The sequence below is a fragment of the Dermacentor albipictus genome, chromosome 7 (assembly GCF_038994185.2).
Source record: "Dermacentor albipictus isolate Rhodes 1998 colony chromosome 7, USDA_Dalb.pri_finalv2, whole genome shotgun sequence".
Taxonomy (NCBI): Eukaryota; Metazoa; Arthropoda; class Arachnida; order Ixodida; family Ixodidae; genus Dermacentor; species Dermacentor albipictus.
This window is the reverse complement of record NC_091827.1, coordinates 106067710-106139798: the sequence shown is the minus strand read 5'-3', so window position 1 is coordinate 106139798 and position 72089 is coordinate 106067710.

Here is a 72089-nt window from a genome sequence, read left to right as displayed (position 1 = left end):
TTCTCATACATGACTCGTTTCAATAGTGGCAATTGGTTGTGTCGCTATATTGATTCAATGGTAATGCATCACCCTCGACAATCCTTTTCGGTTGGCTGCTGCCACAATTTTAAAGTGAAGCTTTCTTTGCCTCTTCTTCCACCGTTCTGGGCGCTACTGCGCCTGCTACTGTGGTCTTGCTCGCGCGCACCACTTGGTTTCTTGCTACACCACCAGGTGGCGCTCGCCTCCACACATCCCGGCTGGCGCCAGAGCACCAATGTTTCATAGTGTGTGCTTATGGCACGCCTGTGTTTGCTTTCCCATGTGACAAAACTGCACATGGTGGGCTGTACAAATAGCGTGCGGGGCTATGATAGTGCCAACATTACAATCGTTCATATCCTAAAGATAGTGCAGGAATCAGTTGTCTCGACGCCGTGCTCCTCACATATGCAGAATGATCACGTAAACAAGCCCCAACAAAATGGCTGAAAGCGTACATTCAGGGTCGAGGACACCCAGGCCCGAAATAACCGTCGCGCAGAACAGGAACGGCTTCGCTACGCAGCGAAACGTGGTGCAGAACGTTGCTGTCACGCAGCGATGTGCCATGTGAGGCAATGATGATGCTCTACCCTCTCACAGGTGATGAACAATGACGCACAGGAATGCCTCAATCAAACGCGTCTTCTCGTGTGTTTTGTGGAACTCGCAGACAAACAGCAGCGGTGCACCGAGGGTTACGTTTAACTTCACACCGGTTCAGAGATTAGTCCCGTTGCACCATTAAATTTGAGATGCCTCTGTAGTACTCGTATAATTCATCTGGCTGACTGTGGAAGTGCCGCCAGACTGGTCTCTTAGCTTCACTGTTACACATGAATCCCTGTCCTGCCAGGGACTCCTTCAGCGAGGCACCTTTTTTCACACGTTGTCTCCACTTCCTTGCGGATTTCAATGGCGCTTCCATCCGTTGCTCCATAGAAAACGAATCACACTTCGATGGTCGTACGCCGTGGATGGGTGATGCACAACCATCATCATCAACTGACTGGCATGACTGGCAGCAGCGCTGTGCGGCTTAGCTACTGACAGATAAGGCCGGCCAGGTCCTAGAAAGGTCCACAACTGGGAGATCGCATTTACAGCCATAAATTGGTTAAAGTAGGAGCAAGGCCTTTTTCATATGCTATGGTATATAGCCACGATATTGATTACCTTATTGCTTCATCACTAGTTCAGCTCACTTATCTGAGAGCGCTGGTGGTTCTATTTGAAGATCGCTTGCTCGTAACAGCCATTCCTCAGTCGGTCTCTATGTGTTCAGGGTCGAGACCTCTGGTGTACGCTAGCCACCAGAAGAGGCATACTTTCGTACGTTCTCGAAAATGGCACAGAAATCCTACCAACCTCCTGAAATGGTTGACATGAAGGTTCAATAGTTTGCAGCAATCCTTCTAGGCCTTGTCGGAGATGTCTTTTGTTATTGACTTTCTCGGATGGCTTGGCTAAAGGGGCAACGTCAGCGGTGCGATGACAGCATTAATAACCTTCTTGCCTTCACGAATACTACAGGAGAAGCCCACGGGCTTTTCGCATGCTTGATGTATTTGTTGCGCAGCTTTTGCCTACTTGCATTCTGAATGTTTCCATTTCGTGTCGAAACTCGGTACAAATTTTCACGGGCTGGTGCAGTGCATTGCTTTATCGCCAAGCGTTTAGCAAGTCACTCTCCGAAAAAATTGTTCAGGGAAAGCCGCCATAGGCTCGCGAATAGAGACTAGACAACTTTTGCTCCTCTCACCTGGGAAGACCTACATTAACGTCGAATCTAAAAAAAAATCAGAGCAGACAAGCGGCACTGCTGGATGCCGCCATTTCTTCTGCGTGGATGATGGAAACAACTTCGTTGATTTGTGTATATTTGTGGGTGGTGTTTGGTACCTTGTACTTTGCTTCAATCCCATATCATTGAGCCATTCACTTTACTACACAGAGTTCACGTGCGCTCAACAAACGCTGACCACCGCATTCCATGACAACATCCACAACTGCTTGGCACCGCAGGAATGTTGGTGCCGGTACGTGGCGAGACCGTGACTTTATTTTTTGGTATATTCTAGACGTGGTTACTGGGAGTCTTAAGCGGAATTACAGCTTTGTTCATGGACAGCGTCACTGACAAATAGTTCAGCTCTATAGGAGCACCGTGTTAGCCTAGCTAGTCTGTGGTGGGTAATACGTCGCGTAAGAAATTCTACAAAGTTCTACAGCCCGAACAGTATTTAGAGGTATCAACTCCACATTTCTTTGCAGGTTCGCCCCGCCGTTTCAACGCTGGTGAAAGTTTTGGTGCTATCGCCGTTCAATGCTTTTTACTTAACTCAATTTGATAGCGAACCGTTCGGTGATGATAGACAGTCAGCCTTTTCTTCGCATTGAGCCTTCTGAAATGCCACGTGTGGTTGCCATATATTCGCGATTTTTCTGGAAGCGTCTCCTCAGGAGACGGATCTTGGCCAGTTTGACTAACGTCAGCCTCCCCATCCTCGGTTACTGCTGCCAATGTGCCTTACAGTGTACAGTGGTCTGCCACTCAGTTCGGCCAAAGTACTGGTGGCGATAGGGAAAAATGCACTGACCAAGTGAAAGCGAATGCGAGGTTTGTAGGTGTGCGCATTTATTTGCTGCAAGTTAATCGCCGATTCTTCCTGGCTTTCGTCTTTGTTGTTACGATATGCTAACTCTTGTAGTCCTTTGCACGACAAGGAAATCGGCAGCAGACCGGGTTCGCTTCAACGCAGTAATTGCAAAGCGCTCGATTGTCAGAGGCACGTATACGTTGCGAGGTTGTGCAGAGAGGCGGGAGGGTTGGCGGCTCTGTTTTATCATGGCTGCTGACCGAATTGTGGCGCTACAAGGCCCTGATGCGGGCGCGGATGTACAATGTCAGGGTGAAGGGAAATCAGACATCCACCTGTTCGTAGCAATTGCTACAATTGTTCATTACTTCTCTCCACCTTGCGGGTTTCCGCAGAACTACTACGTCAATGTCAGGGCGTTGGACGGCAGCTTACAGATTATCGTTTCGAGCTGAAGCTTATGTCGTCACGGTTACAGTGCTCGAACACCTTGATACTGCTGCATTCGGGGGAGGGGGGGGGGCAGTGTCATAAATTGATGCAACTCGGATTTTGATGCGGCGAACATCTTTATTAGGTCATCGCACACATTTGCTTAGATCATGTCTCGCAAGTCGTCCCAGACAGAGTGCGTAACATCGGCTGAATCCAACTTCTAACAGCACTTATTGTTTCTTGTGCAAATGTCAGCGTCTTCTCAATTATCGAGGCCTTTGACGGACATAATGGCATGAATAATCTGGTGGTGACTTAGTGTTCTACATCTGGCACGTGGGCACAAAGCTTTTCTTCTCCAACATATCCGTGTCCGACTGGTGAAAAAAAAATTGATCCAATATTCCTTAAAAAACAGTGATGATATGATTAAGACAACTACACTCAGATCTCCAAGGATCTCAGGGCTCTTTGAATCTGAGTTTAATGCTTATTGTTTATAAACTTGTAGAAATTACGGATGAAATAAGTTGTACAAGAAGAGGCCCCTTAATGTAAACACTACATAAGGGACCTCTTCAGGCAACGCTCTCAGACACCCGCAGAAAGCTGCTGTGAAACATTTTTCTGGATTGTAAAAGGGGCACTCCTTATCTTCAAGCCGAGTGATCTCCGTATTTTCGAAGAATATACATTGCGAAATTTCTATCGTCACTTCAAGCTGTGGAAAGTTGCTACCCTTTTCTAACGTCTGTAGGCTGCTCTTGGTGACGGATGATAATGGTGTACAGAAAATTGTTGGCTGTCTGGGTAGTTTTTAAACCATAGATGCAGGAGATACTGCGTCTCTGATTGCATTGTTTGATTTTTCTATACCTTACAGATGCTGTGAAGTAGTGCTCCTTGCTTCTGGAACAATTATTGCAGCCTGAAACTAGCTAGCTCGCCCCGTCGTGAGCGACGTTGGCACTCTCGTCACGTTTAGCGCTTGGTTCAGGGGGTCACAGGCGTTTAGGGAACATGAACGCAGGGCCTTCAACGGCGACAGTGAAGACGAGAACTGTGCCAAAGTGTGGCTTAATGACCAAGCGGCTCAATTTGCTAAGCGAAGAAATTTTTACCCTAAGAATGAAGCCGAAGTGAGTTACTGCACTTACCTTACGGCGTCTTATGAGAGAAAAAAAGGAGAGAAAGCTCGGATAAGACGACAAGACAAGGTAGAAGCTCGCCTAAACAGATTACATGTTTACAGGTCACGTGTCACAGATTACAGGTAACGTGTCTGTAAGGGACGCTATGTTTTTAAGGTAAAACCTTGCACACGTCTCTTGGAGAAATCACAACATTCTGATGAAACTGCCGGCGCTAAAGTCAGCAACACCCTTCCGCTTGTAGTCCATTGCACATTACATTATATCTGTGCCGGGACTTGAGGGCAGCCGGTAACTTTGAGCCATAAGGTGAGGTTCATATTGGTCACTATAAACCATTATTACGCTGTAAAATGAAAAAAATGAGAATTTGTGTTTCAGTATGGCAATATTACTTCGAACTAAATTCTCGCTTCATTTGCCAGTGCGTGGCTTAATATATTTTTTTTTCGCATACATTTTCTTTCTTCACTGTTGGTCAGGATTTGCGTGTTTGTCAGGCACCTGAAGGAGTGCTATAATTAGGAATCGAAAGCAAACGAAACAATAATTGCCTGGGCTGCGTACAATGTTTAACGAAAACGGCGTGTTTCCCTTGGTGCACCTCTGTCTTTATGTGTATAATAGTATGTGGTGTGTTTCTATGCAGGTGGTGTAACAAAGTTCTAAGGAATGCGTTACCAATATACCTTTTTGCTGCACCGAGCCCACGGCCTAATGACTCAACGTAATTGAAGTATCACTAAATTAACGTAACTTTATGTATATTCCGAAATATCGTAAATGCGTATATTTCGTAGATATCAATCATGGCAATCGAAAAATAGGATTATATTGTTACGAGCCACCTACAGAGACAAACGAAGAAGACGACGATAGCCGGGACGTTGCGCGTGTTCAGCCATCCTGGCCATGTCTGTAAATAGTCTTTGCTTATAATCGTGCTTCGCTTTTATGTATTTCACATTCCGTCACCGCGGCTTGGTCGCTGCGCGTCACAGTTACCGGAGTACACCTATGACTTTCTTTACAAGTCTCGCCGGGTGCACCAAGATGCTGACTGTTTATCACGCTACCCAATGAACCTCCCCAACGCCACCGAGCGTTATACTGGCGACTTCGTTATGACTACTTCAGATCTGGCCAGCATAAACAGAAAAGCGGTGACACGTTACTATCTGTACTAGGCCGCCCCCACCCGACACGTCGCTCCATCTGTTTCACCTTTATGACCATATTCTTCCCCGTAGTAGTACCACTCTTTACGGTCCGGAGCTTATGCCTGTTCTCCCCATGAAACTTCGTGCTACTGTTCTCAACGAACTCCACGATGACCCAACTGCTGGCCACCTCACTGTATCCCGCACGTACGACCACGTGCGGCGCCGGTTTTTCCGGCCTAGTCTGTACCGATGTGTTCGACACTACGTTGCTGCCCGTGACCGTTTTCAGCGATGTAAATAGCCCTTGACGTCATTTACAAGCTTTCTACAGCCCATTCACATACCTAAGGAGCCGTTATACCGCATTGGTCTCTAACTCCTTGGCACATTCCCTACGTCTACAACAAAGGACAAGTGGGTAGCAGCTGCGACGCACTATGCTACGCGGTATGCCATCAAGCGAACTTTGCCGAGCAGTGGCGCCACTGACGTCACCGGTTTCATACTTCATGACGTTATTCTTCACCGTGGTGGTCCTAGGTAATTGCTCACTGAGCGATGGCGCTACCTCCTGTCCAAAGTGGTGAATGACCTCCTTCGTTCCTGTTCTGTGGAGCACAAGCCCATTGCTGCATACCACCCATAAACCAATGGGTTCACCGAAAGGCTGAACCACTTCTCAATCGATATGCTGGCGATGCACTTGTCTGACGATCATCGTGACTGAGACAACGTTATACCGTATGTCACGTTCGCGCACAACTCATCCCGTCACGACACCGCACGTTTTTTTTTTTTTTTTTGCAATAGTGTCTACTGTTTACCCAACACCCAGCCTCGCATATCTACACGCTGCTACCAACTGTCACACAAGCAGCAGACAATATTCCCGCTATGCTGCCGCGCGAACCCATCTGGCACGTCACAGCGCTCATGAGCGACTATCCGGGTCGCAATTATTTCAAAAGCGCCGTTCTGATCATATCACACCGAAACCTCTGTTTTACTCCGGGATTTTTTTATACTTCTCTGGACTCCACATTGTCGTCCAAGTCTTTCCCAAAACCTTTGTCGCGTTACAGCGGACCTTACGAAAATTCACGGCAACACACTGACGTTAATTATCAGATTGTGCCACTGGACAGTTTTTCACCATCCACCCTGTAAAGAAAAAGCTGTTAATTTCAAGAAAACTTACTGAAATTTTCTGCACCCCAAAATACACTTTCCGTGAATGCTCTATAACAGAAGACTGTTAAAGATACAAAAGCTTTCGATTCTCCTTGATCTCTAGCCTATAAGTCGAGCTAAAACTGAAATAGAACAGCTTTAAATAATTTAATTGCATAAAAACTGTAAAATGTAATTTTAGAGTTTTTGTTCTCTTCATACACGACATTTTTACATATACTACGCGCGACGCGCTGTTTTCGGTATTGCTTTGGTGTCCCGTGCCATAATGAAGATGGCCGCTCTTCGAGTCACCACACGTCGGCACTGCTCCGTTTCTTCTTTCGAAAATCGTAAAAGGTGAGTGGTTTTCATTTCAAGTACATTACAAAAACTGCTAGACTTCTTTCAGCCAATATTTTCTGCTTGTTCATGACACAGAACAGGACTACAACGTTGCCCGCAAAGAAAATTCAGGCGGGCAGTGAAAAAATTTAGCGACTACACGCTCCGACATTTCAGCGTACGTTGCGCTTTGTGAGGTAGCGTTGGATTTGGGTATTAAATTTACGTTTCGTTTTTTGCTATAGCATACGTAAGGGCTAACCAGTGGGCTTTAGAAATGTATTATTGTCTATTCTTGCCTTTTCGAAATGTAGTTGTTTTTGCTGTGGCGGCGAGAAAGAAAAAAAATAGCATGTGTGACTTCTCAACAAAGCTCATTCATCGACGTTAACTTTTAGCTACGAACAAGTATTTAGTTTATTGAAGTGATCGGAAAGTGTGACTTTTCTTTTCTGTTGTGTAATAGTTTAATTGTTTTGATGCCGGCATATGCTACCCGTTGCATATGAGGGCATACGGTATCCAGTATTGATGTTGCTTTGTTTGCTGCGGTCCGATTGTTTTAGTGCGTTACCAACGGGAAATAATTTTGCCCGGCCACCGACTAAGTCGCTTCATTTTGAAAATAGTTAGCGGTGACACTGCACTGTGTGGCTTTGTGTAATATCTGCGCATTTTAAAAGTACACCACGGAATAAGCTAGCACCCATGCCACGAAGATAGGCAGTCATCAAGGTCGCGGCCAAAAGGAATCGCTCGCATGTCGTCTGCTAACATCGCTTTCTGAGTTACATGTATGAATGGTGGACTGCGAAAATTAGAAGCAAATCATTCCATAAGCAAAATTAGAAGCAAAATTTCCATTAATTTATGTGCAGCAACACATTTAGTAAAAAAAAGTAAGAAGCCTGCTTGTGTCATTGTTTCACGTAACTAATACTATACAGTAAACGTATTGTGTCCACCGCTTCAAATAATCAGGGCTATTTTCTATCTTTTGCCATTCTGCTGGATATTGTTATGAAAATACCTGACGCGTGATTTGTTCTGTGACTGCGCCTTCCGCGAGTGGGCGCAAAGGGAACTGACGGAGGAAGCGTGGCAGGGAGCGGCAGGAGGGGGGTAACATAGACTCCGCGAACAAGTGGGTACTATGCGCGCGCGACCACGCGCTGTATAATGAAATGGATCGGCAGACGGCTCATGCCATTGTGCGCGCTGTGTCAGGGTGTCTTCTCGACGCTCCAGCGTTCAACCGATAGATCGCACTTCGCTCGCTGCTGCTGCTACGCTTCCTCACGGCAGCGTCTTGACAGCGAGTGTCCGCGCTCATCGAATGTGATGTGTTCATGTCTGCGTCTGTGTGCTGACGCCATGTTTGTAAAGTCAGTGAGTGAATGCTTTCAACTTTATACTGTCGATAAAACTAGCATGTTTGCATTGCCGTGTGCTAATTTGCTATCGCCATCGATGCTTCGCCTTTAGGGCGAAAGTGCGACTTTTTTTTTAGTTCGAAAATTAACATAAAGCAACATGTGCCCAACAACATTTCAAGATGTGCTCTCTAGTGACTAGTAAGATTTCTTTAGAAGAGTTATCAAACAGGAACTCATGACTCTATGTGCATATTTCATTTTGATACCATTTTCTGACTGGCTGTGTGCTTTACAAAATCATTCAACCGTAGTTGCACAAACGGTATGTTAATATTGCCATGAATAGGTGACACGCTGAAAATGTACACCAACAAAAGAACCTAGATAGTGGAAAGGTGGTAAATACACTGGCAACTAAACCGGTGGAGACCAGCCTGAGATCTTTTTATGTTTCTTTGTTTCATCGACTGTTGTTGCTTTAAAAGAAAGCAATAGTCATTCTGAATGTGTCGCCTTTCGCATGCTTAACTGTGCTTAAAAGAGAAAACCACAGACACCTCGATTACCCTGGTATTTACACATCCTCTAGCTTAGTGCATATTGGTGCTAATGAAATGAACCTTGGCATTGCTATGCTCTGTATATGCTTCTACATTATGAAACAAACAGCAACCACGACAATCGAGTTGAGTGTGCGTGGTGTGTGTGTGTTTTGTGCGCATGTGCATGTGTGTGTTGCGCACGCGTTATCTGCTTGTGTTTGTTTTGTATGTGTTCTTTGCGTGTGTGTTGTGTGTGTGCGTGGGGGGAAGGGCATGCACATTTTCTCCTATGGTGAGTGCTGTTTGTTTCGAAGTGTATACTGTGCCACGGGCTGGCCACTTACTAATATTCTGCAGTTACCCGAAACGAAATAGTCATCTTGCTGGAATAAACATTATATGGAAATGGCTTCCCAGACGGTACTGTAATACGGACACACTGCAGGGCTTTGTTCATCACTCTTTCCAAAAAAAGTGTTGAACTAAAGCGCTTCACCGAGCTTTGTACAATCATGCTACTGCCATATGTATAATAAACCACCACTGTTTTTTTTTCTCCAGTTCAGTCGCAGCATGACGCCCTGAGAGAGGAACCAAGGTGCAGCGTCCAAGCAAGCAGCATGGCTTTGCACCAAAAGTTGTCTCCAGGATCAGGTGTCGCTAAAACCAAGACTGATTTTAAATCAAAAGTTTCAACAATGTAATGCCGAATCCGCATTGAGTTCTTTTTTAAGGAGCGTTATAGGGCCCTATAACGTAAAACTATTACAATATGCTTTTATTCCACTCTCATGAAGTCAAATTTCTGTAACCGCCGGCGCAAGCACCTGGCGGTCACCCGCAGGGTTCTCTGAAAAGACCAATCAAAGGCTCTCCTCGTTCATGGGAGGTCCCTTTTGTTTGCGTGAAAAACGAAATGATTGCCTCCACTGAGTGGCTTACCTTATCTAATTGGCTGAATAGATGCGAGGAGCATGCTCAAATGGAGAGGGATTTGATGGGGCCGAGCTACTGCACTGAAAATTGATAACTGCTTGAAGAGGGTGGTGGTGGTGCCTTTGACTGGTCCGCTTTCCTTTAGTTAACTTGCGGTGGCTGGTAGAACATCGCGGCGGCATGCCACTGATAGTTAAGAATGCCGCTAGAACGGATCCTCAGCAAAGAATTGATAGAAAGATGGCGTAAACGTGCCGAAACACCTAGAAAAATTTACACGGCCTCGCTAAAAGCGTTAGTATACAGAAATAAACCCATGCTCTCTGGCAGGTGCGAGCTACCAGTGCCTGAGCGATCAGCGGCAGGCATCTTTTATTCCTTTCGGAACGGGGCAGCCTGCGCCTATTCAAAACAAAATTCACTTTTGTTCGGTATATTAATGCATCTTTAACGCGTACACGTCACTTTGACGCAGTGAGTTTTTGCGGTTTTGTGAAGTCGTGTTACAGGCAGGTGAATTGGGTGCAACCCGAAATGTTTTGGCCAATTGCAGGAGGCTAATGGTGAAAAGGCATCGAATCAAACACAACTATATTTCTTTTGCTCGGTAAAATCATGCATAATCCGTGCGTGCACGTCATATCACATGGGGAGCTATCGCAGTTTTCGTGACGTCGCGTGACAGACAGGTGAAGTGGGTGTGGTCCAAAAACTTTTTCACCAATCGCGGAAGGCTAATTGCAGAATTGGAATAGAAATATTTGGAATAGTTTTACGTTATAGTGCCCATGGTTTGATATATAAGCTGGTTCTCTTGTACTGTATGAACAAGTTCGCTGTTTCTGTTTTGTTTTCATGCGGCTTATTTTGCCGTCAGTTCGTCTTGATTTTAAATAAAACACTTTTGTAGTTTTGTATGGACCAAACTCTAGCCTGGCTCTTCTTGTAGCATCAATTACCGCAGTGTTAGTGGTGCCACCTGCCCTTTGTAACGCATTACTCCATTAAATGTCTGGTTCTTTTTTTTATATATATACAAAAACACCCTTCGCGGTGGCTAAGCAGCTATTATGTTGCGCTGTTAAGCACGAGGTTGTGAGATTGAATCTCGGCCCCCGCGGCCGCATTTCGATTGGGGCGCAGGGCACCTTTCTACCGTGCAATAGGGGCACGTTAAGGATATCCTGGTGATTAAAATTAATCCGGAGTCTTCCACTACGGCGTGCCTCATAATAAAGTCGTGGTTTTCGCACATAACACACCAGAATTCATTCATAAAAAAAAGAAGTGTTAGAGCGAAATTAGATGAAACATTTTTTAGGTGAGGACAGTTATGCTATTTTGTGACTCAGCTGCGAAGGTTAAGTCAATCTCTGACTTTACAGAACATTTCGTTTTTGCATCAAAAAGTATACTAGTCTATCTGCATGTTGAAAATACGCACATCTCTTCAATGTGCACTTCACAATATCTGCACACTGGGACGTAATGCACACCTACCATGATCCATCTTGATACACCCACCTTGATGCTATTGTCTGTCGTAAATTTGTGCATGAATAAATTTAAAACAAACTTACAGGCAGCGTCTGGGTGTTCTATAAGTTAGCCATCAGCGCCTATTAAATGCAAAGATGTGCGTATTCATTTACTTCGCTTGCATTGCTTTAAAGCGCATGTACATTTTCCTGTTCCTTCTCTACGTACGCGCGTTATCCATCGCAATCAGGAGCTTATCTATAGTGAGGTAAATTTACTTTTAAGCTGTTATAACATCTGGAGTAAAAGCGATGCTGCTTCTTTTCTGAACCTAGTTACTATTTCTGTTTTCATATTTATCTTTCCAACGAAGTTCTGATGTCAAATAAAACCGCAATTCATTTTCTCCTACAATATCCTAAATTACAGATTATTTCGTACAGCCACTGAGAGAAAAAGTGCTGACTATACTTAACAGCAGCGCTAGAAAACAGAGGAAAAACGGAGACACACACGAGCGCTTCGCGTGACCTTCGTCTTTTTGCGCTGCAGTTGAATATTTTCATCTTTGAGCAGAGAGCGTAAATTTTGTTTTCAGACCAGCTGCATATTTACATGATCAATGTTACTTTGTGGTGATTATGTGACGCGCGATAGAAAAGTCACGCTCAAAAGAAGTTCATAGGAAATTGGACGATACAACAGATCAACAGCGGTCGAATAAGGAATATAGGCTGCTGTTAACATTTATGCAAAGAAAGTTATCTTCGCGAGGGCGGCAACTGGCCTCACGAAGAGAAACGCCCTTTCAGAGCGTTGGCTTCAGCGGCAGTCCTGGTTCGCCCACTATTCTTCATGAAAGAAAATTGTCTTTACACATCACACTTCTGTAGAGTGGAACAGAAAAAAAAGTGAACAGCAAAATATAAACATAAAACTGAACTTTTTCTGTGCCCGAAGTTGAATCATTTCAAACTCTTTTACACATACATTGCCTGTAAAATAAAAGAGAGAATATTATCAAACTAGCAGAAAAAATTTAATAAGAAAGCATAACTTTTCCTGTAATACATACCAGATAACTGTCTTTAAACACAACATTTATCTTAATGTAGAACAGAAAGAACTTGTTAAATAACAGAAAAGGGAAAAAATAGAGAAGGGAGCTTTACAGCAACTTTTCTGACAAGAGAGCTGCAAGAAAATTTCTGTTCTTTAAGGAAAGCTTTTTTGCGGTGCACTCTCTCGTCTCGTGACGTCGTTGCACGTATGGCGGTGGAATCCATACTTTGCCGCAACCTCCTTCTTGCGTAAATACTCTGCGCGAACATGGCGCTCCAGCTGCCATGGAGGTTAGATGTTACGAGAGCCACCTTCATTCGATTAACGAAGAAAACGCTGGCGGGGAAGTTGCGTGTGTTTAGCCATCTTGGTCGTCCCTGTAAATAGTCTCTGCTTGTGTTCGTGTTTCGCTTGCATCTATTTGGCGCCCCGTCACAATATTTCTGTAATTAGTCGAGTGTAATAATAATTATTATACTTTTTACAAGCATGTCTGCACATGATTTGTGTTACTGCTGCCAAACCTAACCCAATACTAACCTTGCTATATTTTAAATATTTTACACTATTTGTTGCAACTGTTGTTTATATTTTTACTTATATGGTGTACCGGAGGCCCCATTACAGTCTTTGACCTCGGGGCCTCCTCCTGAATATTTTTCTCTTGTACTGTATCTTGTATATTACTAATAAAACCTCATTAATTCATTAATCGATTCATTCATTCATCCATCTTGCAAACACGCATAAGTGTGGTATAAGGTGGTATGAGGCATATGAGGTGGTATCCTGCTGGGTGAAGTTCTCATATACGAACAGCCGCTCAAGAGATTGTGGCAAAGAAAGGTTGGCGTAATGTCCTATTTCTGGTATTGTATCGCAGGAAACTTTATTACGTTACCCTGTTGATCTGTTCTAGGGCGCTTCATGACTAAATGGCTCTATGTAGTCCATTAAAACCGGAGAGCATTAACCAAGCAGAGAAGTGTTCGCACAAAGTTGTTCTCCACACATAGGAGCATTCAACGCTTCCTTTTAACTTGTTTGACTGCAAGATGACTCATGCGAAGAAGATTATTGCGTTCATTAGGTGCATTTTATTTCCCAGAATCACACTTCTTCCATTAGTCCACTTTCTTTTCGTATCATTGATGGCACGAGAGTTTATTCGTCATTTATTTTTTCATGGGTCATAGCATCGATATACTGTTTGATACCATGGCAGGGTTCATGTCCGTCTTACGCGCGTGTTTACTCAAACCGGGGGCTGCAGCCTGAAGAAAACAGCGGGCACAGAGATTAGGGAGTTCAATTTAAACAACCGGCATTGTAGGCGAGGTGAAAACACGCAAGACAGAAGCGAACAGTCCCACAGCAACGAGTTCTGCGGATTAGGCACCTTTAGATATTTTTTTAGTTTCACTTTGCTAAGCATAATCCTAAAATTGTCTGCAATAATAATCACCCACAGTAATATCAGCATGGGTAAGCTGAGTAGAAAGAACAAAACAAAACAAAAAAGATCTATAGGAGAGCCCGAAGCACATCAGTGATAAACATCACAGTTTTCGTGGACGAATAACAAACTTCTATCGGCATCTATATCGAGGTGAAATAGGCATTTATAGCATATAGGGTATTGCCGAGTATGAAAAGTCAAGCTGTTGAGTGCATAGAGAAGCATAGCGTTTCAGACTGCAAGGCAGAGGAGTTATTTATTAATTATTCAATTTATTTATTGCATACCTCCTTCGCCATGTGGGCATTACAGGAAGGGAGTGCTTACACTACAACGTGGGAAAGCAATGATCACATAAATGAAACTTGGTAAAAGGCAACGTTGTTTCATATAGTAACAACGTCACGTGAAGGAACATTGCATTCTCTTATGTGCCGTACAAAAAAAGAATGTCGGAATGCGTCGCCCCAGAAAGGGAATTCGCGGACTTTCTGTGCATTGTCGCGTCTTCAGGTAGCATATGCCTTCAGGTAGCGTATGTGGGTTTATTCACCAGTTGCCTTCACTCAAAAAGATCACGTTCTCGTGACATCTGTGGCAAAAAGGACGTTCCACGTCCGCCACCAAGGTCTGTGAGTGGTGGCGCTGGCTAACACTCCCAGGGTTCTACTAGGACATATAAATACCCAAGAAAGTGGATGGGAAAACGACTCCCCGGTAGGTCAATCGGTGGAGAATCTCACGCGAAATGCGAAGGTTGTGGGTTCGGTTCCCACCTGCGGCAAATTGTTTTTTCATCCCCTTTAATTTCCAATAATTTATCATTTCCTTATTTCAGTTATTAAAGCACAAGTCATTTCCCCTATGTTGTCCTTGGTGTCAGTGTTTGTTGGCTCCTTCATATACCTCTGAATTATGTCACACCTCGATTCGCCTAACCTTTACAAGTTCGCTTGAGAAGCTTCCTTTATTAATTTGTTGATGCATTCTTCTATACTATTTGTTTAGTATTGATGTCATGTCAGGAAATAGTTCTGCCTTTCCTCTCCAGTTAGTTATGCAGTATGTGTTTTATTATGGAAATCTTTGTATTATGATCCTTCACTTTTCTTCTGAACTGATTTTTTTTTCAACGTACTGTGCTACGGATGTATATATGGAGATAGGGAAAGCTTTTAAGCGGCTCAGTGACCGCGGCCGCGTCTTCCTCTCCCATGCCATTTAGCTATTCCTGAAGGGATGCAACATCGTTCATCGCAATACATCCACGTACTATCTTAATACAAATGACGTAGCGGAACGCTTCAATTGTATGCATCACGACGTGCACGACCGGGTACTTCCTTTTTTAATTTACTCTTATAAATCTGCGCACTACGCTGCCAATGGTTTTTCTACTTTCTTCTCAATGGGCGAGAACCTTGTTGCTTCATGGACACCTAACTCACCTACCGGACCGACGCTTCTGAAGTGACACCCGTATTAGAAGCGGCTGATTACCTAATAATGTCACCATCTGGCTCGCTCGTTCACCACCGAAGATCAACGTTGCCACAAATCATGCCACTACGCATCTGCCTGTACTGCCTGCTCTCCCATCGCAAAGCTTCTTTCGCTTCTGGTCTTGACCACTCCTCCTAGCCTATTCACTAAGTTCCTGTCAAACTTCCACGACGCTACCACGTACTGCAGCAAAAATCACCTGTGAGCTATGTAATCAAGCCGATTGGGCCGTTTCTCGATCACTTTTGCCAATGGCGCGAGACAGTGCTTGTAGCATGGTTTAAACCATGACGACCAGCCCATGCTTTCTTTTTGCAGAGTTGCCAGAATGGCTTCTTTTCAGGCGGGGGGTGTTTGTGTTGGATGTTATCGGCTCCAACATTGTGAAAGGTAGCAGGGGAAGGCGACCAACTCGTGCTGCGCGCTTGGTTGGTGTTTAGCCGGGACTGCCCTGTTTTCGTGGTTTTCGTTGACGTTACCAGCAAACTCTACTATGGAGAACGTGCACCGGCACCTTTTTTCTGTGTTTCCACTCACGTCTTCTTTTCTTGTTTTACAATTTCTCCGAGCGTTAGGAGGCCAGGTGACAAAACAAAAAAGAAAACCAACCAAGCTCCACAGCAGAATTTATACAACAATATACAAAACACATAAAACAAGGCCTGAGTAACAACGCTCACGTCGTATTTTGGTAGTATCTGCCAATGTATTAACGCCATCTTCACACCTACGACGATGAACCAGCTCTACTAACGGCGCATGGCTTTTCAGGAAATAGATATAAACCAAATGTGGGAAAGTTTCACTGCATCTCTGAACAATTTAAGTGGGTGCTACCTCGCAACTGCTTTACGAAATGCGAAACAAAATGTTGTAGATAAGTCTTATTTTCTCACGAAAGATTACAGTAATATTATTTTGAATGTTTCACCTGCAGTTTTTAGGAAATGGCTGTGCCATAATGTTGGGCTGCGCAAAGACACTTGGAACAGAAGATATGCGTGTAAGTTTGTTTTTTGTTGGCAGTTTTTGGTATACGAATCTTACATTGAAAAAGTGAATACGTGATTTTTAGTGCTGCACTTCTCCCCAGTTCCTGTGTGATTTAAGGCATTGCCGCTCCTGGCTAATAAACTGTCATAGTATCAGCCAAGCATGCACTCGGTTACAATTAGTGCTTTTGCAAATACACAGTTCTTAAGAACAATTTTCTTTTCAACTGCAGCAAGTTTCCAAATGCAGTTTGCCTATTTTCTGGTCCAATAACGTGAGTATTTTTTCTGTTTTTGTTTTATATTAATAAGTTGGGTAAGCCAACAAGCACAATATCAACCACTCGAAAGTTGCAAGTAGAGAGCAGCGTTATACTTTGCTAATATATAGAGTTACTATTTTTGAAAAAAACACGCCGACTTACTGCAGAATATAGCCGTATGTTAATGACTTAAATGCTAACAAAAGTGCAAGTCATGATATAATTAGCTTCTATTTCACCGACATTTGTGCACAAAGATTGAAGCTGGATATATTTCTTTTCTGCATGGGCCTTCTTAAAGATCATGCGATTTAATGGTCTCAGTTAATGGATGCAAGTATGAGGTCATAATTGTTGGAAAAGTGAATATTTATATTCATGTAGAGTACACAGTCGATATATTCACATGCCTAACTCATTACATAAAAATGAAAGCTGTGATACATGTCCTACAAGGATAGCGAACATATCAGCAGATATCTATTTTGTCGCTCCTAACCCGTACGCAGAGAATAGGTACCGTACTTTTTTACATTGAACTGATCTCTTATCAGCTTCCTGTTTAAACGCCTGCGTCAATGGCTCAGCGAAAAAAAAAAAAAAAACGTTGGAGCGATTGTGGCACGGAGGATGGGCTCAACTCGTTCAGCGCAAAGTTATAAAAATACGAATGCGGACGCAAGCTCCTCCAGCACTTCTTGTTTTTCTTGGTGAATTGATGAGAATTTCGGCCTATACTTTGCACCGCGTTGCCTCCGGATAGCGTATTAGCTTGTGCTGGGGGTGTATATATATATACGTATATATATATATATATATATATATATAATGATAAGCCAACAAACACTGACACCAAGTACAACATAGGGGAAATTGCATGTGCTTAATAAATGAAATAAAGTAATGATAAATTAATGGAAATTAAAGTGGATGAAAACACAACTTGCCGCAGGTGGGAACCGAACCCACAACCTTCGCATGTCGCGTGCGATGCTCTACCAATTGAGCTACCGCGGCGGCGTTTCCCCATCCACTTTTTTGGGTATTTAGGTGTACTAGTGGAACCCTGGGAGTGTTAGCCAGCGCCCCCACTCACAGACCTTGGCGGCGGACGTGGAACGTCTTTTTTTGCGGCAGGCGTCACGAGAACGTGATCTTTTCAGGTGAAGGCAACTGGTCAATAAACCCACATATGCTACCTGGAGGCATCAATGTTGCCGGATTCGAGACCCTCGTTATGTATTAAACGAGAAGAAAGGGTGTTAACCGAGGGACCCGATAATTATTAGTCATATAATGAGAAGCCAACAAACACTGACACCAAGTACAACATAGGGGAAATTGCATGTGCTTAATAAATGAAACAAAGTAATGATAAATTAATGGAAATTAAAGTGGATGAAAACACAACTTGCCGCAGGTGGGAACCGAACCCACAACCTTCGCATGTCGCGTGCGATGCTCTACCAATTGAGCTACCGCGGCGGCGTTTCCCCATCCACTTTTTTGGGTATTTATGTGTACTAGTAGAACCCTGGGAGTGTTAGCCAGCGCCCCCACTCACAGACCTTGGCGGCGGACGTGGAACGTCTTTTTTTGCCGCATGCGTCACGAGAACGTGATCTTTTCGGGTGAAGGCAACTGGTCAATAAACCCACATATGCTACCTGAAGGCATGAATGTTGCCGGATTCGAGACCCTCGTTATGTATTAAACGAGAAGAAGGGGGGTTAACCGAGGGACCCGATAATTATTAGTCATATAATGAGAAGCCAACAAACACTGACACCAAGTACAACATAGGGGAAATTGCATGTGCTTAATAAATGAAAAAAATGAAATGCCTTCAGGTAGCATATGTGGCTTTATTGACCAGTTGCCTTCACCCGAAAAGATCATGTTCTCGTGACGCATGCGGCAAAAAAAGACGTTCCACGTCCGCCGCCAAGGTCTGTCAGTGGGGGCGCTGGCTAACACTCCCAGGGTTCTACTAGTACACATAAATACCCAAAAAAGTGGATGGGGAAACGCCGCCGCGGTAGCTCAATTGGTAGAGCATCGCACGCGACATGCGAAGGTTGTGGGTTCGGTTCCCACCTGCGGCAAGTTGTGTTTTCATCCACTTTAATTTCCATTAATTTATCATTACTTTATTTCATTTATTAAGCACATGCAATTTCCCCTATGTTGTACTTGGTGTCAGTGTTTGTTGGCTTCTCATTATATGACTAATAATTATCGGGTCCCTCGGTTAACCCCCTTTCTTCTCGTTTATATATATATATATATATATATATATATATATATATATATATATATATATATATATATGTAGATCAGTTAGAAAATTACCTCCCGTAAGCTTGCTTTACATGATTATCCGAATCATTTGCGTGAAACAGTATGCTATATTTCTTACAAAGTTTTTTCTTCATTCATCTGCCTTCCATGAAAGGTTATAGGGCTTTTGAAGAACCACTAGAATAAACTATATTGAACTGCAGAACTATCATAAGGCTCCTAACTGTAACATAGCATACGTTTGATGTCGCCACAGACTTCAGAAATGAATCAATTTCGCGAAAACCAAGTCGAAATATGCCATCCAATAATATATTTGCGTTTGGCTGAGAAGTCTTTTGCTTGTTGGATGTGTAAATATATTCTCCCGCCGCCGTTTAGAAATTCAGCCTCATCGGGACAAACCCAGAAGAAGCGCTAGACAAGAAAGAGCGCAGATATTTGCCGATAAGGCAAACGCCCCTTACAAATACATACATTTATATACCGCGTAAGTCTGCGGTCAGAAACAAGCAGAAATAGTATCAGTGGTGCTGTAAACTATTATTTTGTTTTACTTAAAGCCAGAGGCGCCCTCAACGAAAGTCTGCCTAATAAAAGACTGTGCTGTATTTTAAACTTGCAAGCAAATAGTAAGATCAATTATTTTGAGAAGGGAAGAGGGTAACTCTAATTTTTGTGCACTTGTTTTTTCTCAATGTTATGTCGAGATTGCTTGAAAGCTGATGGGCGTGCCATTCCTTCTGCATCCGCTATATTCATTACAGAATGCTTCGGGTGTGTTTACACAAAAAGAAATGGAGTGCATCAAAAACGCAACTGTAAGTACACCGATATATTTAAGGGGACGCTGGTCTTAGCTGTTATAAACCTCAGTTGAAATTATAGTCCAGTAGTTTGGTCAAGTGCGTGGTTGCACAATAATTAGGAGCGCGACGAATGATAAATTCGCAGGTCCACGCTGTGAGAGTGTTTTGGAATATAGTAGTTCCTGACGGTAGTAGGTCTCTGGAGCACGGTAAACACGCCATTGCGAATATAAAGCATACTTCATCCTACCGACTCAGCGTCTAACGTTCAGTTTGCGGCGTATATTTAAAGCAAAATTCGTTTTTCCGCTTCCTTCGGCTCATCAGCCGAAGGGTAAGTCAGTAGGGCGTCTGAGGGAGTGGTTGAGAGCATGCATAGTCTACACGGTAGGAGCGCATGAGAGGAGATAGCTGAATGTGATGATGATGCGTGTTAAGGCCTCAGACATACACAAGCGCTCAGTGAACACAGATGTACTTTATACCGCACCAAAACAGGAATGAACGATTATATGACCCGTACATTAGACTGAACAAAAAATTCAGCAGAGAGAATCTGTGATGATGCTCAGTGTTGCCATTTAGCAATAGTGTCACATAATTAATCGAATCTATGTAAGGAGAAGAATGTTTAAATTTGCGATCTGAAATTTTTTATCAGCGACGCGACAGAAAAATTGGCCACATATTAACGACCTCCAAGTTGGAAAAGAACGTTGCGTAAGCAATGACAGCCTTCACAGGATTCAGAGTGTGGTCACAAAGGGCGTTATTCTTTACAAAACTCATTGGATTGGGTCCTAACGCTCAGGGTTTAGCACTTTCACTAGATGCATTCGATGGACGGATACTTACAATCGTTATTGCGAGGTTTAGAACGCAGCACATAAATAGGATATGTCGATTGGAGAAATGCCTAAACATAGGAGAGGTTGGGCTCGTTCCCACGAGCCTGAACATACTTATTTATCACCTTGATTTTGTACAAACGGTGACTCGGACAAGATTTATGGTATGCTATGGAATGGTATCATGTAATTTCACTTGCAATGAATGCCATGTAACTGTCATCGCCATGGTAACACGCGAGCTTGTGTGTCTTGCAGAATTTTGCTCTGCTTTCACGGGGGCCGAGAACTAGAATATAGCCAGGAATAATGCGCGTGCCGAGAAATAGTAAATGCACAGGCACAATGTGGGACCAAGTGTCTTATCGCACTAAAAAAGTGAGATCACTTGTGCATATTTAGGGCATACTCTATTTAGAACCGCACAGTGCCAGTTAAAGGCTAAATTTCAGCTATCATCGGACATGGTTATGTAAGTATCACAGCTTAGTGATAGCTTCGCTACATACTGCCAGAAACTTCGCTGTTTATTCCTCATTCACACGAGCCGTAGGCAAACGTCATATGTTTCGCTGAACCAAGTGCGCCAGGTTACCATATAATAGGGTGGTCGAAAGCGCCTACGTTCACTAAAATTTACTAATAAGCTTTAGCGACAAGGTTAGCGACACTGCTACAGATTTTAGCGGCAATGTAGTAACTTTTATGTCTCGCTTTGCCAGCACGCTCACAAGCAATTGTGCAACACTGTGAAGCTGCTGTCCTGCAAGGCTTTTGTAGCGAAGAAATCAACATCAGACGGAGGCGCGATTATGACACACACTCAGGGCTCATCGAACCGAACCCGTGCGACCACCGCAACTGCAGTGGGTGGAAACTGGGTGGGATGCCCGGCATTGTAAAAGCCGATGAGGCTGGCTTCAGTACGACCATCCTGCACAGACGCAGACGGGCTCCACAGAAACAGGTGACTCCCAGGCTTTTCGCCTGGCTCAGAAAGAGACCGCGCTGCCCTTCAGCTGGCCCGAGAGCAAAAGCATATGGGGACAATAAAGATTACTCGGCGTGCCCACGAGTGAGTGAAAGCCGAGCCCTAGCAGCTTGAGCTCGTGATACGGCCGACCATCAAGCGCGAGTTGCAGTTTTGTCGACATCTTTCACTTCCCCGCACCACCAGATTGGTGCAACTGCCCCCCCGTAGTTAAAGCAGAGTGAGCCCCAATCAGATTCTCCATCGAATTCTATAGATAAAGGAGGCAGGTAACAGAGAAGTGTTATGCATGGACACAGAGTGGGCAAGGAGTGCGACGTATATGCACGTAAGACCACAATGCACCGTCAAGGTGCCGTCATGTTACTAATGTTCCTGCCATTCGTGTGAGTCGGTAGTGTTTCTGCGCAAATAGAATGCACTGAATTTATCGCAGACATCAATTTAATTCGCGTAAAAGTTATAATTTATAAACAGTAAGCTCCAGCATAGCACCAGGCTTTTTTAGGTGTTGCGCGGAATGATTGTAGCGCAATGGTCGATGTTCGTCACGCTGTAAGAATAATATGAGAGGTGTGTTAATGGTGCCCATCCCAGCATGTCAATCTTGTGTGCGCTTCAAGCAGTTTCCGTAAGATAGCACGCTCGTGTTGTGGCATTGGCGAAGGAGCACAGCGAAAGATAAAAGAGCGAACGCGGAGTCGCAGATGGAGGACAAAAGCCCCGAATGGCGGATGCCAATGACAGCATCTCCTTCACTGACGTGCGCGCGAGAAACTGGGAAGGTATCCTGTAAGCGTCCACCTAGTGAACATGTCCATTTCGTTTCTTGCTGAAATGCTGATTGGTTGTGGCGTCTCGCGGCTGCGGATGCTCCGCCCAACCCAGTCAATCAGAACCTCAACAGCAGATGAAATGGGCATCTCAGCTAGGTGGACTCTTACAGAATACCACCCCTGGTGTCATTCAGAAGAGCCCGACCGCTCGTTTCGTACTATCGTCTGCTGATAACAAGTCTCGCTCGCAATGCTCGCGCGTGTTTGGTTTGGTTGGTTTGGTCTTGTTCGCGCCTGTGGCTAGTATCGTCTCAAACCAATCTGCTTTGCCGGATGCCATTTTATGCTTATATTTACTCATTATTACGAGAGAGCCAATAATTTGTATTCCATCCTTCCCTATTGCGTTTCCTGCATGGTCATTTTATTGTCCAGGGGCAATCATTATCTTGCAGATCTCGAAGCATCGCCTCGGACACTTGCCATTGTTTGTAAACGCTTTTGTAGGATTGACGGGGGGTGGCAAACTGGCTGACCATTGTCACCATTGTCGTAATTGTTGCCACTGTCGTAAGTAATGGCAAGCATAACATGCTTGTCACTTCTGCCCTTGGTATCTGACATACATGGAAGTGCGCTAAAGAGGATAAATATGATGCCACAAAGCACGCCTCATACCCTCCTAAATAAGGGTAGTCTATTATTTCTGAAAAAATAAACAGTGTGCGAGTTTGACCATGCAGGCAGCTGATGCTGGGCTTCCAGACAAACATCCCGAATAAGGTACACATGTGACATGCCAAAAAGATGCCAGCGGCTGTCGTGCAACTTCGCAGTTCGGCGTAACACTGTCCCGTTTAAGACAATGACTGGGATTGCCTTCTAACTGGCTGTGAATAATGGCACAAAACAACGAATGAAGCAAGCACGTCTAATTCTGCGTTCTGTCTACTGCGCACACCAACAAATCTCATTTACTCAATGTAACGTTTGTGATCACATATATGCTATCGAATTGCACCAAGCGGTGAACGATTTTAATATTAGCCGTACGCATCACCGTCTATTACTGTGAATCAACTCAACCTGCGAAGAACGTTTCGCTTTCCGATTCTCATAGTGAACGAGAGCCACATGATTCTTTGCTTGGTGTAAAATTATTATTTACACCAGCGTTCTTGTGTGTTTAACGCATGAGCAAAATATATTAAGTAAGGTGGTTAGCAAGAGGAGACTTCGAAATTAGTGCGCAGCTCTACCCGTCATTGTGCCTTTGATCTCGGTTGTGGGTTTGTTTGCTGGTATGCATTATTATCGAACGTCCCATAGTCATGCTGCTCTCCAAACGATTACTAATTAATATTAATTTATTTATTTATTATTATTTTGCAGGAATGTGCCCAGAACGCAATTCCGAACGTTGCTGTCGCGAAGCTGGTCTTGTCGTACTTCCGGCGGATGCTTGGCTAGAAATTCTATGGATTTGCCTTGTTTCGGCCGAAAAAAAAAATGTTTCCAACAAGACTGCTGTGAAAACTGAAGCCCTGAATAAACAGTTTCCAGTGCTATGGAGTTGAAAGTTAGGCCTACGCGTTTCGTTTCAGTCATTTAGGAGGAATAAAGAAACTGCATAATTTTCGTAAATATACCGAAACAGCAATAATGATTACAATGGACTTACGAGAGAATATGTATATAAAAGAAGCGCAATAAAGTTATAAATGTGGCACACATTTCCGTCCCATTTATTGTTCTGCTGACCAACTGTTAGATTCATTCGTAACTGTATAGAAGCTGGCCGGTGCTAGAAAACGTGGTAGTGGTGCTAGGTAAAAAGTATGAAGTGGCGAATAAAGTGTTACCTTTAGGGTAAAATACACAGGCGCTATGCCGAACACAGTACTTGTTGATTATCCAGTGCTTTTATGGCGATTTAATAAGGTAAAACATGATTCTCAAGTAACAAAAACCGAATTCCTTCAGCCTGCCGTGGAGAGGTGACAGTAACTGACTAATATTTCCAGTAGTTTCAAAACGGCATCGCTAAAAGGTACAGAAATCCATTGTGCGATCTGACAGCTGCTTGGTTTGTGGCCTTAAGCTCAATTGTATAGAACGAATGCGCCTGCTCGCGAAATATTATGTACCACTGCATCAGATATCAACGCGTAGCTCTCGCCATCTAGTAGCGACACGTGGAAGCACGCAGAGTGCTAAAATATGCCGATGCGTGCATGCAACACAGGGGCGCGAACCCGATTGCTTTTCGGTTGGCAATTTTTTTCCAAATTTTCGGTTGCGAAATTGGGGCTGCGGCCTTACACCAGTTTATCGGATGGCTGTGTGGTCGTTGGGATTTCTGCGTGCCCTTGTGATTCTCTCTCGCTCTCTGTAAATATATACACACACACACACACACACACACACACACACACACACACACACATATATATATATATATATATATATATATATATATATATATATATATATATATATATATCATGAACCTCTTTATGTTTACACTGGAACGAAGGCTTCTCCGAGTGATCTGCAATTACTCCTCTGTAGCGCTTGCTGATTCCAACTGGCGCCTGCAACTTTCATAATTTGATAACCCCATCTAATTTTCCACCGTCCTCGACTGCGCTTGCCTTCCTTTGGTACCGATTCTGTACCTCTAATTGTTTAGCGCTTATCTACTCTACGCATTAGACGGCCAGCCCAAATCCACTGTTTGACTCTTAATGCGAACTATAATATCGGCGATCCCCGTTTGTTTTTTTATCCACGCTGCCCTCTTCCTGTTTGATAACGTGATGCCTAACATTACTCATTTGATCGCTCTCTCGGCTCTCCATAAATTGTCCTCGAGCTTCTTTACGTGCAAGTTTCTGCCATATATTTTAGCACCGGTATGATGCTATGGTTGTACACTTTTTAACGACATAGGTATGCTCCCAGTCAGGATTCGGTAATACCTGCAGTTTGCACTTCTACCCATTTTACTGCGATAGTAAATACACAGACACCTAAAGCACATTTGTTTTGGCAGCGGCATCGCCATGATGCTTAGTAAAATTCCAAGGGTGATAATGCCATCGCATAGTGCCGTACCCTCTATGTGCGAATGCAAGTGCGCGAGGGGAGCCGACGATTGAGGCTCCATCTGGCGCGTGTAAGCGAGGAAAGCTAAGAGCTAAATTCGTAGTATAAATTCGTGGGCTGATAGGAGAGACCGAGAGGTAGCGGTGTTGTTCTCGGGCAGCAACTGCGTACTTCGCAGTCGCTAGTCGCTGTATGTTAGTTGGCAGGTTAGAAGTGTGATGGCGGTGACGTCAAATGAGTCACTAGTGTCCTAATTATGTCACTCAAGATTAGGCCGTTAAACTCTCATAACCATTTCGTTTGATATGTATGACGGTAGCATAGGAGTGCATGCAAGGTACAAGCTTAGTGAGCTATAACTAGTCGCTTAGGCATTATGTCAATGCTGGAGTAACGGTGAGCAATTTTTTACCCTTGCGAACCATTTCGATTGGTATGCATGACGATAGAGAAGGGAATCACATGTCATAATCGCAGCCCAAGTCACATAATATGTGTCACAATTGTGACTAACTTATGTGAGTCACTCTTGTCACTAGGAAACGCGACTCAAAAAGTAGAAAATGAGCGATATACCACAAGCCAGTGTTTCGGAAGCAGCTATGGCGACATTGGTAGCGTGGAAACTGTGCTCCTGTAGTGCTGACACATATACAGTGACGACATCAATAAATAACCGGCATTAAGAACGCTTGTTGACATCTTTCGCAGGAATTATTCGTTCCTCAATCAAATTATTTAAAATTAAACATAGGTTTTACATGCCAAAACCACTTTCTGATTATGAGGCACGCCGTAGTGGGGGAATCCGGAAATTTGGACCACCAGGGGTTCTTTTACGTGCACCTAAATCTAAGTAGACTGGTGTTCTCGCATTTCACCCGCATCGAAGGGCGGCCGCCGTAGCCGCGATTCAATCCCGCAACCTCGTGCTCAACAGCCCAACACCATAGCCACTGAGCAACCATGGCGGGTCATATTCAATTTCCTACTGGATTAATTTAACTGGCCCTGGGAATAAAATGTGTGGTGCTTAGATTAAGATGACTGACGTGAGGATGGAATCAGTGGGGACACGAATTAATTCGTATGGCGCTAAGAATAAATGTGGTGGCGCTTGGATTAAATATTGGATCGCCTACGTATAAGGTATCATACCCAACATGGCGTCAAAGTAGATATGCTGAGACGCATCAGAGACATGATAACCATCCCTCCAATACCCAAGAATATGCATCCTAGCCACCATCAGAGTAGATGGGAAAGCAGAGCACGCAATATACAGAAGAAATTCGGTAGCAGCAAGGCTACCACATGTTTAGACGCAGCTAGATACAGACACAAGTGCGCCTACAGAGCAGTGGTGATAGATTACGAGGAAAAATGCACAACAAGCACTACAGTCAACACGCTACATGCAGAAACCGCAGAAGAAATAGCTATTGCGCCAGCCATAGCACAAACACCCGCGGGTGTAATCATCAGTGATTCCCAGACGGTCATACGAAACTTCGCCAACGGTCGAATCTCCCCAGAGGCACTACGACTCCTAAAATTATGTAATAGCCGCGACAGAAGTGTAGATCTCATCTGGACAACCGCTCAAACACTACCAGTGGGTAGCAATGATGTGGCGCACCGCATGGCTCGAGAACTTACGGACCGAGCCTTGGTTAACCCCGCCTCACCGACTACCGATGAGTGGGAGTGGGAAGGTCGAATGACCAGATTTCACGATATTACACAACATCATAGACTGCAGAGGCGTACATTCCCACCACCGCGCCCAAAATAAGCAAAACCAGTCTGTAGAATGGTAGCAGTTACAGAACAGATCCTATCCGAGTCCAGCTATTAGGCATCTAATACATCCAGATTTATACCCAACGGACAAGTGCAGACATCGCAACTATAGAGCCACCCTGGAGCATATCCTATGGGAATGCACGGCTGTAATACAGGGTAACGCTGATGCAGCCTCTAACAGTGACAGCCTCCGCGCGCGCTGGGAGTCTGCGTTGCTCAGCTTGGACCGGCAGCACCAACTCTGGGCCATCCAGCGAACCGAGGAAGCTGCCAAGGACCAGCAACCCTAGGGTGAAACCTAGGCGGGGTCCACGCCCACCCCACCAAATCGCAGGGCACTGAATAAAGTTATTTGAATGAATGAATGAACCAATCAATCAATGAGTGACGGCGGGTAATAATTACGTGGTAAGTCGGGGCTCAACTGTTCGCAGCATGACCGAAAGCTTTCATCCGTGTTTGCTTATTCACCTGAATAAAAGAGCTTGAATACAACGAGTTATTTTTTTGCAATATCTCACATAGCTACTGGTAAATTTACTTACTGGTGCTTAGCTGATGACTTCCGTTAAACTAACGTGACAAGCTTCTCACCTTGAACTTATGTAGTGAGACTAAAAAAAATTCTCACTGAGCCTAAACAAAATAGTGCTTTGCGCCATAATAAATTTGCAAATCGAGGCTAAATATAGCTCATGCAGACGCCAGAAGAAGAATAATTCGCCTATAAATTTGTTATCGAACGGAGGTTTTGCCTCGCAGCTTTCGAAAAACTTGAAATTATATTATTATTATGTATGCAACATTTTTTCGTCGGATTTTTTTCCTCGTTGAAGGTGGGCTGATTTGGACGAGTACTAGCCGTCAGATTCAACGGTATTCAAATCGGGCGCCAGGTGCAGGAGCGTATTGAACGTGTAAACGTTGACAGGCGTTGCCATGTGTGATTAAGGATAAATATGCGTAACTATTATATGCTATTATTATGCTTAGTGTGTTCAGTTATAATATTGTGCATAGGCGAAACATTGAAGGTGACTAAAAGGCTGGTGTCGCTGATCACACCATTCCTTGATTCAGAAAGCAAACGCATAGCGTTTTATTATATCAATGTAGTTGGCTTGAATTCTTTTTTTCAACGAAGCCCCAAATTCTCACAGAGACGGTAACAATTCCTGAAATTAGGGCCATATCAGAAGTGTTGGCTTTGTGAATTTCGGGTAAGAGATAGACCCTTACTGTCAAAGCGCTTAGAGGAACGAGTTCTCTTTCTCTGGTATTATTGACTTTTACTTCGCTAATCAATATAGTAAATTTTATACACTGGAGTTGTGTTTGCGGCTATTGATTCTTAAATTATTGATGATTCAGCTGGCGTAGAGCATAATTAATGTATTTGGAGGTGTTAATGAAAACAATTGCTTTCCCTTCATCTGAAGACTTTGTGATTACGCCTGTTTGGCAGCTGCGAGTTTTTACGACTTTCTCCTGTGCTTTGGACATACTTTTTCGAAAGCGACGTTCTCTCTGATACTCGTATACTATGTCCAATTGTACTTGTATTACGTATATATCAAGAGATTTATCGCGCTGTCTACGATGTTTGCAATGCCTTAGCTATAGTAGTTGGCGGGCAATATTCGAATCCTCAAGGTTCGTACCATAGTATTGTGGAAGCTTCGAAACGGCAGGAAGAATTATCCAAATCCTTGTAAACATGGTTTTTGTTCAAACTTTCGTTGCTTGGGCATAAGTTTAGGCCGTGAGGTAAGACGTTATCGTCGTGTTCTTTAAGTTTGCACAGAATAGTTTTACTAACACGGTTGTCTTCTGCAGGTTAGCACTGGGGTGAAAATGCGAAACAAAGTCATATTGTCCTTGAGGGACGCATTGTGTCAGTGATTTGCTCTAATGATTTTTTACTGCGTGGATCCATAATTCGCAGCATATAATACGTTGTACAGAGAGAGACACTTTTCGAAATGCTTCTTCATAACCCTAAAGCGCGCACACACACAAAAAACCATCTCACAGCTCCCGCTAACGAAACATTTAGGCAGATGTGGCACATTTTTGAGGTGTTAAGGTAAGCAATCTACAGTATGCATTTCAAACCCACTACGACAAAGAAGCTTACAAGTCATACCTAATCCATAATTTCATCAAGAGTTTGGGTGGCATCAATCAAAATGTTAGAAGACTCGTATCAATTTCCCAATAATGCAGCTAATTATCCTGCATGTTAAAATAAAGGGTGCATATTGTAAGCATCTAACCACATTACCCACAAAAAGTTGTTACAAATGTCTTTATAAGTTACTCGATGTCTACAAATAAAAATATATTTGCTTAGGGCTTATTTATTGATTTATTTATTGCAGTACGCTAAGGGCCTATTGAGGGTTATAGCGTGGGCAAGATACATACCCTTAAAAAGAGAACATCAGGTAAAAAAACATATGTTGACATGATGATTTAAAAAACAATGTTACAGAACGAGCACGCAATAACTATATTCAATTTAGGAAAACCTGAAACACATCTTGAAAAAAAAAGAACAGTGTCTTTTGAGTTATGGTTGCAGAAGTAGTGTGTAGCATGCGATCAGTAGCCACTGATGGTTACCTTGTGTACAGAATGCAACTAATGGGGGATCAAGGTGGTTAGATCTTGAGGAACTCGTCTTGGGCAGAAATCAGTCGAAAAATGCGTTCATTAGTGGCGATTAATATTTCGGTTGACCGACTCTGCAAGACACATAGGCTGCATTTTTTTTACATTCATGATGGTACTGCTTGCTCTGAAAAGTAATCTTATGAAATAAAGAGAAACAAATTATGTGTATGTCCTGAGACGTAAACTGAGAAGGATCAGGTTTGACTTTATTGAAGAAATACTAGCTGCCAAGGAATATATAAAAAACGAGGTAATTGGCTTCGAACTCATCGAATACTGTTTACAAGTGTGCGTCGTTCAGGATCACATACAAATATGGCATACTATATCTTAGTTGTGATAAGTGTTTTGCGCAGAAACAATTTAAACCTTGTGGGACATGGTAAAAATGTATGTCTGTACCCGAGTGCCATATTTGCATTGCTTTAAATGTTGGTGATGTGCATACCAGTAATACTTATTGGATTAGGTGATTGTATCAAGTGAAAGTCCGTTAGAAGTGCAGGTTCAAAAAGTGCATTAAAATGTGCATTAAAATGTCGTTAAATGTTAAAAGTGCATTAAAATGTCGAATAGCTAGGACTGTCTAGGAAATGTTATGACTGCTAGGACTGACTACTGGGACTGTGTTAAATGTTAAAAGTGCATTAAAATGTCGAATAGCTAGGACTGTCTAGGAAATGTTATGACTGCTAGGACTGTCTTGGAAATGTGTCTAAGAAATTTGAACGTTCCTGTTACAACACCAATTACAAATTTTGTCAAGGTCTCTCTGCAGAATATAATGGTCCTGCAGATTTGTAATCTCGTGGTAGAACATGCAATATGCTGCGAAGAATTTATTGAAGTTTTATCTGTCATAGGAAGGTCATTATATATGTTAGAAACATCAACGGCGCTAAAGCTTAGCACTCTCGTGCTTCGCATTTACCTTGCTAATGCGGCGACACAGAATCGTGTGTGGTCACAAACTGTGAGCGGTTAGTGGGAAAACACTCAATTCGCTTCAATATGTTCAAATCTACTTTGAGAGAACTCATTTCATGGACGAGTAATTGATGCGCCACCTTCTTGAACGCAGTGCCAAAGTCTAGAAAAATACAGTAAACATACTGTAAGATGTTAGTGAACAATAATAATTGCCCTAGAAAGGAATAATTACTTCTGAAATCATGCTAAAAAAACTGTGCAATGAGTCATATTCAAGAAAGGCGAAAGAACGTTCAATAAATTTCATTCTCAAGAAGCTTACAAGAAATACTTGTCACTGAGATATGTCTATAATTATGCGGATGTTGTGGATTATCTGATGTAAAAACGTGGACCACATTCCCTGCCTTCTAATCTGTAGGCAATGATGCGCTTTCAAAAGATGGAGTATACGCTGCAGTACGCTGCAGTACGCTGCAGTGTTTTACCTATTAAACTGATTTCATCAGTGCCACAGTAAGACGACACTTCTCTTACTATGGAATTGCGCTGATCCAGCAAATCGAGGGTAAACTTCAAGGTTCCTGCGAACCAAATGGTAAGGGGCCACAAAAGAAAAAAATGCGTTTGACAATGTCCGGTGTAAAAGCAACGTAAATGCCTGTTAAGGCATTCGCAAATGCATTGTTTACAACGGGACGGTAACCTGCACTTTTTATAACGTCGCCATCAGCGTCTGAAAGGGATATATAATTTTTCATCTCAGGCCGAATTGTCATGCAAAACATCGTTGGCTTTGTTGAAGCAAGTGAATGTAATAGGCTCCTAAAAGATGTTCCTAGCTTTTATGATCGCGTTAGATCAACTAGACCCAATTTTGTCACTCGAAAAGAATGTCGGTGTACTAGGAATTTGGAACAAGCTGTTTAGTGCATCATACAGCTCCTTGCAGAGTGCAGTTTCAGAGCCTGGTGGTCGATAACATGCCCAAAATGTAACACTTGGACAGTTTATATAGACACTCACACAAATAAATTTCAAGTTTGTGCTGACTACAACAGTATTACATGCTGTGTTATCCGCGACAGCAGGCAAGACCACGCCTCATTTTTTCTTCACAATTGTGACAGTGAATCACGTAGTTTATTTCGCAAAGATATAGACCGTCACTGAAGAATAATTTATACAGGCAGAGTTCTGTGAACAAATTCACATAAGCAGCGCAGCGATCGAAATAACAGCGAGATGTCTCTAGTAGCCTAGCGGTATTTTCCTTTTTGACGTAGCTAACCATATATTCATAGGAAGACTTGTAGTGTCAGAAGATGAGCCAGCGTCACTCCAGTCGCAGCTTAGGCTAACTTCAAAGACAAGATTGGTGGCAGACAAGTAACTCTATCATTTACTGTTAATGTAGAGGTTATTCCAATTTATGAAAGAAGGATTCCCGCTGTGCATACTACACTTGTGCAGCTATCGCCTGACACCATCGCAGCTTTCCACAACCCTGACGCACACACCAGATGTTTTCAGCTAATTCCCGGAAACAAAGATAGCTTCTTAGAGTTTCGAAGGCAAACAACTTACAGTAATCGGCCTGCATTTGACCGAAGTAAAACAGCCGAGTCTGCGTGCAGGAGATATGCGGCTGCCATTCCTTTTTATTGTGTTTTTAAGGTTTTGCTTTGATGAGAGGCAATTTTCGTTCAGTTTGCAACCTAGTCTCCGCAGCATATTTGATTATTCCAAGAAATGCAAAGTGATCTCTGCGCGATGAGTGTTCAAGATTATTGAGCCGTTGGTTTAACTATGCAACCTGCGGCATAAGGCTGTGAACTTGTTGCAGTTCTGAGGAAGAAATATATTTTTTAAAGAGCTGATATTCTCTTGTCGGTAACAGGAATCGCCTTCTAAAAATAAATTTCGGCTCTTTAAACTAGGCAAGAGTTGTCATAGCCTCTAAGGACATTAAATACATCTTTAAAAGCAAAGGCACCTTTGAACGCACCAGTCCCTTGAAATGATGGCTAAGGTAATCTTTATGTTTTCCAGGGTTGAGATCTACATCGCCAGAAATTAACAATTTTCATACCACGAAGATTCTAGAAGACAAGCAAACCAGTACTAGCGAGCAAATATTGCTAGAACTTTTACAAAAAAAGTTGCTAGTGTGTTGTGCTGCTAAGCACAACGCACTTGCTTGGCATGTGCTTAGCGTGTGCTTAGCGTTGTGCTTCTTACTTGAAGGCCTAAACTTATGCCCAAACAACGAAAGTTTGAACAAAGTACATGTTTACAAGGATTTGCATAATTCTTCCTGCCATTTCGAAGCCTCCACAAGACTATGGTAGGAACCTTGAGGATTCGAATCGAATCCCGGCCCCGGCAGCCGCACTTCGATGGAGGCAAAATGGGAAAACACCCATGTACTTTTATTTACGAGCACGTTAAAAACTTCAAGTGATCCAAACTTCCGGAGCCCTCAGCTACCGTATGCCTCCTAATCAGGTCGTGACTTTGGCATGTAAAATCCCATAATTTAATTTTAAATTATGCGATAACTCTACCGGTGTTGTTTAAGTATGCGCAAACAATTTGTCGCTTGCACATCTCCATGCAGCCTGGTGTCATTATCAATCTGATCAAACTTGATCCGACCGCTATAAGCTCTTATCCACACTTATCAGTGGTAGTCAACCTTAGCAGACTAGATCCCACGGACATTAGCCCTCATTGGTCGTTATCAATCTTATCGTCATCAATCCGAACGATATCAGCAATTGTCTGTCCTTAACAACATCGTCATATATCATCAGACGCTGATCAAGTCTCATGAGTTCTTATCAACATGATCGGACTTGATCGGACCTTTCAACCCTACTGGTCCTTGTCAACCATATCAGGATTGCTCCCATCATAATGAGCGCTTATCGCTCTTTAGTACCTTCTCAATCCGCGTCCACACATTATCAACCGCGATGAGGCCATATAACCCCTCATCCCTAGTTATCATCATTATCAATTTATTGCTTGCTTGTTTGTCTGCGTTGCTCTGAGGTATAACATTTCGGCAGGTGAATACTGAGCCACAGAAGGCACATCCCGCCGTCACCGAAATGCATGAGGGATGTGGCGTGTTGGGCCACAAATTTTCACAAACTTGGAATCTTCCTAATGTCTTATAATAGCCGGCTCTACATGTGGTCCTAGAGATGACTCTTGTTCCACCATTACAAGATACCTCAACAAAGCCTTCATGCAAACTGCTCTCATTTGAGAGTTGTTTCATACCTCTGTACAACACATTCATATGTTTCAAATATTAGCCGTCTGCAAGCGTGGGTGTTCAGCCCAGTGAGTAAAACACTCTGCTTCTGGGTGTGAGGTTTTAGGTTCAAAGTTCACCACGGCCAACGTTGTTTATTTCAAATTTATTCTGTTTTTACACCGATCCAGTTTATGGCTAGGATTTCGTGCATTTTTATTCTGCCTGTGCAAAGACCATAAGACGATGCCGGAGATGGTGCCACACCGCGCCAACCTGCGGTGGAAGTGTATCAGGCTTCAAGCACTCTACCAAGCTGCAAAAATAACTTTAATAACTTAGCTCCAAATACAACACGAATCACGTATTAAGCTGCTAAGAACAGACACTGCACCTTAACCCACGTCGGCCAAGTTTACGTTAGCACCGCCCTTTCGTTGTCGGAGTCCTAAGTGCTTGCGCACATAGGTTCCATTCCTTCCGCTCTCCTGTGGTCACGGTCCCATCGAAAAGTCACATGCCTCTAGTTTTCTCCGGCTCCTCGGAGCGGCAACCCCGTCGTGACGTAGATAACAAAGGTTTGTGAAAGATCTGCCGGTTTGCAGCCTGTGTCCGCCATGTATATTGGCACGCGCTAGTTACGCTAGCTGTCGAGGAAGAAGAAGTGTGCGTGGTAGCTGCTGCGAAAACGAACTGTAAACGGCCGTTCGCTTAGAACTGACTGACTGGCTTTTCCCCTCGTGACAAACTGGTGGACGTGCTGGGTACGCATCCATCGTATGCCTACGGGTCCTCAACCAGAAGCTACCGACGCCAGTACCTCGGGGACGGCAGAAATCTATCGAAGCAGCCGTCGCCTCCAAGGTCTTCCACCGCAATACAGCCCCCTGGCAAGCTCCGTGAGGAAGATGTCAACAACTACCGCAAGCCAAACCGAGGGGATCCCAAATGCTGCCGTACCATGCATTCTCAACGCGCCTCGCACGCCTAACCCGTTCCATGGCGACGCCTTTGAGGACGTTGAAGACTGGTTGGACCATTTCAACCGGGTCGCCGCCTTTAACGACTGGGACGATCGCCGTAAGTTGAAGAACGTCTACTTTTCCCTTTTAGACGTGGCGAGAGTATGGTAGGAAAACCACGAAGCCTCGTTTACCAGCTGGCAGGAGTTTTACCGACTGCTTTGCGAAGCCTTCAGCACTCCCGAAAGGAAAGAAAGAGCCGAACAGGCACTGTCTTCGAGGTTCCAAATGCCAAACGAAACCGTCGCCATGTTCGTCGAAGACATGACGCGATTGTTCCGTCGGGCCGATCCACTAATGCCAGAAGACAAGAAGGTGCGTCTGTTAATGCGAGGCGTAAAGGAACAGCTTTTCGCGGGCCTCGTGCGCAATCCTCCTACAACAGTCTCTCAGTTCATTCGTGAGGCAACAGTCATGGAACGTATGCTTCGGCAGCGGCTCTCGCAGTATGAACGCCAGACCACCATGACTGCTGCATGTTCTCTCGTACCTGCAAATGATGACAGGGAGTCCCTTACCGAGCTAATACGACAAATCGTTCGAGAAGAACTGCAGAAGTCCTTTGCATCAGCTCCGGCACCTCCCAGTGCCGCGGTTCTTACGGATGTCATTCGGGAAGAAATCGGCAAAGTGGTTCATCCCTCGCCACCAACACGACCCGAACCTCCCACGTACTCGTACGCGGATGCTCTTCGGGCTTCCGCGCCGTCGACGGGCCGTTTTTCGCAGCCGCCTGCTGGGATTTCTCGACGCTCCCCAAGTCCGAACCACCGCACGAATCCGCAAGCACCTTTTCATCCTGGTCCGCGCAAATCTACAGTATGGCGCGCCCCCGACAACAGTCCGTTGTGCTATCACTGCGGGGAGGCTGGTCACATGTATCGCGACTGCCAGTACCGACGGATTGGTCTGCGGGGATACCATCCGGACGCCCGTTGCCCGCGCTATGGCGAACGCCCGCACGACATCGAGCAATACCTAGAAAGTAACCAGCTTCCTCCTGCCCAACAGCGAAGACAGTCACGGTCGCCTTCACCTCGTCGGTACGCGTCACCAAACCGTGCTCGACCCGCCTTTGATTCCGCTGGAGTCAACGGTGGAAGCCCGCGCCGGGGAAACTGAAAACGGCGACCTCCGGGGGTGAGGCCGCTGTCATGCGAACCGTCAAATATCCTCCGCCGACGCCATCCCCTCGCGACATACCGCTGACGCCTTCACTCGAAACTGCAAAAAGAACTTCTGCTGTTATTACTGCTTCAATCGACGGTTATCCGGTAACTGCACTTGTCGATACGGGAGCTGACTACTCGGTTATGAGTGCCTCACTGGCCACTCGGCTACGCAAGGTGCTGACAGCGTGGTACGGCCCACATCTGATTACGGCCGGAAGACACCTCGTGTCACCCATTGGACGATGTACCGCCAGACTTGCAATTTCTACTTCGACTTTCGTAGCGTCTTTCCTTGTGCTGCCCAAGTGTTCTCGACTAGTTATACTGGGCATGGATTTTCTCCAGGAGTATGGGGCGATCATTAACCTTCGTGACTTGTTCGTGACTTTTTCTAACTACGTTTCTTCGGATTCGAGTGTGGAGGATGAACATCACCGCGCGCCTTTACGCGTGGTCGATGACTGCGTGACGTTACCGCCTCGAAGTAGCATCTTCGTCCTCGTTGAATGCCCCCAAGAACAACTAGGAATAGGCATTGCCGAAGGTAACCTCGCCATATTGCTGGATCGCGAAGTCGGCGTCGCACGAGGTCTCGTAGAGTTCCAACATAGGCAAACCACGATTCTAGTTACCAACTTCAGTGGCGAATACAAGCACTTTGCGAGGCATACCACCATGGCCTACTTTGAAACGGTGGCCGATTCCAACGCCTGTGCTTCGGTAACGACAATCTCGATTCCGGAACCCAGCGATGTGGACTTGACCAGTCACATCAACGTCAACCCACAGCTAGACCAAAATGAGAAGCAGAGGCTCCTCACTCTGCTATCGTCATTTAGCGACTGTTTCGCCACTACGTCGAAGGTCAAACAGACTCCTTTAATCAAACACAGAATCATCACTGAACCGACCGTCCAACCTGTTCGCCAACACGCTTATCGCGTGTCGCAAAGAGAACAGGATGCTATTCGTCATCAAGTTAAACAAATGCTCGACGATGATGTCATTCAACCATCGACAAGTCCTTGGTCTTCACCTGTTGTATTAGTTAAAAAGAAAGATGGTTCACTACGCTTCTGCGTCGATTACCGCAAACTGAACAAGGTCACGAAAAAAGACGTTTACCCACTTCCTCGAATTGACGACTCCTTGGATCGCCTGCGACATGCCCGTTACTTTTCTTCAATGGATCTGCGTAGTGGGTACTGGCAAATTGAAGTTGACGAACGGGACCAGGAAAAAACGGCGTTTATAACACCCGACGGTCTCTATCAATTTAAGGTCCTCCCTTTTGGATTGTGTTCCGCTCCGGCCACATTTCAACGCATGATGGACACAGTTTTATCTGACCTCAAGTGGAACTCCTGTTTAGTCTACTTAGACGATGTAGTTGTTTTTTCCACCACGTTTGAACAACACATCCAGCGGCTTGAGGCGGTTCTTCAAGCTATCCGCACCGCCGGCCTCTCCCTGAAGCCCGAAAAATGTCACTTTGGCTACGAAGAGCTCAAATTTCTAGGTCATATTGTCAGCAGCACCGGTGTGCGCCGTGACCCTGAGAAAGCCATGGCAGTCGCTCTGTTCCCGATACCGAAGGCAAAACATGATGTCCGCCGATTTTTAGGGCTTTGCGCGTATTACCGCCGTTTTGTACCCAATTTTTGTGAAATTGCCGAACCTTTGCAACGACTCATCAAGAACGACGTCATATTTGTTTGGGGCCCGGCACAATCCGACGCCTTCCACGACCTTCAGCAACGTCTACAGACACCACCGATCCTTGGTCACTTTGACACCGAGGCTGACACAGAAGTGCATACTGATGCTAGTAACGTTGGTCTCGGAGCGACACTCGTACAGTTTCAAGCTGGTGTTGAGCGCGTTATTGCGTATGCCAGCCGAACCTTGTCTGCTGCTGAAAAAAACTACTCAGCAACTGAAAAAGAATGTCTGGCAGTCATATGGTCTCTCCAGAAGTTCCGCCCATACCTGTACGGACGCCCCTTCCGTGTCGTCAGCGACCACCACTCTCTCTGCTGGCTGGCGAATCTCAAAGATCCTTCAGGCCGTCTCGCAAGATGGAGCCTTCGGTTGCAGGAATTTGATGTGACCATCGTCTATAAGTCTGGCCAGAAACACACTGACGCCGACTGTCTCTCTCGCGCCCCCGTCGAACCCGCACCACTAGATACTGACGACGATTCGGGTTTTCTTTGTACTCTTCCGTCTTTAAACCTTGCTCAACAGCAACGCCAAGATTCCGAGCTCCAGCCCTTGATTGAATACCTTGAAGGAAGCCGCCCACAACCCCCACGGCAGTTCGCGCGTCACTTGTCATCTTTCTGCCTACGTGGCGACATCTTATACAAGCGGAACTTTCACCCTACGGCAACCGCTTTCCTGCTCGTTGTTCCCGCTACTCTCCGCGACGACGTTATACGTGCATGCCACGACGAACCAACGTCTGGGCATCTTGGTTTCACGCGTACTCTCGCGAGGATCAAGCAGAAGTACTATTGGCAAAACCTCACAAAAACCGTGAAGCAGTACGTCAGAAGTTGTCGAGATTGCCAGCGTCGCAAAGTTCCAGCCGGTCCGCTTCAGCCTGTCCGACCTCCTTGCTCACCTTTTGAACAAGTCGGGATGGATTTACTCGGCCCATTTCCCAAGTCTTCGGCTGATCACCGCTGGATCGTCGTCGCCACCGATTACCTCACTCGATACTGCGAAACACAAGCCGTTCAGCGAGCTACTGCTTCAGATGTTGCTAACTTCTTCATCAAAAATATCGTCCTTCGACATGGTGCTCCCGCTGTCGTCATCACAGACCGTGGTACGGCCTTCACTGCCCAGTTGGTCCGAAATATCCTGCAGCTGAGTGGGACAACGCACCGTACAGCAACTGCGTATCACCCGCAGACTAACGGTTTAACTGAGCGTCTCAACAAAACGATTGCGGATATGCTTTCCATGTATGTTGCCACGGACCATAAAAATTGGGACGAACTGCTCCCGTATGTGACATTCGCGTACAACACTGCCCTACAAGAAACCACCGGGTTTCCTCCTTTTCGTCTGGTCTACGGACGCGACGTCACCACTATGCTCGACGTGATGCTCCTACCAACTTCGTCGCAACATACCGCACCAGATACAGACGCCTTTGTTCAGCGTGCCGAAGCAGCGCGGCACCTTGCGCGGCAACGAATTCTATCCCGACAACGTCAAGATGCTCGTCGGTACAGCATATCTCATCGAGACGTCACATACAACCCGGGAGATCTTGTATGGGTTTGGACCCCTATACGTCAAAGAGGCCGGTCAGAAAAATTATTGCGCCGATACTTTGGACCCTACATAGTTTTGCGTCGTCTAAGTCCTGTCAACTACGAAGTTATTCCAGCCGACAGTTCACACCACTCCCGTAGACCACGTTCCTCTGACATTGTTCACGTTACCAGGATGAAGCCCTACCATTCGCGCTGACTCTCATCCACAAACTTTGTGATTCGGCCCCTGTCGTCTCGTCCGTTGTCTTTCTCATTTCTTTTATTTTTTTCCTTGTGGCATTTAACATCTCCCCAACTTTATTTATTTATTTATTTATTTGTTTTTTTTTCTTTTTTTTTGGAGGGAGGGGTAATGGCACGCGCTAGTTACGCTAGCTGTCGAGGAAGAAGAAGTGTGCGTGGTAGCTGCTGCGAAAACGAACTGTAAACGGCCGTTCGCTTAGAACTGACTGACTGGCTTTTCCTCTCGTGACAATATGTTCACACTGCCTTCCCTTTGTCGGCGTGCCAAGGGTTTGCGTACCTAGTTTCCTTTCCTTCCGCTGTCTCGTGGAGGCGCTGCCAGGCCCTAGGATCGCCAGAGAGCGAAAACCAATCGCTCCAGAGGGCGAAGAATAAATGTGGCGAGTTCCAGCATGAGGGGTGTGTGTGGTACTAATGGTCGTATACTTCAATTCGTGTTTTTTTGTGCTGGGGGCGCTCAACACGCCTAAATATTTTATCTGACCTGTACAGAAAATAACCAAGAAACACACTTATGTATTTTCTTTTGCGAAACCGGTAATCATTTTTTTTATCGGACTTATATTGTTGAAGTGCTTTATTACTTGAATAAAGGCTTTAAGAGCTCACTGATGTTTCATAATCAACTGATCATTGGTATCGATTGCAGTGCGGGTCGCTTTTTGATTCAAAGTCTACAGCGGTTATATTTGCTAATGCAGTGGTCGTTTCGGTTGAGAAGCATCTCGCAGGCTCATTTCAAGTAGATAACAATATTAATATCTCAGCCAACCTCCCAGGAAATACTATAGGCATGGTGATCGGCCGCGCTGCTCCACTCCGAACTCTAAAACCAACCTTGGGCTGTCCAGTGAGCCATACATGCCTTACGGAGCCTCCCAGTGGCCATCTAGATGGCGTCAGGCCCGGCCACTGGATTCCAAATAAAGTTATCTCACTCGCTCAGTTTATGCGTCCAACATTAGATACCCGCCACCAAGCGAACGTGTTTAAGTTCGGTTAATTTTATCAGCTCCGCCATTTCACTGCCATAACGGCTGCACGGCTTCCATCATTAATAGTTTGCTGCGTCTGGCCACGTAATGAAGTGTTGCTTGCACAAAAGGTGCTCATTAACAGCTTGAATTGAGAACAAGCTCTTTCGAGACTATCCACGAAAGCGGATCAACCTTGCAGTCTCTGGTGTGTGCACCAGTGACTTAAAAAAACAATACTTCAGATTCCCAACTTTCAATTTATTACGTGCAAGGCGGATAAAGCAGACTCCTGTAGTAATTCCTTACAAACTAGGAAATAATAACACTTTTAAAAGTATTGCGCTTCAAAGGTTATTCCAATGAGGCTCTCCTAATTTCGCATCATCGCTAAAATTCTTAGCACGGAGTTCAGCATAAGTAATAAATAGTATTGGCTGTTTCTGCAAAAATGGTCCATAATTCTGAGTTTGACTGAAACACCTCATGCTAGGAATGAACATAGCGGAATAAAACGAGCACTCGCCAAGGGGTAAACTGTATTGAAATAAAAGTTGACTTTTCCGGGTCCATACGGATCTCTTGATCACAATAAAAGCAAACGCCGTGGCTCTTGCTTAAGTTAAACAAGAGTCAGCGCATTTACTTTCATTCTGATCCAGGGACCCGTATGTGTCCCGAAACGTCGTTTTCATTTAATACACTTTACCTCTTGGCGAGTGTTCGTTTTATTTGACTATAAACGATACGCTGCGATAAGTTGACTGCACATTAGTGGCTGACGTAACTGTGGTGATGCAGTTAGAATAACTGCATTTGAGACATAATAAAAGACTGTGTTTATTATGTTGCATGTGGCAGAAAAGACTGTCATTTAACCGAGGCTTCAGTAAGCGCAGCTTACACAAAGACACCATTAAAATGAATGCACACGCAATACAATGTGTATGCATGTGCGTGTGCTGTTCTCTCATGGAGCATTTTGTGCACTTTTCTTATCCACAATGAATAACTAGTTTTCATCATTTTTTGCTTGCATGTTTGTCATTGCTTCATAATTTCTCTATTGAGCAAGATGGACAAAAGAAAGATGGTTGCTCTGTAAGCTGTTCACGCCAAGCCATATAAAGCTCAATAACCGCCACAGTGACAACAGATACCCGCGAGCTTTGTGCCTCACCATCAAATGTCTGAAAGTTTACGATATAGAAACTTACCATATAAAGGGGTGTGAGCCGTATCAAAAAAAAATAATTGTATAGTTTTGTACCATACCTAGCGGGAATGATAGAATTTTACAAAGAAGCTTACTTGGTCTCAAAGGCAGTTTATCACAAGCGGAGAACTAACATGCTCAGTCCAAAATTGTTTCTTTTCTAGTCATCATAGCGATGGCCACCAGAACATAAACAATGTAGCAAGCTCCTACTAGCTAATGCACAAACTCTGTCACCTGCTTTTTGCAAATCAGCTTACTGGACATAACCAAGCCAGTATCACATGCTCCATCTGAACAATGAGTTGTAATATGAAAATACTAAGAATTTTAAATCTACCAAAACGCGCTCAATGCAAGTGGAGGAAATTGTACTTTATGTTGACAAAATCTGGCAGTAAGTCTTGATTTAGTAACTTTTTATTTAATATACAATCCGAACCATACATCATTAAAGAGGGGCGTGTCTACAAAGTAGTCAAGCAAAGAAACTGCTGTGAGATCTGGTAATATAATAATCCTGACGATAATGCAACGTTGATGTTTTGCGAAACAGATTGTTACCGGTTATGGCTAAGATACATGGGGAAAGGTGCTTCCAGTCTTGAGATATATGAGGGACTGAAATATTGACAGACTCCGTGTAACATTGATTAATTGCTACCTTACTGCGATGATCAAAGAGGTTTGAAATTTACTAAGGCCGCAGTATGAAGTCATCCTAAGTGTGGCGTGATGAAAAATTTTGCGAAATAGGGAAAGACTGTCGACTAATTTGAGGTGGTTGGCTAGCGGAATAAGCGCTCGGGTAGCTTTTGTGAAGGGTATGCTTGCAGTACAGTAAGAAAAATGAAACTAGTAGAAGCACTTTGTTCTAGTTCAAGTGGATTATTAACATTAACGTGACACTGATCTCATATTTCTGATTCATAGTGATGTTTCAAGCTTATCAATGTCTTGTAAAGCTGTAGTTATAATGTAAACAGTACTGTGCAATAGTTGCACCGTAAGTACCCGAGCCTGTGATTGGCATTGTTAGTGACATACTCTATAATAATGGTCCAATTTAAGTCATTTTTATGTGGAAACCACGATGCTTATATGACATGATGAAATCTAAGCGAATGTTGTTATCAAGGTAATTGCTAGGATTCGAATTAGATATGGATGCTCGCATTACTTATCGTTGGTTAATTACAAGTAGGTGATGTACAGCTTGCATGAAATCAATAACTACGCCAGCTCTACACCGTAAGAGATAACTAGAAAATACAAGTTCACACAACTGGCCTACTCCACGCTTCTCGAACAGACAAATCCCCAAAAAGAATTTTTCCGGTATTTTGAAACCGTTGTAGACAAACCTGAACATTGTGGTTCTCAAAAAGTTTTCGATATATACTCGAAGTAAGTTCGGCCTAACATTCAGCCTATGAACAGTAGACGAGCAAGAAAGCCTCAGGGTGGGAACTTCTCTTCGTCACAGCCCTGGAAAATATGTTTGAAATACACCGATAGAAACCAACTCTATAATTGAAAACTGCAATGATTCAACGTTGGCCACTGCTCTTAGGTTCTCATCAATATAGCCTTAAATACCCAAAAGAGGAGTTAAATGCAGATGCAAGCTAATTGCCCCGCATGCTGTAGCGCTTTCGGGCAAAGCGGGGAAATACACGAATAAAGAATAAGCAATAAAGAAGCGTGATAGTGGTCATAAAAAATGAACCGGCTGAGTGTGTCCTGCGTGCGCAAGCGTCAGGCGATCTGGCTTTGTCTGCTCAGAAATTGTCACACCAAACCAGCCCTCACGACGTTCTCTAGCAAGTAAAATTATTTACTGTTTAAGGCTCCGCAAGGCGTATGAGCATGCAGGAACAGCGGTACGAACCATAGTTTACATGTAAGCATAAGTTAGCTCTGGGTAAAGGTGTCATCTAATGAGTTCCTCACGCGCTTTTTGACCCAGAACAGCACAGGTATATGTTCTCAAGCAAGCGTTCTGGCACGTATCCCAGAAAACGTTGTGCATTAAACGTGCAGGGCTTTAACATTCTCATGAGAGAACTTCCTGCTATTTAAGTGAAAACAACCTTTATTCACCGACAGGAACGAAAGTTCGTGGGTCTTGTCATGGGAAGGAAATATTTTCTTTGATTTCGCTGATTCGGATACTAAATGAATCGAGGTGATGCCCCTGGGTACTGCGATGCAAGCTATCCCGGTGATGGGTCTTCGCAGAAGTTGGCGCCCCATGGACCACCGTGTCACATGAATGGTCTTTAATTCACAAGCGCAGATACAACACGGTTCTTCCTTGAAAATGGTGTACGTTACGTAACGCTTGCACCGCACTACCTTCAATGGAACCGCTGCGCAGAACCTTCAGTATGCACCACAAAAGAGTCCTTAAAGAAGAATCAGACTTCAACTCTGCAAAGTTCATTTGATAAGTTTTTTTCTTACGCTGTAGGTCCAGGCTAACTAAAGACGTTCTAACCATGTAACACCTAAGCACCTGCCCTACAAAAAAAGACGGTGCGTAGTAAAATGCTAAAGGGCATAGTGTCTCGATTCCAACAACGCAACCGTTCGCGAACCGAATACGCATGTCATAAATTCAAGACCGACCTCGAGACGGGTTGAAACGGTACAGAAACACAAGCGCCATTTACCAACTGATCTTCGTTCGAAGGCACACACGCATCTTTATGCGCATCCTTGTTGCCTATTCTGCGTAATAACGATGACACAGAAGAGTACAAGATGTGGAAGGCTGGCAAATGCTATGAACTGTAAGCGAAAGAGCCATTCAGAACAAGGATTCTGTCTCTTGCAGAGACAAGGATGCCATGCTGACAAACGTTTGCCTGTACAGTTGATATTGTAGACGTATATAATGTCCCTTTCTTAGCACTGTAGTATCCCGACGAACTGCCTGGCAAAAAAAATCTGGAGACATTCCCATTTCTTGCAGAACGTTGCTGCTAAGCTGTCGTATACATTCCTAACATTTATTCTGTGCTGAAGCGCCTGATCATTACAACGTTGTCTTGTCTGCCTGATATATTCTTTGCAACAAAGAGAGGGGAACTCGATGCATCATCGCCGAAGCGAACCCAGAGATTGTTACGCGTGTTTGCTTGTGATTATGGTGCATTTTGATAAATTTGCGGGGAGGAGATATGACGATATCCACGCTATGGTAGCTGGCTATTTTTCTTGATACTGTGAGGTAATTGAAGTATGTATGGGAAGAGCTGTATATTGCGTTTTTCATAGGTTGCTTCACTCCTGGACGGCTTCTGAGGGAATTTTGACTCATGTAGGCGGTTGTAACATATGTTCGAGATTAAGGATGGCGGACATCTTTCAATGCGTTAAACTTGTGGGTTGAAACAGGGGTATATTGAATGAATGTATGGTTTTTCGAGAATTGCCTTTAGGCACTTACAAACGGGAAAAGAACAGCTGTTTTCGACGCTTTTGATTGCAGGCTTCATTGAGGATACAAGCCTTCCCTAGAACATGTATTGTCTTACCAGCAAATGTGGTCTTCATTAGCTTGTTACACAAGTAGTGAAGTACTTCACAGAAGGATATGAGTGCTCGTAATTTTCGCACACAAAAACTGGAACAGCGCATTTTTAGATATTTAGTAGCGTAGTTGGCACTCGGCTGTCAGTTTGCGTTGATTACGTGAGTCAGGCTTCAATTTCTTCATCTCTTCTGCGTGATGGTGATTTGCCTCAGCAGGCAATAGACGCGTTTGTATGGATATACAGATGCCAGTGAACCTTCGAACAAAGATGAATTGATAGTGGACACGCGTGTAGCTGCGCGTTTTTCGCGCTCGTCTTTAACGGGCTGAAGCGTTTTTAATACGTGTGAGCTGTTAGCTCAGTTCAATATATCGCACGAATACACGTGTTGACTAGACCGTATGTTCAGCCTTGTCAAAGGTGGACACCTGGCTGCGGGACAGCAGTCAAACATATACGTATGGTAAAAGTGGACACGCCAACAGAGGTGCACCGACGGCACTTCGAGCAAGCACGAGCACGCGAATCACGGATGCCAGTGTGGAAAGAAGAATGCGAAACGCAGTCCTACGTGGAAAAAGGCTGGCATGCATGCACATCCTCACCCTGCGAAACTGCTTCTACAAGCAGCTAAGCCTCACCAGGGTGTCGAACGTGACGTGGTGGCCAAGCAATAAGAGGCTTAGTCGAACCAACAGTGCATCCGGCATCAACCATGCAACCAATTAGGTGACGAAGCTCAGCCCTCGCCCGTACAGGCTAAAACTATAGGGGCGAGGATGAGCTGTATCGTCGACCGCAAGATACGTGCGTGTTGAACACGCCAATTAGGACACGCACCTGCTAGCTTTATAATGGCGCATGTACCGCCCTCACTTCCAAAGTATAAAAGAACCACGACAGTATTTTGAGTAAGCGTTCGTTCGCGTTTACGGCAATCCGTTCGTTTTCGCTCGCTTCTTTCTGCTGCAACCGCGAGAAAAGACGCAAGTGACCATATCAGGAAATGTCATGCATGCCGTGCCATACATATCGTGACAGGGCATGTCATGCCATTATTTTCATGTCATGTGTGTCGAGTCATTCTTACCTTGTCATACATGCATGTCCTCAGGTCACGACATGCTATTCATGTCAGGTTATGCATACATGTGAATGCGGGTCATCTCACTCATGTCATGTGTGCTTGTCATACATATTGTGAATAAATGAATTTAAAGAAACGACCACGATGGCATCACGATCATATGTGAAGATAGATATATAGATAGATAGATAAATAAACAGATAGATAGATAGATAGATAGATAGATAGATAGATAGATAGATAGATAGATAGATAGATAGATAGATAGATAGATAGATAGATAGATAGATAGATAGATAGATAGATAGATAGATAGATAGATAGATAGATAGACAGACAGACAGACAGACAGACAGACAGACAGACAGACAGACAGACAGACAGACAGACAGACAGACAGACAGACAGACAGACAGACAGACAGACAGACACACAGACAGACAGACAGACAGACACACAGACAGACAGATTGAAAGTGCCTAAAATAAAAAAGCAGGTTCGCTTGAAAATGCCTCCATATTTTAACGCGTCCATGTTACGCCGCCATCTACTCGCTATGGTAAAGCTTTGGCAATGGTACTCTGACGTAGTTCATGAAGCGGGTAATTTCGTTGGTGGCTATAGTTACTACCGCAAAATAAAGCAAAATAGTGAGTATGCATTCATTAAACAATTCTCTGAAGTAGAGGTGTGCTGCGATTCGCACACTTTTTCCTTACTTTTGCATACATAGGCCTTTTCGTGCGCCGTTACACTGGTATCGGGTGCGGACAAGTTACTCTTCACACACGCACTGATAAATAATTCTTGAACTAAACTTGAAAAATTCGCTTGTCAGTAATGTTTTTTTTTGCAGAAAGAAATGGTACGTTGCCTTTCCATGGTCACAAATAGTAAGAAATTCCTAAATATCGTGGGAGCCACTTGAAGCAATGTTGCTTGTCAAATGATTCTTAATTCAACTGACACTACTAGGCAGGAAACAAAATCTACTTTCCTTTATATGCGATGTATAAGAAACCAAGATTTGTCGATCCTATATGCAGCTTACATCAGGTGCAGACGAACCATTCGTCCTTGTGGTTTTATTGTTCTAAGAAATTTCCGCCTAATGAAACTTTGTAATTGTTCTACTTCGCTTCACTTTGAGAAGCACTTCACTGTGGCCACTCACGCGAGCGGTCGTTAAACGTGTGCAACCGCCAAGGTATAGCTTGCCTGTTCACTGTGCACAACATTGTACCTTTCTTACTCCTTGATAGCAGTTCAGCCATTGCCAATCTTTGCAAAGAATACGCAGCGAGACACTCAGTGGCCACATTTTCATCCCTACGTCATCTCGTTCATGGCGACTCAGTGGGCCTGAAATTATCTTTGCTTTTATCATTCATGTGAGGTCAGCTCATTTTCAATAATACTACCATCGAACGTCATGCACGAGAGAAACATTGTTACGTCATGCTTCAAAGGTGTTTCCTGGAAACGCATGCAGCTAATTTGAGAAGGCGCTTATAAAAGGCACACTATCCACATATTGACGAATCCTCGGCATAGAAAAGAACAGTTTTTATCGCATCTTCGTTGTGGGTAAACGCACTGAAAATGCAGGTTGTATTTTCATTGATGAACGCTGGACGCCACATTGCAATGTTTCTCGTACATTGATGGGAGGAGGGAAATGTTCAGGTAGACGACAATTTTGCAACAGAGTGAGTGCGCACCAGTCAACAAGACAATGCTCTGGAGGACGGTCATATGGAACCACAAGGCAGCTGGTACAATGTGCTACATCATATCTTTTTTTTTACTTTGCGATCTTCATCTATTCTCTCAAGACGCGCAATATTCAATAAAATATTTTCTTCTTCTAGTTGTTATACTTCAATATTCATTTTTAATATAATAGATCACAGCCCATAAAATATCCGCTATGTAGGCCTATTTATTCGTTCCATCGAATTAGGAGAGGACCTCCAGACCTAAATCTTACTATATTGTAGTATTTATTTATGCAGTAAACTACAACAGGAAAGAAAGGACACACAGTGTAAATATATATTATTTTGGAGAAAAATATATTACCCGACCTCTCGATGAGCCAAATGTTTTCTGCGCTACCATAGAAGTGATTACCTTTATAACACGCACGCAGATTGAAGAAATACGGTGTCTTGAAAGGACGACCGCAAGAACGTCTATGGCTGGAGCGGCCATTTCGACATCGGAACTTGTCTTCGTCAGAGATGTTATTGCATAATGTTTATCTCCTAATGAATGTACTTCGATATTGACCTAAGGGATGGGCATGAATTGCTATGGCGCTCTACTAAGAAAAGAAATGGCACCGCTGCTGGCTTTAAACGGGGACTGCATTTTAAATGTATCGGTAACGCCCCCAGACTATAACAATTGGTAACCGCGCCGAGTCTCCATGAACACTGGCAATAAAGTCAAATAGTTCAATCTCACAAATAAAAGAGGGGATATAACGAACGCTGTATATGGCGTCGAAAGGGGATTCCCTTTGAAATAATCAGAGCCATTCATATTGCAGCAGATGCAGGGGGATATAACAGAGTTATTCTTGCTCCCTCTCTAGCTATTTATAGCGATATATTATTAGCGAAGCCTTTGCAACCACAAATTTCCCTAGTGAAGAGAAGTGCGCTATATTATCTACTCTCTCTAAATTTCACTGCGTGGCTCGCAATAGCGCTTGTTACGAACCAATACTTTTCTTTCACAATAGGTACACAAAAGAAAATGGTTTTCAACATTATATTACCCTAAATGTTTCACATACAGGAACTTCTCCTACATTCAATCTTGCGTAAACTATCAAATACATGCAGCGTTCAAGAAATTGCCAACACTACTTTTGCCATGAAAACAGAAACATATGTCCTTCCGTCTTGTGAGTCTGCGGACGCAGCTGACACTCATGTATATGAAAGGAGAGTGCGATTGCCCGAGCACTTTCGCACGTACGATAAACAGAGATGTATCGTATTTCTAACCGGTATCATAAAACCCACCATAGGACACGCACGCGCGCCCAGAATTGCGACATTTAGTGCTTTATCGCTTCAAGTGATGTCGGTTGTATACAGGCAGAGCGTACCTAAATAATAAAATATTTTCGTAACCCTATCCTTCCAGTAGGATACCAAGAGGGACCATGAGGGTGCGCCGCACCCTCAGCTTCTGAGGTCCAGTAACCGTCGAACTCAAGAGAAATGTGACCACTGGGATGAGGCTGGGCCCATGATCTGGAAAATACGCAACAAGGCAACTATAAGGAGCTGATTGTACAGACCTCGTAATTTGATGCCACAGACACGTTCTACAAAAATACTAAGAACAAGCACGTATTTGGAACTATAGAGTTCTAAGATTTAAAGCGACGCTACTTTTCCGACCATCCCCTGGCATTGCCTTGGTCGGTCGGGCAGCCAGGTGATCTAATGGTCCGCTAGCCGCAAGTGCAGCTTTTGTTCATTGCATTCTTTCATACAGTTCGAAAAAAATGAAACCGCGTCTCGCGGCGGTATATGGACGTCAGCCGACACGCTCAGCAGCCAGATGCTCTAGTAATATAGCACGCAATTTTTCTTTCTTATTTACTTTTTTTTCTTGCATTCACACTTTGTTCACTTTTCTACTGAATATCTCCGCACCATCTCCACACCGTCCCATGCTGTCTTCTTCGCACCATTTTTGCGGCACCTGCTTAGTATTACATTGTGTGTTGCCAGGTTAGTTGGTAGTACATTATTAAGAAAGCACAACAGCGACGTTTTTCACAGCAGCATTGTTTTCAGAATTAGTGACAAAGTCGAGGAGACGCCATTTTCGTCATAACCTCGCCGTGATCCCAATGTCATCATACTGTTCTTTTGCTATCATCCTCATTGCGTTGTCGTCATACAGTTGTCATCATGTATTCATTGCTGTTACTTTGCCGTTATTCCGTCGTGATCGCTTGATTGTTATCGTTCTTTGTCATCCGAGTCTGGTCAATCCATTGCTGTCACACCGTCATCGTCATAAGATTGCTAGAATTTTGAAAGGATGTTCTTTGAAAGACATGGCTCTTTACTTCATTAAAGGTTGCATGTCATTTGATTTGTACAGAGGAAGAAATTAGTTGCCTGCCCTTATGCCAGTATTTTACCCCTGTTCAGTAATGTTTGCAAGATGGTGAAGAGATGCTGTAAAGCCAACAAGAAATACTGCTCCAAAAATGAATTAGATATTCTGTTGGGAGCAGCACATTTACTGATGGCCAGATTCAAGATGAGGTTCAGAACTTCCTATATTGTAATGTCAACGTCATTAGTTGTATGTGTTCAGCCATGAGAAAAGGATGGAACGACTGAGTTATCTCTAGCGAAGGGAGACTGAAAGTACGTATTGGAAGCGCTCGAAATTATATATAAGCAAGGTGATGTTTCACTGGTTGAGATTGAGGTCCCGAATTTTAGAGGGTTTGTTTTAGGCAGAGCACGAAGCTGAGGGCCATTGAAGAATTATTTGGCGGAAGCTGTAGAGTTACCCAGTTCTTTGTTTCTTTGTGGGTTACTAGAATGTTTTCAAAGTCTCAACGTTGCAACGCGGCCTGCAATGCATCACGATTCAATCGAAGTATATTATTAGTTTTCTGGTTTTGTTTTCACTGGCACCGAACGATCGATGCAGCACCTAACGGTGTGCTTAAAGGAATTTTAAAAAAAATTATAGTCACAGGTGCCAACGCCACCTGGCATACTAAGCGCAAGAAATGAAATAAAGGCGCTTGTTAACTGATGGATAATGGAAATGGCTTAAGCTTTGTCAAAGTCGGAAAATGCAGAAGAAAGTGAAACGCTGCTTCAAAACTTGATGGTTGACAGAAACAAGGAAAGCGTTATGTTGAGATATTCAGTATTAAATTCCATGACCATAACCTGGATCAGCCATGTCTGCGCCTCTAAATGCTTCTACTATAATAGCGTTCAGTCACGTTGGATTGTGCCTGATTTGTTTAGGCCGAGATACGACTATAAGTTAAATGGAGCTATATCACATGTAGTACCGAGATATGATACGTACATAGAATTCAATGAATACCAGCGCCGTTGAGGTCACTGAGGAAGTCAATGTTTGAAGCGGTGATATTGCATTTCTTTATAAGTTGCTCAAAAAGATTCAGCAAAACGAGAACAAGGTGAAAGCAGGAGCCAACGTTTTGACAAGTGGACTTATCTTCTTCAAGCCCTTGAAGAATACAAGTACATTTGTCGAAACTTTGGCTCCAATGTTCACATTGTTCTCGTTTTGCTCATCGTCTTGAATTTCCATCTCCCGCATTCCCCGTGTTTTCCCTCAGAAAGATGCAACATTTCGAACCAACTATGGCGGGGGGGATAGGGGCAGGCAGTACAGCAGACCTACTGTCAAACACTACTTTGCAATACGTAACCTACATTATTGCGATTCGGTTTAAACAGCCGTACAAGTTATATTGATCCGAAAATCCGACCAAAATACCAGCGCAACACAACCTCCTCTATGTCTAAAGAATGTTTTCTAACCATGATGCAATCTGGTACTGCTATTTGAGATTGACAAATTCCTTCCCGTAAGCAAGTTTTTGTGATAGCCGTGATATGCCGGTTCTATAGGTATGAGCAAACTACTGACATGAAATGATGAATTCATTAGTCGCACATTTGGCATTAAGAGTTTAGGCAGCGAGATTTTCGGGAAGCAGCAAACCTTGTCAAGAAGAGGTTGTGGAGTTCGATAAGGTAGCGATTGGCGTGTGATTACGATTACCAGATGCTTCACCAAGACATTAGCAAACGAAATTCCTTTTATAACGACGATTATAAACAAAAACCTGATCAAAACGTAACATTACAGTTCACCCATAATCCCATGCAATAAAGAAGCTTCTCATTGATTTTTTTTCGAATGCTTGAATTCTTGTCGAAGGCTAATCTGTGAGATTAAGGTGATTATCCCTTATTGTAAAATCATTTTTAAGCACTCTAAGTTCATCTCTGATTTGAACACTTTAATCAAAACAGGAAAAGGAACGTATTTAAACACTCTGCCAAATCTGGGGAACCGCTCAATGCGTTGCCAATAAAGACCAGGTTGCTCCCGTTCCGCATCCGAAATCTTGAAGCGTTAAATCACAAGTCTCGCTGGGATCCTCCTAAAGACCGTGTAGGACGTTGTTATTGCGTCTTGAAAACTTTTTCAAATAATCGTTCTTTGCAATTAGACATTTTTAGACGCGACAACCTTGAATGCAAATCCTGACGCATAACTGTGGATGATGCCGATTCGAGAGCAGTTTCGATTCACACAGCTCCGGTCAATCAAAAAGAAGTACAATATTCTCAATTTCGTAAATGTCACAGGATATCTGTTCCAGATTCGCCAACATATTGATTCAGACTTGTACAGGCACCAGGTTTTCAGGGGTTGCTAGAATAATCTCGACCAGAGTCTCGTGAGTTGTACTATAATCAACAACTGATCTAGTAGGGCGACAAAAAGATGTGCTCGTAGCTTTTGTAAATTTAGAAGCACACGTGCGTTTAGGAAGGGCACGGTTCCGCTCGACGTCACTGCTCAAGAGAAGCTGACTAAAACAATCTAACGAATGCAAGCATTCGACGAAAGCATTGACACTGTGTGTGAATAACAGCAACACCAAAAAGCGGTCATTAGATGAAAAAGAACCCACATTATTGCAGTAATATGCCAGCACCGGCAAAAAGCACCGATTAGCTGTGATTTCTTCGCTGTTGCCGTGGTGACCACTATCAGGCTCGACTGTGCACAGGAATTTGAATTTGAATTTGAACGCTGACGACACAGGGAAGAGGCTATTTTTTATCAGATCATCCAGTATAGCCGTGGCGACATGCAGCGGGACAATGCACGCAACAGGAGACAAGCCATAGCTATCACACACGTGAGCTATAGGGCTGATATGAAGCCCTTGTTCTATGATCAACTCGTGCCATTGCCGTTGTTCTTTCTTTACATTTATTTCGATGAATCACTGATATAGTCCCTCTTCAAACCCGGAAGGCGGGACCAGCATGGAGCCATCACTTCAGTGTACAAATGCATCACACGCCACTCTTCAAGGTTTCATGGGTTACTACGCTTCAGGCTCGCATGCAATAAGGTTTCGCTTAATGCAACTTTGGGCAGAGAGTTCATTGGGCGAGGAAGCGCACTGCACATCATTTTCTCTTACGCGTAATTATTACAATACATTATGGCCGTATATGTTATTACAATGTTCACAGAGACTCCAAAATACCGCCGTGGTTTCATTTGAATACTATGCCATTATCTTTGTAATATGATTTCCTAATTAGCATTGTTGTGTTGCGTTACGTCTTTCCGTATTGTCAGACACATACTATATGCACGAGCAAAGGAGCCTTAATTCTACCAGGGCTGGTCACTAGACTTTTGAAGCACAAATTATTGTGGCCTAATGTACCAATGATATTGATCCGTTTGAATGTCTCGTATGGACTGGCTTTTGGATGTTTCTCCGAGTTATGTATTCAGAATTGCTCTCAAGTTTATGTGTCGTGGCCATCTGCTTTCATTTTCAGTTCCGCAACATTTTACGCGGCTGCACAGTCCTGCGTATACATTTCGAAATACAACCAACGTTCTGTGCAAAGGCTAAATTATCGCACAAAGATAGTGGTGTCACTTAGATACACATAATTTTAATTTCCCACACAAATTACCATGCACGAGATTTCTGATGGCAGTAAAGAGACGACGATGCCACATTTATGTCCGACAAATGAGCTATGATAGCTTGCATGTAGGCGACGCTTACGTGGCGGCAGGCAAAAAAAAAATCATTTAGAAAAAAATGATATAATATCCGTAGATCAAATAATTAGGACACCGAAACTCCCATCGATCAACTTGAAGTCGCAGTGTGTGTGAAGTAAAATTAAAGCAGCGTTGTACAAACAGAAAGCACCGGACTTGAGCGGAGGAATTCACTGGAGGACTGATTAGCTCGTACCCTGAAATAGTTTTATTTATAGTCACACAAGCGCGTGACAACCCTTTGCATGCGCCTTTCCCTGCAATGTCTTTACGCTGCCCTTATGAATGGCCTATCCGGCTGCAATTGTCATCAGGAACATCACGAACATCCGTGTGCTGCTGGTAGCAATAAGATTAGAGCCTCACAGCGTCGTATGACAAAGGGTTTCCAGAAACATTTGCCTTACGACTGTAATGATTCCGACTATATCATGGCTGCATGCATGATAAAAATATACAGACATCAAGACACAATCATTCATTGTCAGCAGGACCGTTATACGGCGAGATGGAACATCGCAGATTACCTTGTGTTTAAGCAGCCGCATTTCCACTCTCTCCGCCTATCGACTCGCGTGTCTCGTACAGACTCAACGCAAAACAGCGTGGTCTTACTACTAAGAGTAGTCACCACGTTGTTTCAAGTACCCTGCATGTTAAATATGGTACCTGTTTGGTTTCTCCTTGTCTGTTTGATCTTGCCATCCTCCGGAGATATTCGGGAATGTGACCCTGACCCTAGAGATGGTACTTCTTCTTCAACTCTGAAATTCGTAACGCATTCACATCTCATTTGTAAGCCCAAAGAAAAACAGAATATCTCTTGCTATCACTGATTAATCCATACTTGTTCGTCCATTTTCCAGCCATAATATACGCTCACCAGTTAGCGGGTGCTGTCAAGCACTTCATGACGAACTGCATGGGCATTGTGAATTGCTTTAAGCATCGTCCGTCCATCAATGCACTAATCGAGGTAAGAGGGTTATTATTTACTTTTGAGCTAAGCCTTCTAGTAGGTTGCTTGTTACAAAATATTTTCCTTCGTGTTGCCCTTAACCGCAAAACGTAGAGCCGTAGACGTTGAGTAAGAAGTTCTATATCGAAAAAGAAGGATTCATTGACAATCTTTTCATTTGTTGCCTTCGCATAGGCACTTTGTGAAAGCTCATTTTCAACATTAGGAATTGTATTTTTCTCACGTTGACGCACGTTTTCACAGATTCAAATGAATCGGTTGTATTTATCGTAAATATAGAAAACATCTGCACGGATGTTTTGTTATATTTAGGGTGAGTCTGTGTGCAACATCGTCGACATAAGTTAAATGAACTTCAGCTGCAAACTCCATGTTATACATGCTGCATCATGAGGCCTAGGGCCGTATAACGTAATAAGACTATTCCAATTGTAGTGAAGAGGAGGACGAAGAAGGTGCTCTTGTGTCGGCTGTGCACACGATCAGAATTCGTGTTCTGCTAGTGCAACTGGAATGTGCATAGTGCCTTATAATAAATTGTCATATGACATTTGGTACCCACCGTCATTGCTCAGCGGCTATGTTGTTGGGCTGCTAGCATGAGGTCGCGGCAAAGAATCCCGGCCAAGGCAGCCGCATTTCGATGTGGGCGAAATGCGAAAACACACGTCTGCATAGATTTAGGTACATGTTAAAGAACCCCAGGTGGGCGAAATTTCCGGAGTTCTATACTACGGCGTGCCTCACATTCAGAAATTTGTTTTGGTACGTAAAACCGCATAATTTTTTTTTAACATTTGGTGGAAGGTTTTCCACTCTCCGACCTCACCCTAGAACTTCGCAGCCAAACTTTGACATCTGTTCCAGCTGCTACCATGAACGAGGCTCCCAACGATCCGCTTGGAGTATCTGCCGCTCCTATCGCATGCGGTGCCGTGCAGCGGCAGCGGGACGCTCCTGTTTATAGCGGATCAGGTGAGACTAACGTAGAAGGTTCGTTCACTACCTACGAGCGGGTCAGTGATCACAACAAGTGGGATGACCCGACGAAGCTACGTAGCGTCATCTTCTATCTTGCTGACGTTGCGAACCTCTGGTTCGACAAACATGAACGGGAACTGCAAACCTGGTCCGCTTTCAAAACAGCATTCGCGGAAGTCTTCGGTCGCCCAGCCTTGCAAAAACTCCGTGCCGAACAGCGCCTATGCCAGCGCGCTCAACAGCCCGTGCACATTTGCGCCCGCGTCGATTCCACCATGAGTGAAAAGGACAAGGTAAATCACATCCTCAAGGGCATCGAGCACGACGCACTTCAAATGCTCCTGGCGCAAAACCCTACTTCTGTTGCAGCTGTCATCCCTCTTTGCCAGAGCTTCGATGAGCTGCGTCGACAAAGGGTCCTTGCGCACAGCGCTGTCGCACCTGGCGACTCTCTCTCGGGCCTCACGCTTCGCTCCAACACCACGCCAGCAGCATCGCTCTCTGTTGAGATTAAGGATTTCATTCGTGAGGAGGTGGCGAGCCAACTGTTTATGCTGCCTATCAACGATGGACCTCCCCAGCATGACACATCTCTGGGTGCCCCCATTATGCGGACCACTCTCGAGGAACATGCCGGGTCTTTACCTTGAGTTCAACCCTGCCTTCCCGTGGCTACAGCTCTGACCCATTCCGAAGTCACCGCGCGACCTGTGCCACCGACGTTCGTGTTTCCGGCGCCAGTGCGACGTCAAGCTGCCCCTCCTCCAGCGTCGCCTCCCATTCCGTCTCGACGCCCAGTTCAGATCCTTTGGCGCACACGCGACAACCGATCCATATGCTTCGCTTGCGGTGTCGCCGGCCATGTTGTGCGCCTCTGCCATCGTCGCATGCCACCTGCTAACGCTGCTGTCGCAACACCTGGATATGCCTGTTCTCTCCATACTACCAGGCATGTGATGCTTCCCGCCCCAGAGTTCTCGCTGCCTCCTCGACGCCCTGTCGGCACCCATCGTTCACCATCACCACGTCGTTGCTCGCTTTCCCCTTAAGGTCGCCGCCACTCACCTAGCGAGGGAAACTAGTTGCTGCAGTTCCGCAGGCACGAACTGCAAGCTTCGCCACTTCTACAAGGCCTGCACAGTCGCCACGCAATATATTTTACGTTTTGGTCGAAGGATCCGCCGCAATTGCGCTTATTCATACTGGTGCTGCAGTTTCTGTTACCGACGAAAAGTTTTGTCGTAACCTCCACAAGATCACAACGCTGTTGTCTGGAATGCTTCTAGGCACCGCGACTGGGCAGCATATAGACCCGCTAGCGCAATGTACTACAAGGATGGTCATCGACGGCATTGTCGATGTGGTTGAATTTCTGGTTTTGTCTTCATGTTCACATGACATTCTCGGTTGGGACTTGTCTCACCATCGTGCCATCATCGACTGTGCCCAGGCCGAAGTGGCGCTCTTCCCGCTTGCCGACGCCCCGCTGCCTGACCCATTTGAAGAAAAAGCCTCGAAGCTCACTATTGTGTCCGATACGGAGATACCACCCAAAATGTGTTTGCTTCTGTCCGTCTCTTGCTCTACCGCGCCAAACGCTTCAGTACTTTTCACACCGTTGCCTATTTTTCTACATTACAAGCCCTACCTGTCCCGTTTGCCATCCTCACCCCTGTACCTGGATTATCCTCAATGCTTGTGTTTAATCCGTCTCACTATCCTGTGACGTTACTGCGCGGCGGATCATTAGGTCGTGCTCAGCTTCTTGACCCACTTCACGTTCTCGATGCTTCCGACGACACGGCCTGTTATGAACCGGACGCCCTCACTTCTCCCGTGCTGTGCACGTCATCATTGTTTTCGTTGTCGTCAGACGTTCTTGAATATGGCGTAGACGCCCATCTGTCGCCTCCGTATCGCCTGCAAGTCCTCACGCTTCTTCAGAATTTTCGCTCGTCGTTTGATTGTGAACAACCATCTCTGGGGCGTGCGGCAGCCGTCACTCACAGCGTCCACACTGGTCCCCATCCTCCTTTATGCCAGCGACCATACCGTGTGTTGGCAGCCGAGCAACAGATCATTAACGAGCCGGTCGACAATATGCCACACCGTGCCCTCATTCGCCTTTCCCACTGTCCTTGAGCGTCTCCCGTGGTATTAGTATGGAAAAAGGATGGGTCAATACGCTTCTGTGTGGATTACCGTCGACTCAACAACATCACTCGTCAAGATGTCTACCCACTGCCTCGGATAGATGACGCCCTCGACTCTTTATAAGGTGCGGAGTACTTCTCATCTTTGGATCTTCGCTCCGGCTATTGACAAGTGCCGATGGCAGAAGATGACTGTGAGAAGACAGCTTTCATCACGCCTGATGGCTTGGGCGAATTTGCCGTAATGCCATTTGGGCTCTGCAACGCGCCCGCTATTTTCGAGCGTATGATGGACACCTTCTTCGCAACTACAAGTGGGAAACATGTCTGTGCTACCTTGATGATATCGTTGTGTATTCGCCAGATTTCGCGACGCACCTCGTTCGCTTGCGTGAGATACTTACCTGCCTCAGCGCTGCTGGCCTCCAACTTAACGTCAAAAAGGGCCGTTTTGCTGCTCGCAAGTTAACAATATTCGGTGATGTTGTATGGAAGGACGGTGTGCTTCCTGCCCCAGCCAAGCTTCACGCGGTCGCAGAGTTTCCGGTTTCCCACTACTCTTAAGGCGCTCCGCAGCTTTCTAGGGCTCTGCTCTTACTTTCGGCGTTTTGTGTGCAATTTTGCGACCATCATCGCACCACTGACCAATTTGCTTACCGCTACCAACCGGATCTCCACGTGGTCAACTTCCTGTGACGAAGCTTTCAAGCAACTACGTCGCCTACTACTTACTTCGCCCCCGATTCTTCGACACTACGATCCCGCAGCGCCTACAGAGGTACATAGGAAAGCCAGCGGCACCGGACTTGGTGCAGTCCTCGCACAACGGAAAGACGGCTATGATGAGTACGCCATCGCGTATGCGAGCCGCACTTTAAAGAAGGCAGAAGCACACTACTCAGTAACAAAAAAAGGAGTGCTTGGCCATTATTTGGGCGCTCGTCAAATTTCGTCCATACTTATATGGTCGCCCTTTTGACATTGTCACCGACCACCATTCACTTTGCTGGCTGCCCTCGTTGAAGGATCCGTCAGGTCGCCTAGGGCGATGCGCACTCCGCTTACAAGAATATATTATCCGCGTTGTCTACCGATCGGGCAGAAAGCACTCTGACGCCGATGCGCTTTCCCGATCGCCGCTACCATGTGATGTGGCTTCAGTGTCTCCGCTCTTCGCATCCATGTCAGCCTTCAACGTCGCTGATATGCCGGACGAACAGCGCAAGGATCCCCTTCTTTCGACTATGCTGAATTTCCTCCAAGACCCATCCACCGCACCCTTGTCTCGAACACTTCGTCGCCAAGCCGCTCACTTTACTGTACGCGGCAACGTCCTTTACCGGATAAATTATTTGCCTGATGGTCGCAAATGGCACCTGGTGATACCACGACACATGCGTTGTGACATATGCGCTAATTTTCATAGTGCTCCTCATAATGGTCACGCTGGTGTTCTGAAAACGTATACTCGGCCAAGGCATTGTTTCTACTGGCACGGCATGTATCACTTCGTGCGCCAGTACGTACGCGCTTGAACGGCGTACCAACGGCGCAAAATTCCACAGCGCCCTCCTGGTGAGCTACAGCCGCTGCCCTGCCCGGCTCGGCTTTTCGACCGCGTCGGCATAGGCCTATACGGGCCACTTCCCTGCAGCTCCTCGGGTAACTGATGGATAATTGTAGGTGTCGACCACCTGACTCGCTACGCCGAGACTGCCGCACTCCCGGCAGCCTCTGCGCGCGAAGTTGAGTTTTTCATCTTGCGGAACTTGGTTTTTCGACATGGCGCACCACGCGAAGTGCTCAGCGACATGGGACATGTCTTCTTGTCCGAAGTAATCCAAACCCTTCTCGCTGCATGCAGCACCGTTCACCGCAAGTCTACAGCCTACCACCCCCAAACGAACGGCTTGATAGGGAGGTTCATCCGTACACTCGGTGACATATTGACTATGTACGTCGCCTCAGACCACAGTAACTGGGAAACTGTTTTGCCGTTCGTCACGTATGCCTTTAATACACCCGCACAAGCTCCCACTGGCTTTTCGCCGTTTTTTCACCTGGGTGTACGAGAGCCTTCGTGTACTAAGGACACACTGCTCCCATATTGACCCGACGCTTCCGAATGCACGCCTGTGTCTGAAGCCGCCAAATACGCTGAGGACTGTAGGCCGCTCACTCGAACCCTTACCACCACTGCTCAAGGTGGTCAAAAGCTGCGGTGTGAGAGCGGCGCGCCTACACCAGTTTTCCCCACTGGTTCCCTTGTTTGGTTGTGGGTCCCGCCTCACAGCCCTGGCCTTTCAACCAAACTCCCTGCACGCTATGATGGTCCCTACCACGTCATAGACAGTACCTCCGCTGTCACCTACGTTGTAGGACCTGTGGCACCTTCACCCGACCTTAGGCATCGCGGACGTGACACGGTTCACGTAAACCGACTTAAGCCGTTCTACGACCCTCTCATCCTACCTACGCCGTAAGTCGCCAGGATGGCTCCTCTTCTCTCCCGGGTGCCATTGTAGTGAAGAGGACGAAGAAGGCGCTCTTCTGTCGGCTTTGCGTACGATCAGCGTTCGTGTACTGCCAGTGCAACTAGACTGTGCCTAGTGCCTTATATTAAATCACCATATTACAACATTTGTTTTTATTCGAATCTCCTGAGGTCAAATTCGCGTAAGCGTCGATGCACGCATCGGGTGGTCACCTGCAGCATTGTCTCAACAGACAAATCAAACTTTCTCCTCGTTCATAGGAGGTCACTTTTGTTTGCTTAAAAAACGAATGAAATATCCTACACAGAGCGGCTTCTCTCATCTAATTGGCTTACAAGAGGAGAGGGGCACGTTCAAGTGGAGATGGATTCCATGGGGCCAAGCCACTGCACTGAAAATCGATAACCGTATGAAGAGGGTGGTGCCGGCGTCTGGATTGGTATGCTTTCCCTTACTTAGCTTACGGTGGCTGGTCGACAATCACAGCGGCATGCAACGGAAGCTTAAGAATGATGCCAAAACGGATCCTTGGCAAAGAAGAGTTGGCAGAACTAGGTCGTAAACGTGCCGAAATTGCTCGAAAACGTTACACAGCCACGTTAAAAGTTTGATTACATGCAAATAAACCTTGCTCTCCGGCAGGTGCGAGTAACCAGTGCCTGAGCGATCGTCTTTTGAACTTTTCGGAACGGGGCAGCCTGGGGCTGTTGAGAAGAAAATTCAGTGTTGTGCGGCATATTAATGCATCTTTAACGCATACACGTCACTTTGACGCGGTGCGTTTTTGCGGCCTGATGACGTCGCGTGACAGGCAGGTGAAGTAAGTCCAGCTCAAAAACTATTGACCAATAGCCGCGGGCTAATGGCGAAAGGGTGTCAAATCAGCAATAACTATATTTTTTATTTTGTTCCGTCAAATCGTGAAAAATAGGTGTGTAAACGCCATATCAGATGGGGAGATAATGCTATTTTCGTGACGTCGCGTGACAGAGAGGTGAAGTGGGGGTGGTCCCAAAATATTTTCACTGATTGCGGAGGGCTAATTGTAGAATTGAAATAGAAAAGCTTGAAATTGTTTGACGTTATAAAGCCCCTGGTGCAGAAAGTGGCTCCTGAATATGTCGCTCCATGGGATATAAAATTTAGGTCTCACATTACCACAGCTGTCACACCGAACTTTTTAGTGTAAAAGAGCACTGTCCAGGCTATATTTGCGTTCGGTATAGACCGTTTCATCGGGCGAGGAGGATAGGGCGCGCGGAGAGCCTTTCCTCCTCTCTGGCTTGGGCGATCCGGCGCGGCGCTGCTTGAAAGTATTGTTGTCGCGTGCTGCGGAACGATTTAGAGATGTTTTAGATCTTACTTTGCGAAATTTACGCCATGTTCGTCCATATAAGCTTGTGAGAGAAGCCTTTCGGTGCATCGGTAACTACTGTGGGCAGAAATATGTTTTGGGGGTGCAAAAATGTGATGCGCATATTCAGCCGCGGTATACGCGCATTATCAGTCGCGGTGCGTGTATATGTTGTTTACTATTTTGCTTATATTGATTTTAATTCTACAAAGAAAACCGGCGTCTCCATATTACCACCATTAAATAGTAAATCAGCTCACTGTCTGATCGATTGGCGTAGGGAGTAAAACATAAAACAGAAGAGCGCATGCTCGTGCCCGGCCAACCTAAAGCAACCAGGAAACATCTGAGCGGCAGGCGCTATCAAATATTTGTGATACACTGGCATCGTTCTAACGCATTTCAAGTCTAGTATGCTTGAAATTACCATATATATCTACGCTAGCCTTGCTGCATGAGGCCCATGGCGCTGCTCAACACAGCGATCACTGCAGTTGGTGAGCCAGCACGATACATATGCGATACATATATGATATATTGTCTTCCGTCGCGATATATAAGCTGGGTGCTTCGGCGTTGCCCTTTTGGCCTGTATACAGTCATAATATATGAGAGGGTTCGCATAAAAAGAATGCGATGGCTATTTTTGAGCGCAAATTTTCCGTAATACGCGTGAGTGCGTCGTAGAGAACTGAACGAACACAACCGAAAAAAAGTCGGTCATCATTATCTTTATCTTAAAGGCAAGAGAAAACGGGTTAACGCGGCACAACGTTTATAAATATATAGCCGCTGATGCCGTATGCTTAGACCATGCGCTTTATAGAACAAAGATATCTGTAATCCAGCACCTACTACTGCTTAGGACGCTCACGCAGTTCGTAAACGTTCGCTTTGCTGGACAAGCTTAATTCAGACAGCAAGGTAAGCTGCTATTACTAGCCAAAACTATTTGATTCATGGGTGGAAACCTCATCCATCCAACCAAGTATTCACGCAATGTAACCTGCAGCGAACACTTTGAACGCTTGTCAAAGTATAACAGCACAGCTCCCATCGTAGCAGAGCGGTACCCACGCTGTTACGATCGTCGGGTATGTCTCATGGCTTCTAAGCCGCAGCGTAGAAATAGACGATAATACTGCAATAAGGTCACATTAGCGATTGGAACATTCAGAAATACACAATTGATCTTCGAGGCTGATTGTAGGCTCAAATATGCGCGCACACATTGCGCTGCGTGTTCCGTCCACCTCAACTCCAGCAGAAACTCCGGCCATGACGCCTTAAACCACTTCAGCACGTCTCACAGAACCGTTTACCACGTAAAAGACGCACGTCACACTAAACCGACTGCACGACGGCGAAAACAAACGCCACAACCTACCGCCGAGCGTATACCTCCCATGCAAAAGACCGCTTTCAGCCAAGCCAGTATGGCGCTGCTGATAGGCGGCGCCACTGCGTTCACAATATGGCGGCGCCTACGAAAAAATGGTCTATAGGAAGCTCTGCACTGGCCTACGAAAATTGAAAGATGCATACATGTGCCATAGTTGCTGCGTACGGAGTGTACTGATACGCAAATAAAATAATATGCAGACTCCACTGCGGAAATAATTGTACGCGAAGCTTTCTGCGCTGATTTCGTTGATTCGCAGTATTTGGCGGTAATCGCGACGCCTTCATATAGTGACGTTAAATGTTACCTTGCGCATACCTGGCAACCCGTTAACATTGCAATGCGTAGAATTCCTCCCGCTCGAGACAACATGAAAAGAAAGAGGAAGTAGCGGGAAAGAGAAGAAGGAAGAGCATTGCTTTTTTTCTTTTTATTTGCCCTGACCATTCATATTTTCGTGGCTACATAAGCGCTTTATTAATGAACGTGCACATTTTCGGCGCTGCACACGAGTCGTACCAAATTTACGTCACATACTGTCACATAACACGCTATTTTACATCACTTATTTTTTCAGCGATCTTGCACTTGCCAATACCAGCTGCTTGAGGAATGTTTCTAAATTAGTTATCTTGCAGCTAGTAGTCGGCTTTATAAGACGCCTTGCGCGGTCACACTAAGTCAACGGAAGTACCCTCAATAAGTTTTAGCAGGCCCTGCCTGCAATCTTGCTTGGCCGCATCTTGCACGACCCTTAAAACACGTTTGCAAGCATAACTTATTTTTCGGGAAAAAATTAGGCAGGATTTGTAAAGTCTTCAGAAGCCAAATTCGCAACCTTTGCGAAATATTCGGGACAGTGCGCAGTTGTTCCTAAAGTACACAACTTACGTTTCTCTACGTTGCGCACAGAGCCAGCGAGACATGTTTGCTGGAGGTATTGCTGTGAGCCAATATTCGTAGCCTAGGGGAAGGTTAGCACTGTCATTGTCTTACGCGACAAATCGCATTGCGGTTGAACTGTTTCTTTGCTTCAATATTGTCGTTTTAATTGTGCGGTACTTTAATCCAGCTATGCGTCTGCACGCCCTCCGTCGTTGATCTACTTGAAGGGAAGCTGAAAGGTTTTCCAGAAAAAATGAGTGAAGAGCAGTACGCCGTGGTTTTCAACCCTCTGAATTCGAATATCGCATCGAAATTGAGTGAAAGAAAGCGCAAACATATTTTATTTCGACGAAAAGTGCAGCAGCAGACACGCTCAGCTCGCGCGCCTCATTTCCGCCTGTGATTGGTCGGGTGCCTCGTGACGTCAACAATGGTTCGGCTTGCAGACGACGAGTGAACGCGACAGCCATTGCCTTGCTTGCAGCGATGTTGCTGTTGCGTGCAAGATCACTTGTAAGGCGTTTATACTTGTACAAACTACACGTGCGTACAGGCTTGTACATTCTACATGTGCGAGCCGATTGCTAAGAGTCAGCCTCTCCAAGAAGCAAGAAATGATGGTGCAAGCACTGCTTTCCACGCGAACGAAGGCGAAGTGTTAGTATCTCCTTGTGTTGGAAAAGTTCTTCCGCGAGTATGTTTTTTGCTAAGCTGCACTCAGCGTTCCAGTGAGTACGTTTCCGGGCAAACTACTGTAGTGTTATGTTCCTGCATGCTTCCTCGTAGAATGTAAGCGGTGATGCGATCTTCAGCATTTCTGCGCTGCCCCAAAGCTGTCGGCAATCTACACAGACGGTTTAAACGCGGGAAAAGTTTACCGGCTGTTGTAGCACGTGTAGTATTGAACCTTCATCAGCACGCCATCCGCACGCTACTTGTAATTGGCGAATTCCGTCGGCTACGTGAGATGGTCGATTTCTTATGTGTGCGAGAGAAGGGGGAGTGCAGCGTCTTGGCGTGAGCAGGCTTTCCAACACATGCAAACTTTACGCTTGCACTGCGTTATGGTAGCTGCATGCATGCTGTTTCACAACACACGTGCGAATAGAAAAATCGCAGCGCTTGGCGCGTAAACCTGCGTCAAGGGTGGGAGATAAACATGCACCTTCCGTTCAGTGTGCTAGAAACCTTTTTTTTTAAGGAGAACCAAAAGCACGCATCATTGATAAACTCCGGTAGTGATCGTCACGGAGTGGTTAGAGCACAACACTTGTTCTCGAGCGCTTGAAGTTGTTTCGCTTCACAGCAGCCTCCCACTTAGCTGAAAGCTTCTTGTGTTGCAGGAACTAAAGTAACATCGGAACATCGTCGTGGCAGCTGGTGTTCGTGCAAGCGTAGGCTGCACAGAACGCCCGCATGATCGGCCTACAAGTTCAATTGATGCTGCGCACGTCAACTACCACTCCTATATACACACAAATAAAGGAATGTAGGGTCGAGCGAAGCAGATTAGGACGGCACGCACGCAGAAATAAGCCCGGTCAGGCACGGTCGCGGAGACTGTAAAGGAGTGGAACACCAGTGTTGACGTCACTAAGCCGCGGTCTCCCGTCTCCGCTCGCATCGTCAGCGTCAGCAGCAACGCGCGGCACTCGACGGGGGGCGGAGCTACAGCGCAATTTTAACTGACGATTTCGTCACTCCTAAGTGAAAAATCCCCCCCCCCCCAAAAAAAATTTTACCTTCATGGCTTATAAGGTTCCCGCATCCGTATATCAGCATCTTATTGAATTCGACAGACTCTTCAGCTTCCCTTTATATGAACTTGGCATATGTTTTTTTTTTCAGAAATGGCATAAACGTGCTGTACATCAAAATTTTCCATTTTGTCCGGCATTGCACCTATGAAAAGTTGTAGCATTTATTTCATTAATAGACCCCCAAATGGGAGCCAAGCTTTCTGATGAACCCTTTCCTATTTCGCAATCCTCCCATATATACAACCTGCCACAATTGAAGATTACAACTTTTGTATTCAACCGTTTCGTGTCATGAAGGCGTGACCTTTACAAAATCTTTGTTAACTTTCTGTTTGTTTTCTGTCATTATTATATCCTCTCGCTTGGTTTTTAAAATAATGGGGTTTTACGGGCTAAAACGACTTTCTGGTTATGAGGCACGTCATAGTGGAGGACTCCAGCAATTTCGACCACCGGTGGTTCTTTAACGTGCACCTAAATCTAAGTGCACGGGTATTTTGCTTTTCGTATCCACGAAAATGCGGCCGCCGTGGCTGGGATCCGAACCCGTGACCTCGTGCTCAGCAGCCCAACAGCATAGCCACCAAGCAACCACGGCGAGTGTCTTTCGCTTGGTTGTTGCGTATGAGTAGATAGGTAAATGCTTTTGCCTGGGGCTGGCGCGTAGTTACAGCTATCCAGAGCGTATTCTGGCAAGTGCCAAAGAGTTCCAAAAGGTAGCTTGACAACGCCAAGGTGATTCTCGTTGGAGAAGTCTGATAAACCCCCCTTCCGTGTCCCTGCCATGCACTGATTCACGTTCTTAATATTCCCCGACGCAACTTGTCAGGCAGCAGTAGCAGCAGCAGGAGCTGAAAAGTAAATAAAAGAAGAGGCAAACAAAACTTCACTGTGATAATACTACTATTTAAACTGAATCATTTTTCCAATTGCGAATGATTGTGACCTAAATGGTCTTGTATATTTATTAGGAGATCTGACATTTCCCAGCATTGATCCACGTGCGTCAAATTAATAGACACGTCTAAATTATTTTGTCGCGCAGGTGCTACCATTAAAAAAACATTAAATTTACTGACAGCTTGACGAAGAAAGGCTTTCGATCTTCATGTTAATGAATCACATCTTTGTAAAAAATAAACCCCCATTAGGCTTCAAACGAAGATTCTGGTGAAGTGTTATATTTACGTGAGACATGTCTTTCACAAATATTCGCTAGCTTCTTCCCTCTACATATCAAATCCTTTGACGAATAATGACCTCCCGCGAAAGGCTGATGAGTTTCAGTTGGTCTGGGCTAACACCGCAAACTCCACAACTAATTTACCCGCCGTGGTAGCTCAGTGGCTATGGTGTTGGGCTGCTGAGCACGAGGTCGCGGGATCGAATCCCGGCCACGGCGACCGCATTTCTATGGGGGCGAAATGCGAAAACCCCAGTGTGCATAAATTTAGGCGCACTTTAAAGAACCCCAGGTGATGAAAAAATTCCGGAGTCCTCCACTACGGCGTGCCTCATAATCAGAAAGTGGTTTTCACACGTAAAACCCCTAATTTAATTTTTTTCGCAACTAATTTGTGATTTCCCCGATATAAATCATTTGTATGTGTCCCATGTACAGCGAAAAGAACACGACGTTCGTACTTTTGAGTCGCATCCCATAACGTACTGAAATGAAATATATGAATAATTAACACTCTGTTAACGCTGACGCGAAAGATTGCTGAATTACTCGGTCGGCCGCTTCGAATAATACGTGCACTGATTTGATTTGCGTAGTTTTTGGCGCCTTCATTAGCAGCAAATGATGCTACATGATGTACTTTTATTATGGTAAAAGCTTTTTATCCGAACAACCAACGAACTAGTGGCGTTCGTAGTTAGGTAATACTGGGTCGTTCAGGTTAGCAACACAAAACACATGTTACTCTGTTCGAACAATGTCTAATTCTGTAAAAATAAGAGGCAAACAGTACTAAGACACTGCGGGAATAGCAAGCAACAGAAGGGGAAACATCATCTTCTGATGAAATAACCGTGAGCAGGCAGGCGGTGTACTGTATACAACCAGGCAACAAATCTGCTTACAGACATCTGCATTTATTTTTTCAATGTGTTGAAATTCGCGGCAGCAGTTAAAACAACATCCCTTGGGAAAAAAAACTTTACACTCTTCAGTAGCTCTGAAGGCGAACCGAACAATCGCCTGTGACCTGAACCTATCCCGAGTTCACCTTCCGGTAGGTGGTTAAGGCTACATTATCAGGAGGGCTTCTACAGAGGTAGGTTTCTACAGGGGCTGCTATCGCGATAGATGGGAACAAATGAATTCCTTTTTAGCGTAGCCACAGCGCCATTTGCATTTGTCTCTTATTTCAAAGAAAGGCTCATATCTAGAGATATCGGGAGACCGTTAATATTATTACAAAAATTGAACTGTGGCTTATATTATATTTAAAAGTGGAAAGTTTGATTTAATACAGGTGAATCTAAAATATATCGCTGATTTGTTCGTAGAAGTTCCTCAAAAAAGTGTCTCAATATTGTAACAATTTCAAATTATCTCTAAATTCATCCGTCTCGTGTGCACACAATATTAATCCTAACTGATCATTCATCACAACTGCGATATACGTCTGTTTTTTTGTGCAAGTCTGAGTAGCAGCCTTAACGCCCGAACTAGTTTGAAACTTACCAGTTTCTGGGATTTTTAATAAAAGAGGTCGTGCTCCAAACAAAAATGTCCTTTCCTAGAGTCGACCGAGTTTGACAGTTTTTCTCTAATGCGAATAATTTCATTGAAATAGGTCTTGCGGATGTCCCACGTTTTGCGTGTTTCATATTCTTTCCAACCAGCCATTTGTCTAAGCTCAAGCACAGTGTTTAGCTATGCTGTCACGTCCACTAACCCCTGTTGGAGCTTTACTAGTCTCGACAAAGCATTCCTGCATTTGACAGAGATTTCAACAAACAAATCGATATTTGGCCCTAAGCTAAAGCTACCTATTTAGAAAGCCTAGCACGTAAGCAATGCCTATCAATAAAACAAACATACAATATTTCGCCTGACTTAGTTGTTCTGCAGAGTCGTTCCCCGTTGTAGACTTTTACTTAGCACACGGCAAGAATAGATAAGGAATCCGTGGCATAGCGCCATGTATACCTAACGTCTTCTTTTTTTGCCTGCCTTGAATGGCCACATTTCCTGCCTGCGCAATTTTTCTTTATATCCTAGCCCACCCAAAAAGCAATGGTGTGCACAGGTGATGCAGAAATTGAATTCGCTTTTAAGTAATATGTCGATTTGCTTTTTCCCGGAAACACCTTGCATCAATCCATCGAGGCCGGGATATACAAGCAGTACTCGTGCCAATGGCCAGAACATCCATTCCTTCTACCACCTTGCAGGAAAATCAATTCCTCCCCTCACACATTTTTTTTTATTTCCTGTCATATTTTCTTTTACTATTGTTCTCAAAGATGACTAGAGCCTCTGAAGGTCACTGTAGGTTTGATATAAATACTTTGGAGTACGTTGTCCTCAGTACAAGAGAGGCTGCGGTCAGGATTATCGAGATTGAATTCTCAAGAGTTAGTGGCTTTGGACGACTTTGCTGTTTCGGAGTGCGTATATGTCCACGACAGTAAACAATAGCTTGCACTTCGGGTACTACAGCCTATAAATCTTTCATTGCGAGATTTTACTTTCGACATCGTGTTGCAGAATTGATCAAAATATTACTGTATGCTCCATTTTTATCATTAAAGGCATTCTTTCTGATGGCGTCCAACAGCGTAGTACAATTTCGTCTGGTCTACCTACAAATAATGTAGCTGACAAACATTGTATTGTGCTTAAACGTTACGCATGCAAGAAAGCTGCTCAATTTCTGTGGGGAAAGCGTCATGTGGAGCCTGTTTTATCCAGAACTCTTCTTCTCTGCTGTGATTGGTCCCGTAGGCACAGTGTATGAGCGTCATTTCTTCTCCACAAATCTGGCAAGAAATGTCACGACTTCTAAAGCTTGTAGGGTTACTGCACTTCAAGTTTCTGACGTCTTGAATTTCTTGTTTTGCCTGGAGAACGACATTGTGTAAAATCCCCATACGTCTTTATATTAAAATTCTGTCACCCAAACAACAAATCGTCCCACTAGCTACGTTCTTACAAAGTTCAGCAAACAATATGTGCGGATCCACCAGCTGCTATTTTCCGTAAGTAACGGTCAAGATAAACCATGTATGTGGAACCTTTACTCAGCGTAACTGGACCGGTGGTTTGAATTATCTGATCCACTCTAGTCTTGAAGAAAGGGCTAAGCTTGTGGTGTTTTCACGAGTCCAGCTAAGCATATTTGCAGACTACGACCACATAACATATTAGAAATACATTGTGTCCCACGACTCTTCCAGATACACCAGTAGCAGCGTTCCAGAAACAGCGTCCATAAGTAGTACTACTATGACTGTCAATGGTTTTGCAGCTTCAAGGCGGATTTTTTACACAATAGGGTCGCTATAACGTAAAACTATTCCAAACGTTTCTATTCCAGTTCTCATATCATCCATTCTCCATTGGTCAAAACTTTTTTTGACCACGCCCACTTCACCTGTCTGTAACGCGACGTCACGAAAACCGCGATACTTCCCCATCTGATATGATGTGTACACACTGATTTCGCATCATTTGACAGAAAAAAAGGAAAACGTTTATTTCTGATTCGACTCATTTTCACCAGCAGCCCTCGGCTATTGGTAAAAATTTGGGGGCTGCACCCACTTCACCTGCCTGTCACGCAACGTCAAAAAACCGCACAAGCTCACCGCGTCAAAGTGACATGTAAGCGATAAAGATGCATTAATATGCCGAACAAAATTGAATTTTCTTCGGAATAGCCGCAGGCTGCGCCGTTCCGAAAGGAATAAGAGATGCCTGCCGCCAATCGCTGAGACGCTGGCCACTCGCACCTGCCGAAGAGCATGGGTGTATTTGCGTATAATAAAACTTCTTGCGTGGCCGTGTAACGTTTTCGAGCCCTTTGGGCACGATTACCACCTCATTCTGCCAACTCTTCTTTGCTCAGGGTAAGTTTAAGCGTCATTCTTAAGCTTCCGTTGCATGCCACCGTGATTTTCGACCAGCCACCGCAAGCTAAGTAAGGGAAAGCCGACCAACCGCAGACGCCGGCATCACCCTCTTTATCCGATTATCGATTTGCAGTGCACTGGCTCTGCCCCAGTGAATCCCTCTGCACTTGAGCGTTCTCCTCGCCTCTGGTCAGCCAATTAGATACGACAAGCCGCTCAGTGCAGGCAATGTTATTCGTTTTTCAAGCAAGCAAAAGTGACCTCCTATGAAGGAGGAGAGTGTTTGATTGGTCTTTTCAGACAACTCTGCGGGTGACCGCCCGGTGCTTGCATCTGTGGTTACGCAAATTGGACGTCAGGAGATTGGAATCGAAACATATTGGAATAGCTTTACGTTATAGGGCCCTAGGTCTTGTATCACAACGGATGAGAAAATGAAGTGCTCTAAAGTACGCTCATGCTTCGTAGACACTTGAAGTGGCGAAGAAAAGACAGAAACACGCTACGCTGTATATTCTTCTCTCAGTTGACTCCTGACACATCGCGAAATAATGATCGCACAAAACCGAG